The sequence below is a fragment of the Lycium barbarum genome, chromosome 9 (assembly GCF_019175385.1).
Source record: "Lycium barbarum isolate Lr01 chromosome 9, ASM1917538v2, whole genome shotgun sequence".
Classification (NCBI taxonomy): Eukaryota; Viridiplantae; Streptophyta; class Magnoliopsida; order Solanales; family Solanaceae; genus Lycium; species Lycium barbarum.
The window spans coordinates 125860509-125921456 of record NC_083345.1 but is presented as its reverse complement, the minus strand read 5'-3'; the positions used below and the strand labels follow the sequence as shown (position 1 = coordinate 125921456).

At 34.2% G+C, this 60948-nt stretch overlaps 5 protein-coding genes, 1 non-coding gene and 1 pseudogene across 14 annotated transcripts; 5 read left to right on the top strand and 2 right to left on the bottom strand.

The window, feature by feature from the left end:
* The first annotated feature begins 1492 nt into the window (after positions 1 to 1492).
* Positions 1493 to 9225, top strand: LOC132608783 (protein HLB1-like; annotated as a pseudogene).
* A 2311-nt stretch (positions 9226 to 11536) lies between these two features.
* Positions 11537 to 22623, top strand: LOC132609957 (serine/threonine-protein kinase BLUS1-like). 7 transcript variants are annotated; one of them, XM_060324185.1, is made up of 22 exons: positions 11537 to 11924; positions 15241 to 15495; positions 15581 to 15705; positions 15806 to 15850; positions 16095 to 16176; positions 16272 to 16340; positions 16469 to 16639; positions 16714 to 16779; positions 17224 to 17292; positions 17399 to 17470; positions 17807 to 17868; positions 18367 to 18606; positions 19050 to 19183; positions 19317 to 19411; positions 19575 to 19634; positions 19751 to 19852; positions 20024 to 20075; positions 20180 to 20232; positions 21597 to 21661; positions 21753 to 21804; positions 22113 to 22201; positions 22327 to 22623. In XM_060324185.1, the coding sequence occupies exons 1-21, from the start codon at positions 11757 to 11759 to the stop codon at positions 22179 to 22181; spliced, it is 2106 nt and encodes a 701-aa protein (XP_060180168.1). In that variant the 5' UTR covers positions 11537 to 11756; the 3' UTR covers positions 22182 to 22201; positions 22327 to 22623. The 7 variants fall into 7 exon arrangements, with proteins under 7 accessions (XP_060180168.1, XP_060180166.1, XP_060180167.1 ...); XM_060324183.1 differs by having other exon boundaries at positions 22113 to 22224; XM_060324184.1 differs by having other exon boundaries at positions 22113 to 22224; positions 22321 to 22623.
* A 2014-nt stretch (positions 22624 to 24637) lies between these two features.
* On the top strand, positions 24638 to 26773 carry LOC132609955 (uncharacterized). Its single transcript, XM_060324178.1, has 2 exons — positions 24638 to 25329; positions 26124 to 26773. Exons 1-2 carry the CDS (start codon positions 24694 to 24696, stop codon positions 26526 to 26528), a joined length of 1041 nt encoding a protein of 346 aa, XP_060180161.1. The 5' UTR covers positions 24638 to 24693; the 3' UTR covers positions 26529 to 26773.
* Positions 26774 to 29632: 2859 nt separating this feature from the next.
* LOC132609956 (protein yippee-like At4g27745) lies at positions 29633 to 32300 on the top strand. 3 transcript variants are annotated; one of them, XM_060324180.1, is made up of 6 exons: positions 29633 to 29882; positions 30121 to 30180; positions 30283 to 30358; positions 30763 to 30831; positions 30920 to 31056; positions 31878 to 32300. In XM_060324180.1, the coding sequence occupies exons 5-6, from the start codon at positions 30964 to 30966 to the stop codon at positions 32103 to 32105; spliced, it is 321 nt and encodes a 106-aa protein (XP_060180163.1). In that variant the 5' UTR covers positions 29633 to 29882; positions 30121 to 30180; positions 30283 to 30358; positions 30763 to 30831; positions 30920 to 30963; the 3' UTR covers positions 32106 to 32300. The 3 variants fall into 3 exon arrangements, with proteins under 3 accessions (XP_060180163.1, XP_060180162.1, XP_060180164.1); XM_060324179.1 differs by having other exon boundaries at positions 29845 to 30003; XM_060324181.1 differs by lacking the exon at positions 30283 to 30358 and having other exon boundaries at positions 29845 to 30003.
* Positions 32301 to 33884: 1584 nt separating this feature from the next.
* Positions 33885 to 33958, top strand: TRNAV-AAC (transfer RNA valine (anticodon AAC)). The gene has a single exon. It is a non-coding gene; the product is annotated as a tRNA-Val (tRNA).
* Positions 33959 to 34249: 291 nt separating this feature from the next.
* Positions 34250 to 41355, bottom strand: LOC132609954 (plant UBX domain-containing protein 10-like). Its single transcript, XM_060324177.1, has 5 exons — positions 40928 to 41355; positions 39039 to 39511; positions 35492 to 35662; positions 35191 to 35394; positions 34250 to 34676 (listed from the first exon to the last, which is right to left on the bottom strand). The coding sequence occupies exons 1-5, from the start codon at positions 41211 to 41213 to the stop codon at positions 34449 to 34451; spliced, it is 1362 nt and encodes a 453-aa protein (XP_060180160.1). The 5' UTR covers positions 41214 to 41355; the 3' UTR covers positions 34250 to 34448.
* A 5715-nt stretch (positions 41356 to 47070) lies between these two features.
* Positions 47071 to 48567, bottom strand: LOC132608780 (dof zinc finger protein DOF1.8-like). Its single transcript, XM_060322523.1, has 2 exons — positions 48353 to 48567; positions 47071 to 48051 (listed from the first exon to the last, which is right to left on the bottom strand). Exons 1-2 carry the CDS (start codon positions 48374 to 48376, stop codon positions 47317 to 47319), a joined length of 759 nt encoding a protein of 252 aa, XP_060178506.1. The 5' UTR covers positions 48377 to 48567; the 3' UTR covers positions 47071 to 47316.
* Between the last annotated feature and the right edge of the window lie 12381 nt (positions 48568 to 60948).

Genomic DNA, 60948 nt, shown 5'->3' with positions numbered 1-60948 from the left:
ATTGATTTAGAAAGTGAAAATACATAACTTAATTATATATTTTTTCTTGGATACCTAGTCATGTAATTAATACTGATTGGCCGTACTTATTTTAGCATGACTTAGGCCTCATTTGTTTGCACTTAATGGAGGTCTGAATATTAATGGTTCAGACCTTAGGTTATTAAGTGCATTTGTTTACATTAAGATCTAACTACTTATTTGGCCTAAATAGGTAATCATTAAGATCTCTAACCAATTCTGAATATAATGCACCCTACCCCCACTCACTACCGCAACCCCCAACCCACCTACCCACCCCACTATCCACCCCAACAACACACCCATCACCACCACCGAACCCCTCACCCTACCCTCACTATGCACCTACCTTACCCCAATTAACCACCCCTTCACTACCACCCCACCCTACTGCCACACCCAACACGCCACCACCACCCACCCCACTACCTCCACCCCCTACCACCCCCACTATCCTCCCTCCACCACCTACCCCCACCCATCGCCCACCACCTTACAAAGCATCACCGCCATTACTAGCGAACATATATGTTTCATTTTTTTTTGTCAAACAATACTTTAATTTAATTAAATTTCTAATATTTATTTACTTTTTTATTTGAATTGTATATTTATTATGTTTAAATAAATATGTTATGCACATTCAGATGTTGAAAAACAAACAATCTTAATCATTCAGTGTTCAGATCTAGAGACACCATCTTAATCATTCAGATGTGTATTCAGATTCAGACGTTTTAATCTTAATGAAAACAAATGAGGCCTTAGTATTTTTAGATTATGATAATTTTCTATATGCCTTATAAATTAGCTGTATTTATTATAGCATAACTTAATATTTTTAGATTAAATCATTTTATTCTATGCAATTTCATTACTTTTTTGTTGTTGAATATTTTAGTACAATATCATCTCTCATCTCACATTTTGTGTTTTTGTCTTAATAAATATCTTACTAGAACTAAAAAAATATTTGAAGTACAATTTATATATTTTGTATGAAGACTTTATCGGAAAAAAAATCCGAAAAACCCGATTTTTTTTATTTGATTTATAGATTTAAAAAACCGATGTAATTGGTTTGATTTGGTCTTCAAAAAATCCGATCCATGTACACCCCTGCCTCTAAATTTAAGTTCAAGTTAGTTTTATTTCTTCTACTTCCCATCAAATCTAACAGACAAAATTCTTAAATATTTGACAAGACTAAAAGTACGCTTTAGACAAACTTAGAGGGTATTTGTATTGACTTTTTTAAAAGTAGCTTATAAGCCAAAAGCTAAACAGAGCAATGTTGTGTTTGTACTTTTAGCTAACTTGTTTAAAAACACTTTTTATTTTTCCTAAATACCACAAAAAATAGAAAAGAGCTTAAAAATAATAAACAATCTTCAGTGCAAGTTAAGGGACTAATATTTCTGTACCAAATTTGTGATTGTCGGTTATTTATCGTTGCACCAAAACAGTTGAGATGACACTCTTCTTGTACATTTTAGCATGTCCATAAATGCCACTGATTCAGATCCCAAGGTGGATCAATCCAAGAATGAAAATCAACGAAAGATTGGTAATGCCAATGATCATGATTCACCTTACAGGTTCGCATGCTTATCTATCCTCTTAATATATACATACATTGCGATCGACTGTGTTTGCTATGCAAATTGGTTTTACCATTCAGCTGCGTTCAAAATTGTCTAACCTTAATTTCTAGAATAACATTTTGTTTGGATGGTTTTTTACACCTTGTTTCATAATGTATCATATTACTACTCCCCGGTCCAAATTTGTTTGACACTTTCCGCTTTTCGAGAGTCAATCTTCTTAATTTTGACCGTGTGTTTGAACATAGGATCTTTAAATTTTTCGAAATGAAATTTACATATTTGGAAATTACGTGACAAGTACTATAAGTCACCATAATAATAATTTAAAATATCTTAAAGACCTATGAAAAAATTACGGTCAAAGAACAAGTCGTTTGACTCTCAAAAAGCGAAAAGTGTCAAACAAATTGGGACGGAGGGAGTAGTATATTGTATTGTGTTGTGATGTATTCTACTGTACTGTATTGTTTTGATGAATACAACATTTCGATAGATTGTTTCGTTTGTCGTTTTTACTTAGTGTCACACATAAGCAATTTGAAAGATAAACCTACAGGAAAAATAGGGTACGGGGTAGAGCTGCTATAAAAAGGTACGGTAAAGAATAAAAATAGGATTATTAGATAACAAGTAAAAACAAAATGTGGGAAAAAAAATAAGGTAACGATGCGATCACACCGTATCATTATAAAAATTTCAAAATTTGAATTGAAACTTTATGTATTCAAGTTAAGATGAGTATTTTCTCCTCATTTGATTTCTCCAGTGAAGAGAGCACTCAGCAGCAAACAGAGCATGGTAATGCTGCCTTGGTGTTGATTAACAGTGTCACAGGTGCTGATGAGGAGGGCAGATCACGCCAACGAATTCTAACATATGCTGCCAAGAGGTAACCGTATCTTTAGTAACCATTTTAGGTTCGGTCGCCTTAGCATTGTTGTATTCTTATGCTTTTCTTGTCCTTTTGTTTAAAAAGAAGTGTTTTGTCAGGGTAGCCTTAGTATTGTTGTAAATCATATTGTGATGCTAACTAAACTCCAAACCAGCAACCAAAGATACATAAATGTGGTTTCAGGTTAATTTTTTTCGTCAATCTCTTCGTGATTGCTAAATTGTTGTTATCTATCTGATTTGGTAATACAATTTGTATATGTATGTGCGCGCTGATGTGCTTTTCCACTCCTGATGTGGTTGGTAGAGTAACAAACATAGCCCTTCTGAACTTATTTCCTAAATTTATGTAATGTCTTTCCAAGATCATGCTTTGACATTTGATATTTACCTATTGTGATCCATGTGCAGGTATGCTAGTGCACTGGAGTGAGATCCAGAAGACTGTGACGCACTTTACAACTGGGCATTAGTTCTTCAGGTCTCATGTTTGATTTTTTTAGAAAATTTATAAAAACAAAAGATCTCTTTTTCTTTGAGAGAGAGAAGCTCCAGTGTTTGCATAATGAATTATCTGAATTGTCCTCTTATAGTATTTAGTCTCTGTTAGTTTACCTAATTCGATTAGATTTTGCTTGCAGGAAAGTGCAGATAATGTAAGCCCAGATTCCACTTCACCTTCAAAAGAGTCTTTGCTTGAAGAGGCGTGTAAGAAGTATGAGGAAGCTACACATCTTTGTCCTACGCTCAATGATGTATGTTTTCAGAATTTTATTAGGTCTCTTAAATATCATGACACATATAATTTTTAACAAGAGTAATAAGTTGAATGGATGGTGAAATACTGTGGAAATGTTCTCCACAAGTTGAATTGGTCCATACATCACCTCTATATAGCAAAATGTAGAAAATTGTGCCTCGCATTTCTAGTCACCTATAATTTGTGTTTATATGTAAATGGTCCAGGTCATATTGTGAGTTTAGATCGGTAAATATACTTGCAAGAATGGAATATAAGTCATTGGATTTGTTAGTTGACCAACTTTATAATATCTCCTAAAACTTCCAGTCCTTGATATCCATGGTAAAACAGTATGAGGTAGTATAGAAGAGAGGGACTATTCAGTTCAGGTTTCTTCACCTACTAAATTAAGATCTAATCATGTCTGTCTGTGGTTTATACCAATTGATGTCAGCCTTATTACAATTGGGCAATTGCAATATCTGACCGAGCGAAAATCCGAGGTCGTACAAAAGAAGCTGAAGAACTTTGGAAAGAGGTATAGTTTTAGAGCTCTATTGTTTTACTTGCTCTCATTCCATTTATTTGGAATATCTTCCTTTTAAGCTAGTCACTCTTTTGTTTTTCCCGGAGGGTGGAGCATTGGGGATGGCAAGACATTAAAAGATTTTCGTCCTTCCGAATGTACTAGAGATGAAAAGAGATACATCCTTTTCTCTATTATTTAATTTATTATTAAGATATGCATAAACTCGGGATAAAACCTTGAGCTAAAGTATCAATGGGAAAGTAACTTTGGCCCAATTTTTATTCTAGATGTACTCTCTGGAGTTTTTGAGGCTGTTACTTTTTTACTAGTTAAGGATCTATTTGCCAAAAAGAAAATAAGTTTGTGTTTGCTATTTTATTTTCAGAATTTTGAAACATGATATAGAATGCTGCTCAGTAACTGTTTCTGTTTTGAAAACAAGACTGCATAAAGCAGAAGAATATATGCTTCACTTTTTTGGTTTTTAATATTCTGATTTAGTTAATTGTGTGTTACACCAAGACGGTTAACTCTACAAAGAGTATGCCACTAACTATGCAAAAGGTCAATCCAGCTAACTAACTTTAGAAATCCCCAATTAAAACTATAAGTAAATTGTCAAAACACTCCTATTTTAAGTTGGAAAAGCTGCTAAAAAGGTAAAGACAACCCTGAACACAATAGAACAACTTATAAAAGCTTCGGAATTGTTCAAAATCCTGAAAACCCAATGTGAAAGATACAATTTTCAGCAGCTTTATATTCCTGTTTTCATGCACGTCATCAGGGGCGGAGCCACATATAGCTAAGGGGATTAACCCCCTTCGGTGGAAAATTACACTGTTTATACATGGTTAAAATTATTTTTTCTGCATAGATAATAGATGTTGAACCCTCTTGGGCTTCTTCGTGTGTTTATTTCTTTGTATTTTGCACCCCCTTATGGCAAAAACTGGCTCCGCCACTGCACATCATTGATGGTCCAGAACTCTGACAGTTGGTAAGCTATGATGCAAAGCTTGTTCTGTTCTATTTCTTCCCTTCTTTAGCTTATGTACTTCATTGCATGTTAGATTTATCAGTGACAAGAAGGTAAAGTGCTTTTCTTATTCATTTAAATTTTCAGGCAACAAAGAACTATGAAAAAGCTGTCCAGATCAATTGGAACAGTCCACAGGTAATCTTTTAACTGTTTTTTAAGGCTTACGATGTTGGTATTTCTTTATTTTCGTTTTCACCTCAATGCAATGTTCTGAAGGTTGTATTATCACTATCAAAGTTTTAGCATATTCTCTTAGGTTTCCTCTTGGGTGTTAGCTTACTCCTTCTCGTTTAAGTTTACCAACTCCTAATTACATCACATATATCTTTCTCAAGGATGAAGTTCTATTGTGTTTTGTATGATCAGTATACCTTCGAAAATGATATTCTCTTTTAGTGAAGCAAATTAGTGGTTTCCAAGTCATCCTTATTAAATTGTTTAGTCAAGCAGATAAGGTCATAATTTCATTTATAATTTGCTGCTTTCATCCCTAGATGTAAAGTGCTGTCTTATATTGATCTACTTTCAACTGTCTAACAATGTCCTATTTAATTTTTTTCCTGATTCTAGTTTCCTGAAACTGTCATTCCAGGCACTGAACAACTGGGGACTTGCTCTTCAGGTATCTACATTGAATAAGTCATATTACATGGACACGCAATTCTGAAAATTTTAAAAAGTTGATTTGGCACAGCAATTCTATTGTAGTAATTATTGAATTTGTCAGTGAATATCAGTGTGAAACATAAACTGACTTGCTATTTCAAAAACGCATTTAGGAATTGAGTGCAATTGTCCCTGCCAGAGAGAAGGAATCAATTGTAAGAACAGCAATTAATAAGGTAGTGGAGTTTTTATTTTTTTTATTTTTTATTTTTTATGAGAAAATGTATAGTGAAGAATAAGTTTGTAAAATCATTTCAGGTCTAGAAATATGGTGGAATCCATGTATATGTGATGCATTTGATTTTTTTTATTTATGTTAACATGTAAGTCTTATGAACTACAGTTCCGTGCGGCAATCCAGCTGCAGTTTGATTTCCATAGGGCAACTTACAACCTTGGAACTGTTTTGGTTAGTTCGACGTTACTCCTGGCTTTGTAAAGGGAAAAGCGGAAAGGCGACAAAAGAAAAGAAAATTGATGATGAAATTTCTTATTTTTCAACTCTCTTTTGCAGTATGGATTAGCAGAGGACATGTCAAGAATAGGGGGTGCTGTTAATGCTAAAGAGGTTTCTCCTGATGAGTTGTACAGCCAATCTGCAATTTATATTGCTGCCGCACATGCTCTAAAACCCAATTACTTGGTAAAGGAGTTATTCAAATATGATTTTAGTTCTCTGACCTTATCAAATTAGCCATCAACTTTCTCCTTGTCTTCCCTAAGTGTATCTTATGTCATCATTGTAATGGGTGCTGATGTCTTTATATTTGTTATTAACCCCGTGCTCTGGTCATAACAATGATAGTGAAGGGGGACTGACATAACTCGGGTTTAGGAAATGAAGAGAAATGTGATTAGGAAACCAGTGAATGTTATTATGTTTTAAGTTGTTATGAAGTATCATCAATATCTGTGGCCCTTCTTCTCAGGTTCCTAATTTCAGCACTCTATTGATATACAGGTTTACACAAGTGCCTTGAAACTCGTGCGATCCATGGTATGTCCTAGTTTTGCTTGAATCTTGCATCTTTCAAATATACGCATATGTTCACACTACATGGTGTTTAACATGGTCAAGAATATTCTAGATGTTATTCAACCATGTTAACTTCCAGGGTTAATATATTCAGTTGAAATGTGTAGTGCTCAGTGAGCAAATTAAAAGGAAAAGGCATAATAAAAAAGTTGGTTTCACCTCTTAAGCTTCTGTCTCTTGGAGAAAATGAAATTTCGAAAACTAGTTCTTGCAATAACATATACTATGTCATAATTCAACTTTAGTGACTGGTGAGTGGGCTTTTTGTTATAATCTTCTAGCTCTGCCTTCAGATATCATAATTATTCTCCAACCATTGAAAGAAGTATCATTTGGCATTTATTACTTCATCTAATCATTTGTGTAATAGCAGATAACTTGGGCCACTTTCTGTTCATTGGGACAGATTAGTGTAACTTGGAGTACAAGTTTGTAACAAAATCAAGTTCTAACAGTGCTTATCTGTTTACAGCTACCTCTACCCTACCTAAAGGTCGGATATCTCACTGCACCACCTGCTGGTAATCCCCTTGCACCACATACTGATTGGAAGCGTTCCCGGTTTGTTTTGAATCATGAAGGGCTTTTACAGGTATGTGGAATCAATGTCTTCAGTTGTTACAAGCTTGCTTCTTTCTCTTTAATTTCTTTTTTCTCTTTTTTGCATGATCATTCTAAAATATTAGTTGCATATTAAAAATATGCCTGTTCCACTTGCAATTAGTTATCGGCTTCTTGCACATGCGATAATGTTGTTACTTGTTAGCACTATTATTAAACTACACTTAATTGGATGAACTTCTTGTTTTTAGATTTAACAAATTATCATGAAATCATGTTCTGGGACCTTGTTCTCGCTTGCCATTATGTACAAATTCCCGTCTCATTTAAAGATTTGCGTATTACTTCTTAAATTAATTCTACCGTATCAAATGTTTTCTTTACCTTTTGCGCCTTATTCATTGTTATTAAAGTTCTTATTTCACCCTTGAATCGGAGCTCTTTCCTGAAAGGTCAACTTGAAATTTATCTCAAATGCAATGGTATTTCTTGATTTATCTTTCTCAGGATATGTCTACTTAATGTTCAATGTGGCAGAAAGTCATTACCTTCTAGAAGGATATGAACATTGGTTGTACAGATTTAATTCAATATTTTGCTAAACTGCACTTCCTTTACTGATCGCTTGCCCTCTTATTGAACAGATTATTGAAATTGAGCAAAGATACATGTCAAGAAGCCTCTCATCAAATTCAGAAGATACTATGAGCCCTAGTCAACAAGCAATCAAAGTTGATATTCCCGACACTGTCTCTGTATCAGCATGTACAGATCTTACATTACCACCTGGCGCATGCCTCTCCATTGATACAATTCATGGACCAGTGTACTTGGTAATCTTCTTCTTCTTTTCTCTGTTGGCATAAGAGTCTTGTTTCAAGGTAGATTCTAATAGTTATTTAGACTCGTGGATGCACGTCTAGATATTCTTTCACTTAACAGTAAGTAGTTGCTGATGTGCAAAATAAAAATCACTTATGTTTTCAATGTTGAATTTGCTGATTGCTTCGTTTGTCAAATGCTTGAGATTTTTCAAGGGATAATTGCACCTTTTGATCGCTCAATTATTTAGAAATTTCTTGTTTAGTCCTTGTGATGAAGCTACATGAGGGTCTGTCCATATATTACAAACTCTATTTGAACAACCTACTGCTAGTTCCTTGATGTCTTCATCTCATTGTTCCTGCTTAAAATTGCTCTCTGAACTCCCAAAAACTAGCTCTTCATACAAAATGTTAACTCTATGATCATACTTTTAGATGGAAAATTTTATGTTTTGCCTTCTGTGTTTTCAGGTTTCTAGTCTTGTATAATTGGTTGCATTAATTAATTTATTTCAGATTGCTGATTCTTGGGAACTTTTCGACTGGTGGCTCGATGCAATTCGTTTAGTTTACACCATTTATGCAAAAGGAAAGAGTGACGTTTTGGCAGGCATCATCACTTGATGACGTTTTTATATATTTAATTGTATGATTAACCTCAAAGGAAGAAGAATCCTGATTTAATATTTTGTATATTTAATTATACGATCAACCTCAAGGCAAGAAGAATCCTGATTTATGTGCCTCTCAAATATGTTGCTGATGTATACTTGTATATTATGTGATTTTTTCTCATAGAATGAGGATATAATTGAAGTTCACAGAATGGAACTACAATTGATACTAAGCTTTCAGTGATGTTTCCACTGTGGATAATATAAGATGCTTTGTCAAATCATTTCGCAGGGGTTACTTTCAAAACTGATTGAAAGCTTATTTTAAAGTGAAGTTTTGGTCGGTTGTTCCTTTTTGAGACAGTTGTTTAGTAACTGATGCCTTTTTTACTTTTTTTTTTTTTTTTTGCAACTTATGAATCTTTTAGGCCACGATCTAAAGATCTTTTGAATAAACTGAATATCTTATGAGAAAACGTTAATTAGACCAGAGTATAAAATTTGACAAGTTCTGTAAAGTTGAGCAAACATTAGATTCGAGTTTAGCATTATCCGAAAGGGTAATTCTCATAGGCACATTTCCACAACTTTAAAATAATGACACAATCTTAAATGGTGGTCTAAAAAGGGGACATTTGAAAAAGGTAAATGTGAGTTTATACAATTAGATCACTCATTAGGTAATTATATACAAATCTCTTTATAAATATTACTCCTTCCGTCCCATAATAAATGTCATCTTAGCCAAATAAATTTGTCTCATAATAAGTGTCCCATAATAAGAGTCATCTTACGAAATTGGCTAGTTTTTTCCAACTTTATCCTTAGACAAAAACTAATAAGTTAAAGTAACATCTAAATGATGATTGAAAAAGCCACATAGTAACATGGTATTGTTGGATTCCCAATATCAAAAGTATGACTACTTGTGCATGCTATAATTAAGAGAGAAAACGTATATAGGGTAATTTAATAAACTTCATATTGCATTATTAATTTGTTAATATGTGTGTTTTTTACTAAGGTGATACTTATTATGAGACGAAGAGAGTAATTAATGATCTGGTAAAAAATAATAATTAACGTTAAAATTCAGTAATAGTCTATTTCTCGAAGTGCATATAATTTAAATCCTAAAGACCTTTAACTTTATGTTTTGATTGCTTGGAGAAATTGTGGTGTCAATTGTTCTCTAGATACAGAAAATTGGCAGCACTTTGGATAGCCATCTGGCACATATATATCAATCAACTTGGCTCGCTCCGCCACTAACATTATACTTAGTAATTTAATTAAATTTCGTACATTTTTTTTTAATTTAGTATTGTAACCTAAATAAAATATTGTCGATTCCTAAGGTTTATGCCAAATCTTACCGAATTATAGAACTTATAAATTCCATTTTTTTTTCATCTCAATAGAGAGATTATCATATTAATTTGATCTTTTCTTTTTGTAGAAGATTTTTCCGAAGAGGAAAAGAATGACATGTACTCTTATGAATAATCTATTATTCCTCTTGTTTAAATTTATTTGATACACTTTTCTTCTTAATTTATTTAAAAAAATAAATATATTTTTATATTTAGAAATAATTTAACTTAAAATTTTCCTTTTTATCCTTAATGAAATAATTTAAAATCACATAAATATTTATCACTTATTTTATATCATAAGTTTCAAAAGTCATCATTTATTTTTTAAACTTCGTGCTTATCAAAATAGAGTATAAAAAAACTTTATGGTAAATATCACAACTTTTGGTGGGGTCAAAACAAAAATAATTTGTCTGCTTTTTGTTGGACATCCACAGTCATTATCACATAAAAGCAGGTCCCCCACGTCAGCATAATTACCCGGATCCGTATTCGTTTTTGTACCCTTCGCACGGGTCTCCACGGCAGCATATGTACTTCAAACCCATATTCGTACTGTACCTTCGTACGGGTCTCCACGTCAGCAACCCCATTAGGGTCAAACCCGACCCATATATACATAACCTGTACGCCTTCCTCGATTGCCTCACTTCTCTTCTCATGGCGGTCAGCCAATCTGTAACACCTTGTTTGGATGGTTGTTTATAATGTGTCGTCAGTTTAAATACAATATTCATTTTGATTATTAATTTTACTGTCTCGTTAAATACATTATATCTAATGAGGAAAAGTCTCATTTTTTGTAACCATCGATTTGATGTAATCGTGTCATTATTTTATTTTTTTCCCCTTATTTTTTCTGAATTGTTATCTAGTAATTCTATTTTATTCTTTATTCTACCCTTTCATAGTAGTTTTATTATGTACCCTACTTTCTTACTCTCTCCGTTCATTTTTACTCATCTAGTATTATGACAATAGATTTTCGTTTTTACTTATTCAATACTCCCTTTCTCCTAATTTTTATGACACACTTTTTTTTTTAATCAGTCTAAGAAAATAACATATTTTTTTATTTGATAATAATTTAACTTTAAACTTTACCTTTTACGCTTAACGAGATGATCTATAACCACGCAAATATCTTTGACTTGTTTTAGATCACAAAATTTAAAAGTTTTCCTTTATTTCTTAAACTCCATGCCCAAATCAAACTACATCATATAAATTGAGACGGAGAAAATATTATAAAATTAGATTTTCACTTTTACTTGTCACTTTTGGCATGTCAGAGAAAGACATATTTTTTTTCCTGTTTCACCCATAAATGACTCATTTCCATATCCGCTAAAAATACACACAAAATAACATGAATATTATAGTAAATAATGTACTACTTCATTTATTGCTTCTTAAAATATACGTAAAATACACACAAAATAACATGAATATTATAGTAAATAATGTACTACTTCATTTATTGCTTCTTAAAATATACGTAAAATTTATAGTGAACAAATAAAAGTAAACGAAGGGAGTATAAGTTTATCCATCAAATTAATAATGTGTAGCATTATATAACAATGAAATATACAATCTATTTACACATTATTATATTCATTAAAACAACACATCAGTATGCAAATACAATATATACATGAGGAAACAATATAAAAACCATCCAAACAGAGTGTAAATTGAATGGAGTAAAACAAACAATAAACCAAAATCTATCTGAATAACATCGAAGCAAAAGCTAACAAAATAATCTTGTTTTTTCCAAAAACAGTTGACACTCAAACTTAAACTGAGAAGTGGTATTCTGATAAGAGTTTAGTGGTTTTGCGATGGGAGGAGGACAGAAAAGTAATTACTCATTGAATCCTAAGGATTACAAGCTTCTAGAAGAAGTTGGATATGGTGCAAGTGCAACTGTGTATAGAACTATTCATTCACCTTCTAATGAAGTTGTAGCTGTTAAATGCTTGGATCTTGATCGCTGTAATAGCAATCTGGTTTGTTCTTTTTCTCATTTTTCACTTCATTTTATGTACTTATGTAGATGTCTTTATCTTGTTTATGTGTGTGGAAATGAGTTTGAATGTGACTTGACTTGATTTGACTTCAAGGTGGATATGTAGTTATTCCTACTGTTCTAGGCTCGGATCCCACTGTCTTAGCTTGGTGGACAGAGTTACCAGGTATGTATGGGTGGTGGGAGGTGGTACGTGTCCTTTAGAATTAGTGGACGTGCACGTAAGCTGGCTCGAATACTACAGTTATCAAAAAGAAAGTTATATATGCATATCTAAAATTATTTTTTTATGTATATATAGTAGATGTTGAACCCCTTAGCTTCTTCGTTTGTTTACTACTTTATATTTTTGAACCTCTTTAGTGAAAATCTTGGCTTCGTCACTGAGTGTATATATGATGTGGGGCTCACGAGTGCCGATTCGAGCTGGTGAACCAATTTTAGTATTTAAGGCAGGTCCATTATCTACCGAGAAGTAATTTTGAGGTTATAAAAAAAAAAAAAGTAGATGTATTTATGTTGTTTTATGTATGTGGAATTGAGTTTGAATGTGACTTGACTTGATTTGACTCTAGGCATGTAGAACCGATCCCACTGTTCTAGGATCGGATCCCACTGTCTTAGCCTTGGTAGACAGAGTTACCAGGTATGTGTTGTTGGTGGGTGGTGGTAGGTGGTATCCTGTAGAATTAATTGAGGTGCGCGTAAGCGGCCTCAACACCACAGTTATCAAAAAAAAAAAAAAGTTATATGCATATCTAAAAAATTATTTTTTCGCTGCTCCTCTATGATGTGTGGTTCACAAGTTTTAATTCTAGCTGGTGAACCAATTTATGTATTTAAGACAGGTCTATTATCCACCGAGTTTTGAAACTCGAAAATAGTAGTTTTGAGGTTATTAAAAGAAGTAAAGGGCAGCCCGGTGCACTAAGCTCCCGCTATGCGCGGGGTCCGGGGAAGGGCCGGACGGTTATTAAAAGAAGTAGATGTCTTTAATTTGTTTATGTGTGTAGAATTGAGTTTGAACGTGACTTGACTTGATTTGACTTCAAGGTGGATATGTAGTTATTCATAGCACGTAGAACCGATCCTACTGTTCTAGGCTCGGATCCCCCTGTCTTAGCCTTGATAGACAGAGTTACTAGGTATGTGTTGCTGGTGGGAGGTGGTAGGTATCCTATGGAATTAGTTGAGGTGCGCGTAAGCTGGTCCGGACACCACGGTTATCAAAAAAAATAATTATATATGCATATCTGAAACTGCACCCGCTTCAAAGGTGCTACTTCATTTATCTATTTAAGGCAGGTCATTATCGAAGCTGAAAAACAGTAGTTTTGAGGTTATTAAAGGAAGTAGATGTCTTTACTTTGTTTATGTGTGTGGAATTGAGTTTGAATGTGAGACTTGATTTGACACTAAGGTGGATGTAGTTCTTCATAGCAGGAAGAACCGATCCTACTGTTCTAGGTTGATCATAGAGTTGATTTCTCAGATGGTCACTCAACTAATATTTATTATCTCAAAAAGTAACTTTCTTTGTTAAAGGAAAGAAGAAAAGTGACTTTCTGAGATAATAACTATCAGGTGAGCGTTCATTATCCACCGAGTTTCGAAGCTGGAAATAGTAGTTTTGAGGTTACTAAAAAAAGTAGATGACTTTAATTTGTTTACCTATGTGGAATTGAGTTTGACTTGACTTGATTTGACTCCAAGGTGGATGTAGTTCCTTTTAGTCCAACCGGTGGAGCATCCAGCAGGCCAATAAGATTAACAGAAATGCCCGTGTTTTGACGTGATTAGGTTAAGAAATGATCATGATAGATATCAAAATAGCACAACTTACACACACACACCAAAAAAAAAAAAGAGAGAGAATAAACCGCAATTGAGGAAAAAATTAAAATAGGGAAAGAGTGCTGATCACGATTGTTATTTAGCTTGTGCACGTGGAAAAGATATGACATTTAGTTCTAAATGATCCATTTGGGATTTTCCATCAGTTTGACCAAGAGTGCTCATCTTTGGTGAAATTAAATGATCATATGTACTCAAGGTAATAATAGCGACGAGAATAGACTTATTCCCAAACTTAAGGGATCATTCGGGTTAAATCTTTGCAAAATCAATTTTCCATCTTCAGCTTCACAATATCATAACATGAATACTTGATACTCTTTTTCCCTGTTACAGTTTATAGCATCTTTACATAGATAGTCAGGGTCTACTTTTTCTTCTTTTGGGATGTAATCAGGCAAAATCTTTGTGCTATTCTGCTTGATGCTTATAATAATACTTATCATACTTGATCACTTGATTTATTGCTAGTTGTGTGAAGTAGAGATCCTATCTACTCTAGTTTCGATGTTCACATTTGGACTCTTATCCATGCTCAATTATTGAACTACAGTTGGACCTTCTCCCTGTGACACTTCAAGCTATTGCTTGGTACGAAAGTGCAAAAGAGGGTATGCCTTGTTACACTTGGGACAATAGTTTCTTACAAAATTCCTGTTGGTGGTATCACTGTTTATATGTATGCATTGACAGATAATCACGTGACCCGGGATTTCTCATAAACTTTTCTTGTTTTGAGTGGGAAGGATTGGATATGTGCGGAATTGCAAAGTAGTTGTGTGTTTATGCAAAATATTGGAGTTGTTGGTCACGACCCCTCGTTGGACAATGCTTTCAAATCTCTTATCTTAATGGCAGAATCTAGAAACTAATTCCCTCTGGGCTAAATAACTTTTTTCATTAATTTATTATTTTAAAGTTAAAAAAAAGTTTGCCAAATTGGAACTTCTACTTACAACTGCAGATGAAAAGTTGTAATGAGACTGGTTTGAGGTATTCTTTCAGACAGAGATTTCCTTTCCATCATGTTAAGAAATAGGTTGCTTGATATATGTGGTATTTAATTTTAAACTCTTGCATTCCATGTCATAACAACAGCCACATTTGTGCCTTTCGAGACTTGTTCCCGTCCCCCTACTGAAAAGAAAGAAACTTATAATCAGATTTTCTATAACTTGAGGCATTGTACTTTTCCTTGACTTTTGGTTCTTTATTGTTGCACACGCTTTTTCATTTTAATTTTCTGACTGTCTAATTGAATAAAAAATCAATTTCGGAAAATATACCATTTTGCCTTTTTGAGTAAACGCTTCAAAGGAAGACTTCTTATGGTTTGCAGTTAAGGTGTCATAAACAATCTCATAAAATTACAAATTTATTTGTGTAAAGTCCTACTTTCTTGCTTCGATACGATTTTTAAAAACAAATTATATTTTTCCCAGGATGATATTCGCAGGGAAGCTCAAACAATGAGTTTAATCGGCCATCCAAATTTAATAAAAGCATTTTGTTCATTCGTTGTTGATCACTACCTTTGGGTGGTGATGCCCTTCATGGCTGAGGGTTCTTGTCTGCACCTCATGCAAATAGCATATCCGGATGGATTTGAAGAAGCTGTAATTGGTTCTATCTTGAAAGAAACTCTTAAGGCTTTGGAATATCTCCACCAACATGGGCACATTCATCGAGATGTTAAGGTTTTATTAGAACTAATGTTCCCTCCTGATGCTGATCCTCAACTGGCGATATTTATTTGTTCTCTGATGATTGGTGTCATTGTAGGCTGGGAATATATTGCTGGACACTACTGGGGTAGTAAAGCTCGCCGACTTTGGTGTTTCTGCATGCATGTTTGACAGTGGTGATAGGCAGCGTTCTAGGAATACATTTACTGGAACTCCATGCTGGTGATTATATAAGCATCTTACTGCTTGATTCTCCATCCGTCTTTGTTGCCTTGAATGTTTTTTTTTTGTATTTCTTAATGTATTTCAACTGATTTTGTAGGATGGCACCGGAAGTTTTGCAGCCTGGAACTGAATATGATTTCAAGTGAGTTTTCTTGTCACTGTCTAAAATGTCGGTGCTGTAGCACCGAACAAGTTTGCCAACCTGGTTAAGATGTGATATTGACCTTTGATTAAAATATAACATTTTGTTCGACTGAGTAAAACATTTATGTGGCTGTGTCTACCAATATATTACTTATATATGGTTTCAGAGAGCATTTTTGATAATTACCTGAACGACTGATTTACTTTCCGAGAGGCGTGATTTTTTCATCATCCTTCTACAGGGCTGACATTTGGTCATTTGGAATAACTGCCTTAGAGTTGGCTCATGGTCATGCACCATTTTCAAAGTACCCTCCAATGAAGGTATAGTCATTTTCAAGAGTGTTCAAGAACAATGCTTTAGCTATATACTTTTGTACATGTAGATGAACTTATTGGCCTTGGTTCTCCTGTGATAGGTTCTATTGATGACCATAAATAGTGCTCCTCCTGGACTTGATTATGACCGTGATAAGAAATTCTCAAAGGTAGTTTTTTTAGTTTGCACTGGTTGATTTCAACACCGGATATATTTTGATGATCTTGCTATAAAGTGTGGTTCAACGCCTTATGTTCTTTTCATGTGTGAAATCAAAACTTTTTTATTCCTTAACAGTCATTCAGGGAAATGGTTGCCATGTGCTTGGTGAAAGATCAAACTAAAAGGCCAACTGCTGAAAGATTGTTGAAACACACTTTTTTCAAAAAAGTTAAGCCTCCAGAGCTTGCTGTAAAGAAACTGTTTGCCGACTTACCATCACTGTGGAGTCGAGTAAAAACCCTCCAGGTATTTCATAATAGCTCTGCTCTAAGGTTTTCCTGTTTAGCATCGTTTAATTTTTCCTTGATTAAATACTGCAGCTTAAAGATGCTGCACATCTAGCCTTGAAGAAAATGCCTTCATCCGAGCAGGAAGCAATATCACAGGTTTGATTTTTTTTTTTTTTTTTTGAGAAGGTGGTTGGGACAATTGCTAATTGATGGATTTTGTTGTATAATATTGTGCTCAACTTCCCAAAAAAGGGGAGATCTTCTATTTTCCTGCTCGCGTTGTAAAGCCCTTTTATGCGTAGACCATCTTTCAGTTACCTGCTTTATACTACACTTGATTTTAGCCAAACGCCGAGAAAGGCACTCTTCAGTTTCCCTCATTTATTTGTTGTCCAAAGCTGAATTTTCTATTCTTTTGCTATATGTTCTTGGCCGAAATGGTTGCATATGAGCATATTCTGCCTAAGCTTTGTGCCTATTAGTAATTTTAGCTCATATTCTTTTAATTACTCTACCAGTGGCACCTAAAATTGAATATAAACATGATGGTTGACTCTTTTGATATGTGTTCTGTTCTAATGTCTTGTATGCTCTTTTCAGAGTGAATACCAACGAGGTGTTAGTGCCTGGAACTTTGATCTGGAGGATTTAAAGTTTCAAGCTTCAATGGTATGTACATGAAAAGACATCTATAAAGTAATAGAGATAATTTCAACTTGTTCATTGTGTTTTTTCATGAACTCAAATAAGACTGACTTAACTTCCACTGTGGCAGGTGCAAGATGATGACGAACTACCGGAGATTAGGGAAGAAGATGAAAGCATGAAATCTTATATGAACTATAAGGTCCTTAGCAATGTTATTCTATACAGTTTTGAGCAGTGGCGGAGCCACATATATGATACCCCTTGCTCAATTTTTTTAGTAATTATACATGTATATTACAAGCCAAAAATATTAAATGCAGGATACATACAAGGTTGAATCCCCTTAATGAAATCTCTAGCTCCACCACTGGTTTTGAGTTATATTTTTACTGTGTACTTTAAAAAAATGTTCTGAGCTATATTTCAAGTTATTCGTTTGCAAAAAATAATAATACATGCTATTACTTTCTTAGATTTTTTAAAATCTAATTTAGCTCCTAATATCTCCTGGCATGGGAATGTTTATATATTGCAGGAGAATTCACTTTCTGGACTAAATGCTGGAAAACCATCCTTAAAACAAGATACCGTTTCCAGGTATATACGACGCTACTTCTTTTCATTGACTGTAGAAAATACCCTTTTATCTACTCCATGTTACACACTTAGGCAGGGACAAAGAATTACGAGTCAGTCACTTGTAATTTACAAATCCTAGAAGAAATACCAAGTTAGTTTCTGAAGTTTTTGTAGCGTTAATTAGAAATGAGGAAATCTGATCGTGGTTTTAACTTTGTATTAATAAGCTTGAGTTCTTTAAGATTAAATGAGTGAACCCGTAAATGATCTGTGTTTTCATTATAAGTTTGTTCTAGGGGTTCATATCTTCTATAGCCGACAATAGTTATTTCCCTCAAAGGTAGCATAAGCATCTCTGTCTCCAGGAGAAAATGTAAAAAAGGTCATCTTCAACATCAAAATATGATAGATTGGGTATCATATGAGAAACACTACCATTTTTTTTATATATGATCATAAGTATTATCATGTCAATCAATCTTTATTGAATTTTCCCTCAATACTTTCTGTTTCCAGTGAACAAGGAAGTGTTGGTGAAGTGACATTAGCTGAACTGGATCCCGACTATCAGGAGGAAGGTGGACTGAAAAAGTATTCATCAAAAACAGAACTGCCACCCCTTACCTCAGACAAAGACGCAGTGCAGGCCAAGAGTAGATATCAAACAGCAAAAGCTTGTCGAAGTCAGAGTGGACCACTTATGCCAGGTGTTGAGCTAAGTCATTCGGCATCAGAAAGAGCTGGCAACTTTGAAAGGTCTTATACTGTTTTCTTTAATCTACTGTATCCTGTGTTGCACCAAGACAATTTTAAACCTGATTATTCAGGAACAAGTAGTCGTTTCTATCAGTCCATGTAATCAGCTGTTATGTCGAAAGAAATAGATCAAAATTACCTTGCGCTTGAATCTTTCCAAACCATAAAGCTCGATATTGGCCTTTTTACCATCTTTCGTTGTCCATTTCTTTATCAGATTATTTTTTATTTTGAAAAAAAAGAATACCAACAGATAAAAAATTCTCATAGTCATCTTTAGATCAATAGGATGTTATCTGTTGTGTTTACTCACTGGTTTGTGCGTAGTGAAGTATGATAAATTCTTAAGTTGTTGGGTCAATGGTATTAGATGATTCTCATTTGCGCTTGTGCTACATGTTATTAAATGAGAACCTTGCCTCATGTAACTTGTGCTTCTGCAGCAGAAGTAAGATTGAAAACCAACAAGCGGAAAGAGCTCATCAAGTACGAAGAGCGCCCATCTTTAGTGGCCCTTTAATGCTTCCAAACAAAGCTTCAGCAAATAGTAAATCGGCTCCAATTAACTCATCTGGGGGTATTAATGCATTCCACGCAAGTTCTTTTACTAAAATTGTTTGATTGTGCATTATCGGGATAGCCTTCGTCTCGTCACATGTCAACTGAAGCTGGACTTTGCTTTACCCTAATAATTATTATTTTCTTTCCAGGACTCAAAGATTCTTCGGATGACAAGTCAACAGCCAACTTGGTTCAAATAAAAGGGAGGTTTTCTGTGACATCAGAAAATGTAGATCTTGTAAAGGTACGTCAATTTCTGTTTAAAACAATATGTATGCTAGGATATTGCATGATATATAGTTCCTCGGCAATTTTCTCAAGTAAGCTGTGTAGTGTTGCCTTATATTTTAACATAAGACTACCTACGTCCTGTACTATCTTTGACATAAGATTTATGTGATCTCCAGGGGTCACAATTGAGGAAGGCTGCTAGTGTAGGAGACTGGATATTGGAATCTAAACAGCTGGTTTGTGAATTGGTCCCTTCTTTAGTACCACGGCTAAATGATATGAAAAATGAAACTTCACCGCCGGCTCCATTTTTAATGGATCTAATGGTCGGATATTGCTTATCAATTTTCAGCCTCCCAGTCGAATACCAAAGGAGCTTGGCCTTGATAATATTCCTGCCTCAGTTCTGATGCCTCACCTTCAAAATCTTTTTCAACTGACATCAATCCAACAGGTAATATTTCAAGTTTATGGTAGGAATATAAGACTACTACTTCCTCACTATGCCCTCCCTACCTAATAAAAAACAGAAGAATAAAACGCCATTTTTCTTGTTTTTATAGTCTCCTTGTTTCTACTTATTGAAAAGAGAATCTCTCCTAATTTGTACTGTTTGCTATACTAGGATCTAATTGTGAATCTGTTGAGTAGCTTGCAACTATCGGAGGCAGGAGATGGTGAGTAAACATCTAAAGATATGTCTAATCTTATTATGTAGAGAACACATGTTCTAAATTTAATATGGTTTCTGTAATAATCTGAATTTCTTGGTTTATCTCAGCTTCGCAACATGGGAAGTCATCTCCACAGTGTATTGCAGAGAATAATGGAAGTGTGAGTAAATATTTTTGCATTTACAATATTCTTTTCGGAAGAGTTTCTAGAAACTATATGCCCTTTAAAAATGACAAATGCTGAAATTTATTTTCCTTAAGTTAATTGTGCTCATGTTCAAGATTTTCCATCTCATGGTGTAGGGCAGCAACACTATCCAGTAGGTAGTTCTCTAGCTAAAAACTTTGTTTTCTGGTATAATGAACTAGAGATGCCTTATTCATGCTTTTAAACTGTACTCCAGTGAATATACCTCATCAAGGATAACACTAAGCTCCTAAATTTTTTGGAGGAATTTCCTCGTACCCACGATGTGAACTTATTCAATGCAACGAACTACCTGATTGGTCATGCACAACTCGCATTATCAGCCTACTTAATTTTATTAGAATTGGTTTACTCATTTCTTTCTTATCTTTTACCCTTTAAAAACAATTCATTTGCTTCCTAAACCAGACGAGATGTTTGAAATCAGATATAGTGCTCTGAATTCCTCCAATGATATCTAAATAGCTAGTTAAACAAGGAGGATAAAACTTTGAATTATTGTATAATCTATTTACCATGTCTTTTTTTATGATAAATCTGGCTTAATTTGTTAACTTTCTGCCTGTCATATTTCAAGTTTCTTTCCGTGAAATTGGTACCGCTTACCAATGAACTTCATGTGTTAGACCACCATTATTGGAAATGACAGAAAGGAAGAGACGTTTTATTAGTAACGGCAAGTCTTAGTAGTATATAGTACTCCCTCCGGATCAAAAAGAGTGTCCACTTATCCTTTTTTTTTGTTCAAAAAGAGTGTCCACTTACCAAATCAAGAAACAATTAACCTTATTCTTCCAAAATTTCCCTTATTAAGTGTTAAATTATCAAATCCCAATACCTATTTAATTAGGAGTAGTTTAGTCAAATTACCTATTTTGCCTAGGAGTTAGTATTTTCTCAAGGGGTGTGCAAATGGCTAGGTGGACACTCTTTTTAATCCGGAGGGAGTATAATGTATCATTTGAAAGGTGGATATTCCATTATCCAAACTTCTCTGGCCATTTCGTTTTCCTCTGTGACCAATACACTATAGACTATCAGCAGGTGTTTAGATTTTACTGTTTTCCTGATTTTCATTTTGCGTTTACTGCATAGCAACTAGAAAAGTAACAGATTTATTACATAACTGCTGGTGGCAACTTCGTATGAACTTTAATCTCAAAGCCTTGAAGTATTCATTTTTAAGTACTTTTGTAGTATTTCATTGTGTATAGTTCTGTACTTATTGCTTGGATACAGCCTAAATGTTCCATTCATCATTCTTCTGTTGTCACATTCATTTTCGTCAAGACGTCAGAGTTTCATCTATTTTGCAGGTCGATGCAGTTGTTTCTGAGAGGGAGCGCATGTTGCTAGTCAAAATATCTGAGCTTCAAGCTAGGTGAGCCAGCTGTGAACTCAAATCAACTTTGCTGTCATGCTTCTCTTTTATACGGACCCTTGCTTAAACTGATGTTACCTCAATTGTGCAGGATGAGTAGCTTGACAGATGAATTAACAGCTGAAAAACTAAAATACATGCAGGTGAATACTTAATCGTTTCTTTAATGCAAATAGGTCATCTAACTTTTCGAGTGGATTGAAAATATTGAAATAAACTATAAGAGAGAGACCACGAACTACATTCTACCAGGCTAGGATGAGCAACTGCATTTTCTCTCAACAACTTTCAAAACCAAAAAAACAAAAAAACAAAAAAAATAAACAAAAAAAAAAAAGAAGAAGAAAGAAGTTGAAGGAAAAATGAATAGAAGCAAGAGGGATGGATAAATGTTTTTTCCCAGTACCTTAACGCATTCTCGTTTCTTAACATAATTTTCTACTGCTGCCAGTTGCAACAGCGGCTAAATGGCATGTCAAATCAAGGGGAAGATTGGGACAGGAGAGAGTCGGAATCTTGATGCCGAAAGATCTCTTTGAAGTATAAACAATGTGTATATTCAGGTTTCTGTTTGATGTTTACTGCTGCCATATTTTTAAATTCCTTAATCCAAGTTGAATGCCCAACTCAGACACATTCATTTGGATGTGCACATTGAGATATAGGAAGGAGCAGAGTTTACTATTCACGTTGCTGGAAAAATGTACTCGTCATCGATGAATAGAAGTTCATGTGGAGTAATCCAGGTCCATGTGATGAATAAACAAGATCATCAGTTTGTAGAGAATTTCTTCGTTTATTTGGTGAGTGCTAGCTGAAAACAAGCTTTCTGTGCATTCCATGTCTCCAGTCCCAGAGGTTTATTTTGTTTATGCTGGAAAATGCAATAGTCCTTCTTATACGCGGACGGGATTCATTGCTCTTGGTCGGCCTCCCGTAAGGTGGGGCCGGTGCTGCGGAGGGTTCTGGGGCAAAATCTACTTTGTTTCTTGGCCAATTTATTGTTTATCCTTAATTTATCATGTAATTTGAATGCACCATTAAGCTGTAATTTTGTTCATATATACCTAGTGAAACCAACAGATGGTTATGGCAGTCCTATTAAAAATCGTTCATGGGAGTATCCAAGCCATATTTTTTTACCTTCTGTTATGAAAGTATTGTGCTTATTAAGATTATTATGTTGGGTGCAATTATGTATTACACTTGATTATTTCAGTTTTAACTTTTCTGAATCCTATACTAATGCTGACTGGCTTCCGAGTTGGCAAACGCAAGCTTTACTTGTCTGTATGTATCTTCGTTGTATAATTCGGATACGTGCAAGAGATATCGTATAATGACAACACAATGCTGGAAAGTATATTACTCCTTCCGTTCCATAATAAGTGTTTCTTTTAGCTCATGCATACCTCTTAAGAAATTACTCACTCCTACAAACACCTCTTGAGAAATTAATCACTCTTAAAAAATTAGGAGTGCTTTTACTAACTTATCCTTAATTAAATTGTGCTTACATAATTAAATGTCTAGAAAGAAAAAAAAGGTAGCTAATGATTTCTGAATATTTAAATAAGGACAATTTTGGAGGCATCTATCCAAAATATTCTTAAAATCCTAAAGCAACACTTAAAAAGTCTAAAAACTACTTATTATGGAACATAATTAATTCCAGCAATTCACAAAAGACAGATATTCTCATTTTTTTTTTCGGGTGGCGTGGTGTATTTGATACCTTTCACCTGCACATGCATCAAGAATTAGCCAAATATGAAGAAATCATGCACTAGTATTTTTGCTTATGCTGGAGTTGAGAGAAACATCTTTATAATCGATTTGTTACAAGCAGATTGTATATTTCATTTATTTGTCTTATATGCTACCCTACAGGATTAGGAATGAGGATATTCGGGATAAGGTGGGGGTGGCCTCGGTGGAAGACAAGATGCGAGAAGCGAGATTGAGATGGTTTGGGCATGTGAAGAGGAGAGATACAGATGCCCCAGTGCGGAGGTGTGAGAGGTTGGCCATGGATGGTTTCAGACGAGGTAGGGGTAGGCCGAAGAAGTATTGGGGAGAGGTAATTAGACACGACATGGCGCAATTACAGCTTACCGAGAACATGACCTTAGATAGGAGGGCTTGGAGGACCCAAATTAGGGTAGAAGGCTATTACATAGTCTCGTTATCCATTCTTATTAGTAGTCGCATTATTGCAATATAATTTCTTGTGCTCCGATTTCTGCTATTATCTGTTAGTATGTGTTATTTCCTGTGTTTTGGTTATCCTGTGTCATCTGCTCTGATTTCTGCTATTATCGGTTATTTTCTGTGCTCTGATTATCCTGTATTATCTGTGTCGCTTGCATTATTTCATTTCCATATCGCTTTAAATCTCTTATCCAAATCTCTTAACCTTATCTAACCGTATCTGACTTCTTTTTATGCTTTTATTGAGCCGGGGGTCTTTCGGAAACAGTCGTCCTACCTTGGTAGGAGTCAGGTCTGCGTACACTCTACCCTCCCCAGACCCTACGATGTGGGATTTCACTGGGATGTTGTTGTTGTTGTTGTCGTCGTCTTATATGCTACCCTGTTTATGAATCTCATGTGAAAAGGGTACTGTAGTCAATTTTTATATTTTAATAAAGATGATTTAGGATTTGAACTTTTATAAAATCATCAAATTCATTTTACTATATCTCTTCTAAATTTTTTGGCTTTAAAATCTATTTATTTAGTGAAAATTGTAAGACATATATAAAATTTATGAGTTTACTATATCTCCTTCAAATCTGCAGGTTGTTACAAGTAATTCACTTTTATTTTTCGGACTACTAGACTATAGATCCCACTCCACTCTTATGAACATAATCTTTTTTTTTTAGGTGATTAATTAGTACTTTAGTGGCTTCAGTATTCAATTTGAACTCAACTACTCCTACACTATATTATATATTTATATCCTATACTATAATAATCTATCTTCTAATCAATCCAACATTTTTGACACCAAAAACAAATTACAAGCTATGGCCACTCTCTCTTTCTCTTCTCCCCCTTCTTCTTCTTCTTCCTCCTCACTCCCAACTCTCAGAAAATCCCCAATTCTCCCCTCTAATTCCCCATTTTACCCTTCACTCCCCCAATTCCCCAAACACTTATCCCTCAAAACCCTAACCCCCAAATTCACCATCTCCGCCGTCACCACCGCCGCCGCCGGAGAAACCTCACAAACCCTAAAAACCCGCTTAAAAAACGGCGAAACGCTGTACGGAATATTCCTCTTAAGCTTCTCACCAACCCTAGCGGAAATCGCCGGACTTTCAGGCTACGATTTCGCGGTAATCGACATGGAACACGGCCACGGTGGAATCTCCGATGCGCTACCGTGTCTACACGCATTAGCCGCCACGTGTACACCAGCTGTAATCCGTATCCCTGAATCATCTGCCACGTGGGCTAAAAAAGCACTAGATCTCGGCCCGCAAGGGATCATGTTTCCCATGATCGACGGGCCTAAATCGGCCCGAAAAGCAGTTTCTTATTGCCGTTTCCCTCCTAATGGGATACGTGGATCCGCTCACACTGTTGTTCGGGCTTCGGGCTATGGAATTAATGAAGGGTATTTAAGTAATTACGCTGATGACCTCCTAATTATGTGTCAGGTTGAGTTTCCTTTAATTTGTACTTGTTTCTTATATTTTGATTATTTGTTTTTGGGCTTTGAGCTATGGAATTAATGAAGGGTATTTAAGTAATTACGCTGATGAGCTACTAATTATGTGTCAGCTTGAGTTTCCTTTAATTTGTACTGGTATCTTTTTATCGGACTGTTTTATGATGATTTTTTTTCGCTTTCCTTAGTACTGTTGTTTGGGTTCGGATTATGGAATTAATGAAGGGTATTTAAGTAATTATGCTGATGAGCTGTTGATAATGTGGCAGGTTGAGTTTCCTTTAATTCCTACTACTAGCTATTTATTTATTTATTGTTTCTTGTGCTTCGATTATATTATTTATCACTGCTCTTTTCTTTCAGACGGCTTTAATATACCATCCAACATAAAATATTACACTCGCATAGCTATATTTTCAATTTACATCCACATAGCCATTTTTTTTTTTTTGCAACAGTGTTTATACACACGATATACAACATTATTAGACAATGTATAAACCTTGTATAAAAGTGTATAAAAGGGCCATTTCGAGTAATTTAGAAATATGGGCCATTTCAGGTAAATATTTTCTCCAAATACACATAAGAGTGTTATTTTCATACTGCTTTGAACAACTTGTCCTTATCTGACCTTTTTTTCGTCATGTTTTCCCTTGAGCCGAGGGTCTTTGGAAACAACCTCCCTACCTCAAGAGGTAGAAGTAAGGTCTGCGTACACTTTACCCTCCTCAGATGCTACATTGTTGTGGGATTTAACTTGTTATGTTGTTGTTGTGTCAGGTTGAGTGTGCAGATGGTGTTAAGAAGATTGAAGAAATAGCGGGAGTTGATGGTGTTGATTGTATTCAAATGGGACCGTTAGATTTGAGTGCGAGTTTAGGGTATTTATGGGATCCAGGGAATAAGAAAGTTAGGGAAATGATGAATGTAGCTGAAAAAGGGGTGTTGAAACGGGTTCCGGGTGATGGTGGGGCTTATTTGAGTGGATTTGCAATGCCGTTTGATGGGCCTGAGAAGTTGAAATCAAGAGGGTATCATATGGTTAGTGGAGCTGTGGACATTGGGATGTTCAGAAATGCGGCTGTGGAGGATGTAAAGAAGTTTAAGATGAGTTTGGTTGATGGAGTTGATGGTGATGATGATGAAAAGGATCGTAAAGATGGTGAAGAGTACTGGAGTGAATAAAAAATTTGAACTTTGTTAGATTTCATGGTAGATTTTTTTTTTTGTGTTTTTTGTTGATTCTGAGCATTTGGAATAGCTCAAGTTTCGAATTTGAGCTATTTATGCAATAGAGCCTTTTTTAGTTCTGAGCAAGACTGATGTCGATTGCTTCTTTTTGTTCCTTTTTAGCTGGTTTTCGCTTGATTGTTTTGGTAGTTGAAATTGGTTTAGTTGCTAGCTCACCTAATTCTACTTCTTTGTTGCAATTTTGGGTTTAATATTTTCTGCTTTTGCTTGATTCTGAGTACTAGGAGTAGCTCAAGTTTTTTCGAATTTGAGAATTGGACCTTTTCTTTGTCTGAGCAAGACTTTGGTTGATTGCTTCTTGATTGTTTCAGTAGTTGAAATTGGTTTAGTTGCTAGCTAGTCTATTCTACTTCTTTGTTGGAAAATTTTAGGTATGTTGATCAGTCTTGACATGGAAGGTTGCATCTTTTTGACAGTTCCTTACATAATAGAAATACTCATGTATAGTTCTTTGATATGAAGTTCAATATGAGTATGGTTCATGGGTTTGAATATGATAATGACCATAACGATGGTGAAGAGAAGTACTGGAGTGAATAAACTTTGAACTTTTTGTTAGATTTCATAGTAGATTTTGGAAGTATTATGTTTTGCTTTTTGTTGATTCTGAGTCTTGGGATTAGCTCAAGTTTCGAACGTTGAACTACTTAGACAATACAGCCTTTTCTTTTTGTGTTGATTGCTTCTTTTTTCTTGTTAGCTGGTTTTTCTTGATTGTTTTAGTAGTTGAAATTGGTTTAGTTGCTAGCTTGCCTATTTCTACTTCTTTCTTGGGTTTAGTATTTTCTGCTTTTTCTTTATTCCGATTATTGGGACTAGCTCAAGTTCTGAATTAGAGCTACTTATGCAATCTGAGCAAGACTTTGTTTGATTGCTTATTTTTTAGCTGATTTTTCCTTGATTATTTTGGTAGTTGAAATTGGTTTATTTGCTTGCTGGCCTAATTCAGAATTTCGGATTTAGTATTTTTTGCTTTTTCTTGATTCTGGGTGTTGGGAGTAGCTCAAGTATCGAATTTGAGCTACTTATTCAATTGAGTTCTTTCTCTGTCTGAGCAAGACTTTGATTGATTGCTTTTTTCCCTTTCTTTTTAGCTGATTTTTGCTTGATTGGTTTAGTTGCTAGTTGGTAATTCCTACTTCTTTGTTGGAGACTTTTCGTATGTCAATCAGTCTTGGCATAACAGTTTGCTACTTTTTAGCAGTTCCTAACAATTTAGAAATACTCATGTATAGTACTTCAGAACGGGCTGTTATGGAGGATATGAAGAAGTTCAGGATGAGTTTGGTTGATGTGTCTGAAGATGATAATGATCAAAAGGATCGTAAAGATGATGAAGAAAGTATTGTAGTAAATCAAAACTTAATCTTTGGAAAAGTTCTGTGTTTAAGTAAATGGGATTGGCTCAAGTTTAGAATTTTAGCTACTTATGTTATCAAGGTCTATAGAAACATAAGTAGTGACTTTTTCCTGGCTGGCTGAGCAAGACTTTAGCTGATTGTTTCTCTTTTTCTATAACTGAGGGCCAGTGGCGTATACTCCAAAACGTTGTGGATAATGAGTTTGTCCCTCCATCCTCCGCTAAAATATCAAGTCCTTGCCTGCAACAGGGTTCAAACCCGTGGCTTGTGCCTAACACACACATCACAAGCTATGCTCTTACCATTACTCCAACGTGCTAGGGCCGGTTGTTATTTTTTCATTTCAACAATTTTCATTATGGTTATCAATATCAATCTGGGATCAGCGCAAGTTTATAGTTTTGAGCTACTTATACAAGCTTTAAAAGTCTTCAGAAACAGGACTATATTATGGGTGATTGCTGCTTCTTATTTTCCCAGCAAATCTTTTGTTGGTTGTTTCAGAACTTAGTTAGATTACTTGCTGTCTGATCATAAATTATGTCTATATTCAAATGACAATTATAGAAATAAAGACATTCAAATAAGGAGTTTGCAATGAAGCATGCACCCATCGTGAACCATTTACCAGATGTCCAACACTTCGGAAATTCCCAGCACTTCACTGACCAATTTTTTTAATATCTATATACAAATTAAATCTAAATTATATAATAATTTATATGGCTGATCTGGTAAGTCAAACATAATAAATCATTATATGCTACCACAAATTTTAGAGCATCTCAAAAGGAAAAGAAAATGGTTATACTACCAACAAATAACACCATATGGGAAAAATTATCGGCTGAACCAGTGGAGTGTTAAAACCATGGTTAATTTATGCAAAATGTTCTTTAATTATTCAAATTGTATTCGGATTTTCAAATTATGCAAGTAATGCGTTTTAAAAATTACCTTTTCGAGCCTAATATTTATTGATAAAATATTAGATTCTCATCTAATGTACTCCCTCTGTTTCAAAATAAGTGTCATTTTAACAAACTTCACTCTCATTAAGAAATCGATAAATACAATGTGGAGTTTACTAAATTATCCCTATATATTAGATGTTTTTTGCTAATTTTTATCTTGAACTTGTAAGGTAACACTTATTTTTAAACAATTTTTTTATTAAAGTGTCACTTATTTTGGGACGGGAGAGCATCTAAGAACTTATAATTTTATATCATCATTTAACACTTTTTAAAAAAAAAAAAAAATTACACCTTCATCTAAAAAATTCATAAACAACAAATAAAAAAGTAATTGTTTATTAAATAGCTGTAGCAAAATCGAATAATGACCAAAATATCACCACAATCATTATCTGGAAGAAGGAAAAAAAAAAAAAAAAAGGAGGATAGAATAGACTTGAACTGTTTGTCGTGTATGTTGATGCTCCAATCATATCTTTTGTCATCTTTTGTAATCATAAACTCACCAAACTCCGACACACCTCTTTACCCACCCTATACACAACCCCCTACCCCAACCACCCACTCTCTATTCTTGTCTCCTGAAAAAACAAAAGCAACTGATCAATCTGCTATTGCTTTGCCATTATTGACACTATAACCAGGTTCTTTAATGACTCTTTAACTACACCAAATGATTTTACTTCTTCTGTTTCAATTTAAGCGTTATTTGATTAGGCACGAAGTTATTTTTAAATTATGTGGTTCTAATTAAATACGTATTAAAGTACCAAAATATCCTTTAAATGTTATAAATGTGTCGGTCTAACTAAATATAGAAACAAACGCTATTTTTGAGACAGAACGCAACAGAACCTAAGACACTTAAATTGGGACAGAACCAGTATTTTCCTTTTTTTCTTGACTTTTCACCTACTATTTTCGAATGGGGTTTTCTTTTCCTCAATTAGGTAATACTCTTTTCCTCTGACATAAAAATTGGGTTTTTGATGATGCTTAGCTTTAGTCTTGGGTCTGAATAAAAATTTGATCATTGATGCTTAGTCTTCCCAAGTTTCACTTTGTTTCTTGGTATGTTATTATTATCTAAGATCATCATTTAATTGATTATGGTGTAATTGTTTTTTGTTTTAAAAAAAAAAATTGATGGCTATAGTCAACACAGTTTTCTTTCTGTGCTATAAACAGATTTTTGGTCAAAGAAGAAAGGCTGTGTAGGTAACATATTGTAGTTCTTGAAAATAAAAGGTATAATCTTTTTGCTCTACTCTCTATTATTATGGTTTATTTGGTTGTATTGGGATCATATTTTTGCTTGGTAGATTAACATATTGCTTGTGATGATCTCAGGGTGTCAAAGCTCTTGAGTAAACTGTGCATATCTTGATTATCAATCTACCATTTCTTGCCATGACACTATGATCAGGTTTTCTCTTGACTCTTTAACTACATAGATGACTTATTTTCCTTTTCCCTTTGAATGCAAGCATACTCTTTAACTAATGGGGTTTCCTTTTTCTTTCCCCCTTTTTAGATAAAAAATGGTTCTTTGATGCTTAGTTTTCCCAAGTTACACTTTGCTTTTTGGTGTCTAAGATCAGCACTTAATTGATTATGGCTTAATTGTTTTTTCTTTTTAAGAAAACTTAATTTTGATGGTTATGATCAACACCTGCGTTGCTCCGACTCTTCAATAATGTCGACGTGTGCGTGTCGGATCCTCCAAAAAGTAGTGTATTTTTGGAGGATCGGACACGGGTGTGGCAATATTTTTGGAGAGTCCCAGCAACATAGATCAACACTATTACACTGATTTTTTCCTCTCTGTAGATAAAAGCAGATATTTGGTCGAAGAAGGAGGACTGTGTAGATAACAAATTCTAGCTCTTGAAAATAAAGGTACAATCTTTTTCAAGAGATTATTTTCTTCTGTTGGAATTATATTTTGCTGGGCAGATTAACATACTGTTGCTTCTCACAATCTCAGGGTGTCACAGCTCTTGAGAAAACTTTACATATCTTGATCATCAAATGGCTGAGGTGATTGGCCCTAGATTGTATAGTTGCTGCAATTGTAAGAACGAAGTTGCACTTCACGATGACATCATTTCAAAGGCCTTTCAGGTTAGAATATTGAGATTTTTTCATTTTCGTTGAATTAAATGAACGTAGATAGTTTATTAATGTATGATCATTGTATGTTGTTTTTGCTTGGAGGGTCCTGATAGAAAAAGGTTATCAGTAATTTCATAGTTAGCCCACTGCCACTAGTGTTTATGATAACATCTAATTTGATTGTCACATAGTTAGCCCACATCTGCTTGTTATCAAAGGCGAAACACACAAAAAGATCTAGGGTCCATTGGGGCTTTAAGCTTGGGTTTAGTGAAGAAAGGCGCAAATGGAGAAAAAAAACTACCATTATGTATGGTAATCCAAGACTAATAAGTATAAGCATGAATAACAAATATATGGACAAAGAAATTGAATTTTTTTTTATGATAAAGTGAAATATCAATTGTTTAGTGTTGCCTCTTAAGGATTACGCTCATTGGCAAGGAAAAGTATGCCGTAGAGACTTTATGACAATACTGAAGTGCCCTCAAAGTGAGGGGAAACGCTCAACATGTTTTGTGCTTCGCTTCAGGGCTAAGCTCACTTTAGTGCGCCTTTGACAACACTGCACCTATTTATATTATTCTCTAACAGCAGAAAGCAATGATCTTACTTTGAATACAAGAAATGTGGCTCCCCTTCAATTGAAATGAGCATATTATGTTTGTAGCTCAATGGGGGAATACATCTTGGTCTTTTCTATTTGAGATTTCCTGTTTTTATCTATTTCACTGCGAAATCTATCCTTTTGTTTACTTAAGATATTACCAGTATCCTTTTGTTTACTTAAGATATTACCAGTAATATATTCTTGCCTAATTTGACATTAGGGAAGAAATGGTCGGGCATTTTTGTTCTCTCATGCAATGAACATAGAGTTGGGTCCAAAAGAGGATAGGCACCTCATGACCGGTCTCCATACAGTCGCTGATGTCCATTGTTGCGACTGTCGTGAGGTTCTTGGATGGAAATATGAACGAGCTTATGAAGAGATGCAAAAGTACAAGGAAGGGAAATTCGTACTTGAAAAGTCAAAAATCGTCAAGGAAAACTGGTAGTAGTCTACCCTGAATTCTGTGAAAGGGTGTAGATGGCTCCTACGTACGTGTTATGTCAATTCATTGCTCATTGCTGTATAAATTTCTTATTTGTCCGATTGGATTGGTTATGTCGAACAAACTTGTGAATAATATATCTCCAACATCATAATTTGTAAAATATCTTGAAATTATAATCTTTCCTTACTTTGTTTCTGCTATGGGGTGCCTGAATTTTTCGTCTTGGATAATATTCGTATGATATCTCACTACTGAATATCCTTCTTTATTCAAGTAAAATCTTGTCTTTGCTCCAGTTTTGAGCAAAACAAGAGAGGCATTTCCTTTAGTGTCTCGGGAATTGTCCTTATGATACGATGAAACATGTTTCATAGTATCTCTGGAATTGCTGAACCTATATACTCTGAACCTATGTGGCAGTTCAAGTTTTGTATGAGTTTGTTACTTTGCTTCAGTTATTCAAGTTCAGTGATTTCTTCAAGCAATATATTTGGATGTTAAGCTTGATTTGTCTGCTATCATGGTTGCTTCTTTATGAATAGAGAAGAAAGTGAAAGAAAACAACGTGAAAGTGGTTGCTCTGTCCAGGGGCAGATCCACATCTTGTAGAGGGTGTTCACCCGAACACCCTCGGTAAAAAATTACAGTGTATATATAGGGTAAATTTTCTGTGTTTATGTGCATATATTAACTTTTGAACATCCTGAATAAATTATATTTAGCTGCTTCTTTTTTCTGAACACCCTGAATGAAAATCCTGGATCCGCCACTGGCTCTGTCCCACAGTTTAATTTCTGCTACTGCTGTAATCTATACTTGTTGCTTAGTCCCTGGGAATTTCCTGCACGTTGTTAATTTGAAATTTGTTTTCTTGACACATGTTCCTTCCATTGCATAGCCATACTAGCAGGTACTACGAGGCCTCTGTCCCACACATCTAACCAGCTCACGTGGCTAATCAGTTCCACCGAAAACTCTTATTTGTTGAAGTATAGCATAGCGTACTTTAGGCTCTTTTATGTTTGTATTTTTTTGTAGAGAACTCGAGCCTCTTTTTAAAGAGTGCATAGTGATTCTGCCAATGCAGTAAGAATTGCATGGCTGCCTCAATATGCAGAAGCAAACACATTTGCTTATGATGACTCACAGAAGAGCATCATGTACGGAATACCCAATTCATTCTCCTATGTACTGCAGAAAGAATAGTTTTCCTAATAACAAAATAGAAATTCTTTGGCTATAGGTACATGATTCAGTTGCAACAGAGGCGAAATCAAAATTTTGAGTTTATGAATACTAAATTCTGAAATAGACAATCGAATTTCAAATAAATTATTCATATGTATGAACTAGACTTTATAACACATACAAAAGTTGGACCAAAACTGTTGGATTCTACCGAACACGTAAGTAGAACTGTAGCTCCGAGTAGCAAGAAACATTCTATGTGCATCAAAGGATGTGCACCTTTAGTTTACTGACCTTGTTCTGGCATAAAAGATTGTTAATAATGCAAATTTGGCACAAGTTTAACTTGGAACTCGTGGAGCTGATCTTTGTCATTCTTTCAATCTGAGAAACAAAAGAAAAGATCAAGATAAGAAAGTGATATATACCCCTAGTATCAAAGTGAAAAATGATAATTCTGCCACATCATAGTTCATGTAAACTTAGAAGTCATTAAGTCTCAATGTTATTAAGCTAAATCTATAAATGGAAAGTCCATACTTCACTGGATGATTATATATTAAGTTGTCTGGACAAATTGATCTCCACAAGGGTTTCGTGGTGTAGTTGGTTATCACGTCAGTCTAACACACTGAAGGTCTCCGGTTCGAGTCCGGGCGAAGCCACTCTTTTGATTATTGGTTTGGTTTTTCTTTTTCACATGGTTTGGATATTTCAGGTCTTTACAATATAACTATTTATTCTACTCGGCTTTTTTCAAATTTTTTTTGTATCTCGTCTTTGCATAGATTATAAGATTGATTCCGTAATTGGTTTATTGTTTTGTTGATTCTATAATGTCTACATACAAAAGAACCCATGTTAGTAAAGGCTTTGAAGAAATTCACAAGCAGACACTATTTTCGTCTCTCCTAGCAAAAATGCAGGTTGCCTTAGTACTGAATGGTATACAAAGCTTCTTTGCAATTTGTATTGAATCTGCTATTAATTATCCCATTCGCTTATTTCTATGTTGGGAGAAAACAGTAAATAGTATAGGCAAGAATTTGTCTATTGAATTCACTTGCTAACTATGGATGAGTTACAAACATTTCGGAAGGAAAAATTCTAGAACAAGACTACTAATTGAACCCATCAAGATGAATGTAGTTCTCATTAGGTCGACTCGATAAAAAGGCTGGCCTGAGGATGTAGTCCTGCATCTTTAAGGGACAAAGAAAGCTTCTCTGAGCCATATACTGTTCGAGGGAAGTTGGATACCAGCTTGTAATTGTCAACCTCTAGGCATCCCTGAGAATCAACATAGTCGTACAGCGACTGTAATGTAGTAGTACAATGAAACCTCCTCTCCTTGCGCTCTCCAGTAGGAAACCGTACCAAAACCTGAATGAACCACATAAAACAAATTAATCAAGAGAGCAATATGAACACCTTTCTGTTCACTGAGAACCACATAAATATTTATGTTCATAGCATTGCGCCTGAGATTCAGCAGTTTTCATCTTGCACTCTATTTTCCCCCTTAAATCATCTACATTTGACATGTACATTTTGCTCAACCTTAAGAAACCAATTAAATACTTTCCAGGATTCCTTATTTCTCTTCCCCGTAAATCCCTTTGCTGGACGGCTTTTCTTAGCACTATAGTCTTTCCTATTCAAATCTTCCCAACTCAAATCATTCAAGACCTAAAATCAACGAGAATATACAAGCGATGGCTCCATGTATCTATTCTTTGGAGCTTGAACAATCAATAGAATGAAACAGAATATCGGTAAGCCATGGAGGAGCATCAAGACAAAAGATCAGGCTTGAGCAGTTGAGAAAAACCATGTTGTTCACCAAAATTTGTAATAAAGACATCTTTAATATGAGAATCAAGAGGAAGATGATTACTTGGGTAACATCAGGACCCTTCTCAGGTTCAGGGCCCAATGACAATAGTTTCTCCTGCCGCATTTTAGCTAATGCAGCTTCACTTTCAGCAGCTTCGTGTGCTGCTCTTTCCTGGGCCTCTTCTTCCTCCTTCCTTTTCCTTTCAGCTTCAGCAGCTTCCCTCTCCAGACGCTCTTGCTCCTCTATCCGCTGGCGCTCTCTAGCCTAGTAAAGGGCAAACAGTTCATCAATGTAAAGCTTTTTCCCATCAGAAAGTAACTTGAAGAGGGGAAAGGCAAATTTGGAACCTAAAATTACTTACTTGATCAGCTTCTAGTGCAGCACGATAAGCAGCATCTTGCTCCTCCCTCAAACGTATGTTGTTTCTTCTTTCTTCTGCCTCAACCCTGGCCGTGACAAGCACAGGGGCACTTTCCTCTATCACTCTTTGCAGTACTGTAAGCAATTCTTCCGGAGATTTTGGCCCTTCCGCCTGCAGAGCGTTGTTCACCAAAATAAGTACACAAGTCATCGGGCTAATAGAATATTCAATGAAGCAGGTTTATTTTTCTACACACAAAGAAGTCATTGAGACACGTGTGCTTCCTTCAGAAAATAGTAGTACCAATTATAGTAGGACAGCTCTAGGTTGCCTTTTTCTTTTTTCGTGTGGGACTCTACCTTTTTGTGTGATACTTTTACGTAGAAAATATAGCATCAATTGATCTTTACACATCAGGCCAAAAGCCTAATAGCATTTTCTGTAGATAGCTAGCGAAAAGAGAGCAAAAAGGGGAATATACACAAAAAAAGAACACAGGAAGCATGTGCACGTAGACATGGAATAGTTTAGTGAGATACACAAACATGAGCCAATGCCCAACAGTTACAAAGTGCTAACCATGTTATCTTTTTCAAAGTAACAGTTGTTGGAGAGGCAGAAAAGATATCCCCTCCCAACTCTCTAGCATCATGAACTCTTTCCAATTGACAGAGAACAGGGCAGTCGGCCCTTCTGTCCCGAGAAAACAATTATATTCCAGACTAAAGCATACACTTGCTTACATAAGATTATAATAGTCAACCTCCAGAAAAAAGGAACACAAACATGCTAAAAGGCATGAATGAAAACCGGCTAATATCATGAGAATATACGTTTGGCCTCAATGAACTTGTACAGAAAACCCATCGATGAGAAATCTTAGAGCAGTAGCATAATCTTTGATCTGTCTATCTTTGCCCACAATGGGCTTACTCCTTTTCATAGGCATTTTATTCCACATTGCAATATCTCAGAATTAAGGAATATCACATGCATAACTTTCCAACAAACGATGAAATGCTACACAATTAAGCTTAGAACAGTATGTTAGAAAGAGAAACGGGGATCAACCCTCTTCAATCAAAAGAGTAAGCATTTCAGAGTTGACAATGGTGATATTTAGAGGAACCCTTAAGGTTGAAATGCTTGTTGAGCATATTCAGGAGAACTGTAATGGAATCCAATAACTTTTATAGGACACATAACAATGGTTAAACTAACGTTTTCCAAATAGAGTGAATACTCTTGGGGCAGAAGAAAATGGAAATATAAGACACTAAAAGAAGCAATTTCAATTAGCTGAAAGATATAAATTTTGTATACTGAACATTTTTATCAACTTAGTCGTAATACCCTAAAACAATAAACCGAGAATATATTTTATAACAAGTGTATGATGCTTTTTTACCATTGCTCATTCATTATAAGAAGCATAATGTATGTCAAATCAGTTGACCTTTAATGACAATATTACATGAGAACAAAGTAAACAAACTGCAGAGTTAAGTTTGCGGGTAAAGCAGGCAAAAGGCACAAAAGAAAGGTGTAGGACAATGTTATTTACCGAGTTGATCATCCCACTTCAAACAATAAGTCCACACTTAATCATTCCGAGAAAACATGTAACAACAAAAAACAAGGCATGTTTTCAAATTCACTGTGAACAAATAGTTGTGTTCTTTTCTCCCCTTAATCTAATTCCTTTGTACAGCCATGTGTTCTGTAAACTTACTTATCAGACCCTTTGCATGAACATTATTGACTCTTGAATTCCACCTTTACTCTTCTATTACTTTGATAGGAGGTTGTTTAGGTTTATGCAACTTATTTTGATAAAAGTACCAAATAATTTCAAGTCATTGAGCATACTTAACCAAAAGAGTATAAGATTGTTCATTCAAAATGAATGTAATTTCGTGATTCTCTTGATAAAAACAAGATAAATGACTCTCTTGATACATACATTCACCAGAAGTCACATTGACGTATAGACAGTCAACTTCTTGGGTAGGAAAAAGGTGAGGAGTATAAAAGGGATCAACCATGTTCCCTCTATTTCATCAAAGATTGCAAATTCAAAAGAAAAAAAAGAGGGAAAATGACAATAACCATGGAATTTTTTGTTAAAACCAACAACCATAGGCCTTCTTCATGTTAAAATCACTAAAATAATCTCACTTAAGCATTCAACAATCAGATGCACTCTGAGAACTCCCTAAGGAGTACCCGAAATTCACATTTCACTTCTAGATACAATTATAATGATATGACAAAATAATAGCATATCAACTTTGTTGTAGTTAGATAAGCAGCTGCACTAATATCACATAATCTTAATTTATCATCTTGAAACTACAATTAGTTCAAGACCAAAAATTCTCTCATTTTCCTCTGTTCGTTTGGTTAATGGTTCTTTCTAGATGAGTGAGGAGACAGATGACATGCCATGTTTGTAGAAAATTAATTTTTTTTATAACCGTGGTATCAGGACCAGCTGCATGCACCTTGCCTAATTTCGCGGAACACCTGCTACCTTCCACTAGCCCAGGTACAGGTTTAACTCTGTCCACCAAAGCTTTGACAGATTGGGAAGAGATCACTTAGTGCTTTTGCCTATGCTATTATAAGCCATTATGCTAAGCCACATGTCATAGATTGCTATGCTGCTTTGGTTATAGAGAACACATGTTAGCAAATCAAACTGCTAATGGAGAACTCCCCATTTAAGCTGAGCCGCTGAGGGGAGTAGACCAATTGGCGATGTTGTAACGATATTTTCCTCAATCAAATTATGTCATAAGAAGCTAAGTTCTCAAATCCAATCAAACATGTCAGCCATCCTCTATCACATTTTGGCATGCATTGCAAATATCCTGCAGCAACAAATGTTGGTAGTGCATAAAGTCAAAAACTATATAAAGGGGCAAACAAGTTAGATAGAGGTTGTTGAGGTTACAAGCTCTGAGTATTTCCTTCCCCACCAAGTTCAGGGAACAAGCTTGTGCCAATTGCTTTCAAGTTAGTGATATATAGCATTCCACCTTTCAATAAAAAATCATAATTTTCCACAATAGTCGAACTTTTCTCCCTAGATTTAATATCGTGTGCACTTCAATCAGACATCTCTAGGAACACAATTGATAATATACAAACCGTTTACCCACCCAATGGTGTGGTTTTGTGGTCAACAGAGCTAGAATGAGAAGCATGGGAAACCAAGGATCAATCCCAACAAGGTAAAGAAGTTAAAGTGATTTCTTCCCATTTGCCTTAGCCTTGAGCAAAGTTTCGCATTAACTATATTAACGGAAAGATGCATGTACCAAAGGAATAGTTGAGGTGCTAAGCTCACACAAACATTGTTATACCAAAATAGGCAAACACGCACGATTCTAGACATTATTTCCATAATGAACGTCCAATCCATCATGTACTAGACTAGCAATTTGCAGTAAACATGACAACAATAGTAAAGTGGAATATCAAATTAGCTAATTTGCAGAAATGCCCAAGGCTAAATAGTACTAATTGCAATAAATTGTGATACCTGCTGTAGCAGAGCAATCCTCTGGTTCGTTGCAGCCATTACAGCAGCACAAAAGGGAAACCTTGACGCCTTCAAGCTATTACTCATCTTAAAACCCTCACTAGCTCTAATACTCCCACCCCAAGAAACAAAATTCTCATTAATAAACGCCACCAAAACCTCATTACAAAGAGTCCTCTCACAAAACACAGGGGTATCCGGATGATCAGGCGAATGCAAATAAACAAACAGTAGCTTATACTCATTCCTAGACCTCTGCAATGCGTCCATAAAACCTTCAGCAACAAAATTTGGCCTTGTACTACCAAAATCCCTCTCAAAACACGCAACAAAATCCATAGCCTCTGATACCGCTGCGGATACTGACACCAATCGTGTCGACGACTCACCATTACGTCCCGAATTTAGCCCAATCATGCCTAACCCATACGATAGAACACCACCAGCCGCCCACATTCCAAATCCAACCGCACCTGAAATTTTTACGCCTCAATAGGATTAGTAAGGTAACGTCTAGCCCCCCTTGCTTGTACTTTTTCCTTTGAGTTTCGCTTTTATTATATAAATAAATAAAGGGAAATTTTCAAAAATATACAGGCCAATATAAATTATTACGCCACGTAGCCCAATATATAATGGGAAAATTACGCTCTATGTCTATTCGGAGAAAGTATTTACACGCTTAAGCCCATATTTGTGTATAAACACCTTTTATACACTATTATACATTATGTAATATTTTATGTTGAGTTGTATAATTTTTGAAAATTTCCTATACAATATTATACAACATTATACCTAGGGGAAAGCATTATACATAATGTATCAACCTTGTATAAAAGTGCATAAACAGTGTTTATACACAAATATGGGCTAAACCGAGTAACAAATTCAAAATATAGGCTACGTGGCATAAATATTTTCAAAAATAGACATAGACCATAAATTTCCTATATTGAAAAACTTAGCCCTAGGCAACTCGCCTAGTGGATTTGCTTAAAAAAAAGAGGGAAAATTACGCTCTATGTCACGTAGCTCATACTTTGAGTTTGTTACCCAATTTAGCTCATATTTGTGTATAAACATCTTTTATGCAAGGTTGATACATCATCATGTATAATGCTTTCCCACGAGTATAATATTGTATATTGAGCTACGTAGCGTAATATTTTATGTTGGGCAGTACAGTCAGACCTCCGGCATCCGCATATAACAACACCTCTCTATAACAGCCAAGTTTTTTCCGAACCTATTTTCTATATTATATTTTACTTCTCTATAACAGCATTTCACCTATAACATCAACAACTAATTTTATAATAGTACGCTCTTTGTAAAATTACCCCCTATAACAGCAGTATCTTCTTTTTTTGGTAATATAATAATTAACCTTCTTTATAAAAATAGAATATCTATGATTACCAATGTAGAGATTTTGACTAAACATATCATATGAATATATATATATTGTCATCATTAAAAGATTTTCCTTCGTTATACAAAATGTAATTAAACTTAGAATTTGGCAATTAAAAATGAAAAACTAGATTTTATACATCTTTTTTACCTATAACAACAAAATATTATTTAAATGTCAATGTTGCTATAAGTGTATAACAACAATTCTCTATAACGGCTAAGATGTTGAGTGTGTGAACAAAGTACCACATTAGTAGCTAAAAAGAAAACGAAGCTACTTATAAGGAGTTGGAATTGGACATTCTTAATGATGTGAGGCCTTTTGGAAAAAATTATGCGGGCTTAGCCCAAAGCGCACAATATCAGACAATCCAAACGAGCTCTAAGAGTATCTTTGTGCCGTTTTAACCCAACACGAGAGAGGTTTGACGGTATATATTTGAAAAATTACCAAAAAAAGAAGAACGAACCTGAAATTAAGCCTAGACTACCGGAAATAATAGAAAAGGGCAACGTAACAATCCTCCAAGCAAGTCCACGTGGCAGCGGTACTCCACCACCAACAACAAGTCCAGTTGTTTCTACTTCCTCGGGATTCGTGCTCCTAGAACTGCTACTAGTAGTATTGGATGTGAAATTAGAGATGGCTAATTCGAGATCCCAATTATGTGCGGAGAGAATCTCTGTACATAAATCGGAATCATCGAGACCAGTGATTGATTGAAAATATGCTACTTTATCAGCTACATCTCCCATTTCTGATTTTGAATATTCCAAATTCGCTCTATATTTGCTATGATTTGAGAAGATATTTAGGGTTTTGACTACTAGGTGTTTGATGAAATGACGAAGAGAAACGTGTTGCAGTGATACGGGTGAAAAGTCCAGTGTATGAAATTGAAAAAGATGGATATGATTGTTTGATTTTATTTAGGTCAAAATTACCCCTCTACTTCATTTATTACTCTGGGCATCTCAAAATAAGTTTCACCTCGGCAAAATACTCCGGGGTCGTTTGGTTTATGTTATAAGGTGGGTTATCTAGCATTAATTTTTATATCATATTTGGTATAAGGTATAAATTAGTGTTGAGATAAATTTATACCTTGTACCAAATATGGTATAAAAATTAGTGCTGGGATAACCCAATTTATACTTTCTTAACCCACTTATACTGCGATTATTTTATATTATTTTTTAGATGGTATAAAATAATCCCAATAGATGGGATAAATTAGTCTCGGAATTATAATCCCGGGACTAATGAGTCCTTAAACCAAACGACCCCTTAAAGTGTCACTTATATGCCCTTAGTGGTCGTTTCATAGTCATACAAAATTATTCTGGTATTATAATTCTAAGCTTAATTTATTCCATCTAAAAGGTGAGATAAAATAATTTTAAAATTAATGGGATAAGGTGGGATATTCCATCTTTAACTATGGGCTTTATTTTATATTTTATTTGGTAGAAGGTATAAATTTATCTTGCGATAATTTTATACCTTGTACCAAATATGGTACAAAATTAATTTCAAAATTAATGTTGAGATATTCACCTTATACCATATAGCAAATGACCCCTTAGTCTTTAATATTGCTGAATTCTCAATAAATAAACTCCATATTTTATTTATTGGCTTTTTTAATGAGCGTGACTTTTTTTAAGATAACTTATTTTGGGATGGAGGGTGCAGATGACTCTGTCCCTCGTCATATTTATCGGGCTAATTAACACAAATGCCTTCAGTTAGATTGGTTCTTCCATATATCGATTAAAATTACCTGATTTACCTTAAATAATCGATTTCGTACATGTTGGATGAAATGACAAAGGGAAATTGTTGTTGTGATATAGGTGAAAGTCCAGTGTATGAAATTGACAAAGATGGATAATATGGTTGTTGATTTTAACAAATTTGCCATTGCCATTACAATATTTTTACACTTAATCATATTAATTTATCATGACTTAATTAGCTGATGACATGTACTTCATCCACCTCAGTATGTATGATGGTGTTTGACTATGAACAGAATTTAAAAATTAAGAAGGTTTTATACTTGTGATGTAAAATTAGTTATAAGCAATTGTGTGGCTATAAATTATCTCATTTATGTTATAGACATTAATAAAATGAGTAAATAAGATCGAAAAAATTGAAAAATCACTTATTCACGACCACAAATGAAATTTAATTTGTTTACCTCAAAGGAGAGACATGATCACATGACCTTTTTTTTTTTTGTTAAGACTTAATACTAAATGTTCACATCCTTGAGACCTTGATCATTGTTTGGTTTGGTTTGGTTTTCTTAATATCAGTAACGCTAAATTACTTCTTAAATTCTGATACATTTAATTTAACTCAATTGCATTTATGTACTTTAAATTTCTATTAACTATTAAAGAAACTCATAACACTGCACATTAAACTTAACTAAGAACAAGATCAAAAAAATGGACAACAGAAAATTTCCTGTGTTCTACATTTGTCTCGTACTGTTTTTCTCCGCACAACTTACACCGTGTGTGCACGGCGATTTCCTCAAAGACGTTGATGTAATACTGAAAAACGAGTTGCATGTACCAGCAAACGTACGTTGCAAATCGAGTGACGATGATTTAGGAGAGCATATGATTTCAACTGGTAACATATACAGATTTTCCTTCAAAACGAATTTTTGGGGCACAACTTTATTTTGGTGTAAAGTTTGGTACAAGCAATATCCTAATTCTCAAAAATACAGAGAGGCTAGCTTTGAGGTTTATAGTTCTGAGAGGCATACAAAGCATTGTGATACTATTTGTACATGGGAATTACTAGACAGTGGCATATATTCTCATGATCCGTATAACAACAGATCGATTAAAGAATATGACTGGAACTAATAATGAAATTTTGGGTATGCAGCCTATTTGATAGTCTCTCTTTTCAAGAGTATTATTATGAGAGATTTTCTTATCCATTTGTTGATTATGTTCTTAGGCTACATGTGTTATGTTATTCTTGTTAAGAATCTGGAAGGAAAAGCTTTTATTATGCTATGTTATTCTTGTGGTAGACTTTTGGTTTGTTTTGAATAGTAAAGAAAAGTACATAAATCTGATTAATTTAAAGGATTTTTTGGTTTAGGTATTGAAGATATTAATTCCAGCGTAAACTGTTACGATATTACTTTAGCGTTAAACGGAGCCCAGTATGATATTTTTATGCGACAAAAAATAAAATAGTGACTTTTGTGTGTTGAACATCAACTTGAATATGACCACCAATTAAAAAATATTATATTGTATTTGTATCATATCTTAGCATTTGGCAATGGCTGAAAAAGACGGTTTAAGATTGACATGAGACTGAAAGTTGTATTCAAAGATGTGAAATAGTAACAGTTACTGACGTGTGTGAATCTTGAAGATTAGGGTTATTATTCCAAAATAGGTAAAGTTATTTGAACTTGTACTGGTGGAAAATAACGGGTACCTCAATCCACAATACTTTCGGGCAGAAAAGGAGCATAGGCTAATTAATGCACTGTTATGATAGTGAATATTAACGCGCACTCATTATTTATTTGAAAATGATTTGCATATATATAGTTTTTCTTTTGGGTCATAAAACGTACTTATATTGAAACAAACCAACATACTTACAAAAAGGGTAGAAACAAGAACTATTACAACCCAAATGGTTACAAAAACTTTTACAATGGAATGTTGAGACTTGAGACATAATTAGATAGTCCCATTAATTGTAGGGTTTGTGTTCTAACAAAAGATTGTTTAGAGACCGTCGGATTGAAGTCCTTTCTTGTAGATCATGATGATATATATCCATTACACCTCCTGGAGGGCTATCAAAAAGCAGCGAGTGACTTGTATTTGAAAAATGCTTTAAATATGTAAGTTATGTTAAGTAATAATATGTCTGCATATTAACTTAAGATGTCGAATCTGCAAATTACCAAGTGCTGGAAGAGCCACTATTATATTTCCGCCAAATAAACTCCGAATTTCACAGAACAATCAAATGATTCGTAAATGTGCAAACTTGTTGGTTATCTAAGTTCCCAAAATAGAAACAAAGGGGCGGCAATGTTACAATTTCAAGTCTGATTAATTCAAACTCACACTATGCAAGACTCACTCAAGGGAAAAACGTTAACCAACAAGGGTTGTGGTGTAGTTACTCATACTACTCCATTCTTAGCCAAGAGGCCTCGAGTTCGAGCCCCCTTGGGTACAAAGTCATCATTGTTAGGGAGTGCTTCACCCTCCCAACGTGGGATTACCCAGCACGTATTCTGATTTAGTGGGGCCCCAGTGCGGGTATCGGACACCGGATGGGAAACCAAAAAAAAAAAAAGGGGAAAAACGCTCTCTACCAGGATATTTTTTCTAATTCTGAAGCTCAAACCCGAGATTTATGAGTAAGAGCGAAAGGTTCCTATTCTTCCTATCCTTTATGGTGCACAAAAATGACGTGTGGCAAACAGTAAAACTTTACAAGATGATATGTACTAACTGTTTAATTTATATAACACTGTTTGGTCAAGATGAATAAATGTGTGCAAATAACTTAGGCAAACAACAAAACCTTACGCGATGATGTAATGATAATTAGTAATTTATTTTATTATTATGATAGGGTTTCACTGAGCCCTTGTGAAGAAGGCAACCTTTAGTAAGGTGTGTCATATCCGATACCGCTTTCACGTTTTATACGTAATAATTAATATGTCGACACCACTTTAGATTAATACAAAATTAATATTCATTTTGGAAGTAAAACCCTAAAATTACCACACCCATATCCAGGAACACTTATAAGTTTGAATTGTGACTATAGAAGGTAACGCAACTTAGGCGAAACCGTGAATGCATCACTGCTGAGCACAAAATTTTAAAAGTTGTTTTTTTTTTTTTGGCGCATCAACAAACAAACTAGAATATAATTCTAGAATCTTGTTTCCTTTTGCATATCCCGGCATTCCAATAAGAGCATATCATTAAGTGCAAACAGCGGCGATTTTAGGTGTTAATGGAGCACGTGAATACATGATTTTTTCGTAAAACTAGATATTTTATGCATATATTTTCTAAAATTAGTATAATACTATATGTTGGAACACATGCTACAAAAAAGATGCATGGTGCACTTGATTGAAAGTTGAATTATTTACCTAGAAGTCTAGGGATCAAGTCTCACTTAATACATTTTTTCCTTCTTTTTTTTGGTGATGAACCCATGTTTCAAAAATTCTAGATTCGCCTCTAAGTGCAAATAGAAATGTTTGTATTAGAGAGTTTCCTAAACGTAGCAATGTATCCATCGTTTTGGAACACCAAAAAAATATTGCCTCACAAAATCAATAGCCGGAGTATTAGTTATTTATTAGTATTAGTACTATTATTATCATTAGCATTAGCATTAGCATTAGCATTAGCATTAATTATTAGTATTATATTATTACTTTTTATTTGCAATAAATTATTGGAGGGTGCAGATCTGGGCTAGTGGTGGACTGAGTAAGTGGAAGAGATTATTCATCCGCACGGTTCCCAAGGGGAATGTTTGTGGTCCACCTTTCTGACCAAAGGGGAACTATCTTGTAATGGTAAACTAATTACATACAAAAAAAACAAAATACATAATACACAAAGAGAGGCAAAACACACATATATTACAACGCACCGTTACTAATTATAGAATTCTTTTCTATGTTCGAGTTCAAATTTAATTTTGAGCCGAGTTTAAGTTTTATACACCGTTAATAAAAAAATATTCATGTTATCTCGTAAACCCATTTTAATTAAATGGGAACCTGAAATGCTTAAAATTTGTGTAGGGAAAATAAGATTAAGAGTCCGTTTAGATTGGCTTATAAGTTGCTGAAAACAGCTTATAAGCTGTTTTCAGCTTTTTTGAGTGTTTAGCTGGCCAGCTTATAAGTCATTTTGTGCTTAAAATAAGTTCAAAAAATATTAGCTTATCTAAAGCAGTTTATAAGCCAAAAAAAATAAGTTGGGGCAACTTATTTTTTTTGGCTTATAAGCTAAGGGGCGGATGTACCAAGAGCCCACCCGAACATCCTGGACAAAAAATTACAGTGTATATTTAAGGTAAATTTTATGTGTTTATGTACATATATTAACTTTTGAACACCCTGAACATATATTACAACGAATATTTAGGTTCAATTATTTTTCTGAACACCCTGAGTGAAAATTCTAAATCCGTCGTTGTATAAGTTGTTTTCAACTACTTTTTTTAAGCCCATCCAAACAGGCTCTAAAAGTAGAGCTAAATTATCATGAAATAAGCCATATTTATCTCAAGAACATAAGTCACAATTTCATATTTGCAATAGTAAAATTATATACACCGACGCCATAAACAAATTTCACACTATCAATGTTGTATATAGCATGTTAGGGAAGACTAGGACTATATTTCTAAGTTATCATCCTCAGGTTGCTACGACAATTACCTATTGTTATAAGTCAGCTCAACATTATAACTTCCACCAACCATAATTAAAAGTTGAATCACAAATAATTAACTACACTGAAAAATGAAACAAGAAATCAAAGAGATCTAGGAGATCAGAAGAACCCTTTAACCCTTCAAGATATTAAATATATCCTAGCAATAAAACACTAAAAAACATCATAAAAAAATTGAAAGATCTGAAAAATCCCTGATAAATTATATGATATTCCATCCGTCCTAATTTATGTGACACCGTTTGCCTGAGCACCTAGATTAAGAAAAAAGATAAAAACTTCTAAAACTTGTGAACTAAAATAAGCTTAGAAATTTGTGTAGTTATAAATCATATCATTTCTTGTATTTTCTTTAATTACCAAGATCTCCATTTCCTCCTAAAATTGCATTCCAATATCCAGTTGATGATTCTCCAGTAGGCTGATCTCTATTTTGCTCATCAGTAGTACATGTGTTTGAAACTTGCTTTAGATCTTCAAGAGGAAACAAAATCCTTCCACTTGTTGTAGTCGTAGTACTCTCTTGCAAATCTTGAACATTATTACATTCATAGCCACTAGTACTACTTCCAATTAGGCCATGATCCAAAGTAGAGAACAAGTTTAGTGATGAGTAAATTGATGAATTTGGATCAGAAATATTGGGCATTGGCATAAATGAATGATTTGGTACTTGGATAAGCTCAGATATAATCTTGAAATCAGATGAAAAATCCAAGTTGAGATCTTGAACCCCTTTAGGAGGATCTTGTACTTTAGTAGGAGAAATAATATTATTTTTCATAATATTTGATGAAGAAGAAGAATTTTTTGATGAAGGATTTTTGGATTTCCTTGAAACCCCACCAACAGGAACGTTTCTAAGAGATCCACCATCAGTCCAATATCTTCTACAAGTCTTGCAAAAAAATCTTGGTTGAGAAAGACTATAGTTGTTGTAGTAACAAAACTTTGTGTTTGCTGAATTGCACCTTGGACAGTTCTTCAAAGCTTGGTCTTTTTGTTGTTGATGAGGCCTAATTTTCCTTGTAGTGATTGTATTTGTTATTTGTGGTACAATTTCTTCCATGGGTTTCACCACTATATCCTAAAAGGGAAAGGAATAATTAAAAACAAAAAGAAGTAAAATTAAAGGAGCACACATAGAAGAGGAGAAATAAATATTGCCTTTGTGTGCTTTTTGCTTTTATGCTAAATAACAAACTTCGTCTTTTTTTCTCTTTTTCAACCTTTTCACAATCGCATAAGATTGAGGGGAAAAGAAAAAGGTTACATCAACCTTTTCAAAAGTATACAAATTCAATTTGTTGCAAGAGAAACTCCAAATAGAGATAAATGATACTTATAAAATAAGGTATGGTTCTATTACTATTTCTTTTAGTTCATACCTGTGGCCATTGAGAAGTATCCATGGATGAAGAACAAGGAGGAGGAGGAGCAAGCACAAGGTATATTTTTAAGGTGAAAACGAAAAATGAGTAGCTTTTGAGCAAGTGGTTTTAAAAGCAGAAAAAGGAATGTTTGAGATGGTTTTGTGGAAGTTCTATGTGCTTGATGTGTGTATATGCATATATGACATATTCGTCTCTAGAGTAGAGAGAGTGTGTGTGTGTGTTTAATATTTAATTATTACTAAATGAGATTCGTTTTCTCTTATTTTATTGACTATAGTAGTTTATCATTTGGTAGTGGAGGAATATATGTCTCTGTAGCGATCAATTTTAATATATACTTTTGTGGGTGGTTAGTTTACTATCATTTGTTTCATTTTTTTTTAATAATGGTAGTTTCCGGATCGATTTATGTGCATCTCAATTAATTTTATAAGACATTTGCTATCTCCCACTAGCATAAATAGGGGGGGTCAAATGAGCGGATTGAGCAGAAATTGGCCCAATCAAAATGGGCTGATGTAATAAATGGGTTGGGCTAACATTGGCCCAAAAGTTACTTGGGCTGAAATGGGCTAAAAATGGGCTGGGTCATGACCCGCCCAGCTTGACCCAGTTTTTTGAAGGGTCTATTTTCTAGAAAAATATTTTTCACGAAAAAAAAAAATCTTGCAAATTATTTCCATGATACAAGAAAAGTGTATGCATAAAAAAACTAAATCTCAAGCAATAAATCCAAATTTAAGTAAATCTTAAAAATGAGTTAGAATTGGGCTAGTATTAGGCTAAATTGGAGGGGCAATTCGCAGAATTGCCCTTCTTTTGGGGTGGTCTTTAAATTTTGCCCCTCATATTTGAAATCTTTAAAATTTGCCCTTCGGCTAAAACCAATGGGTTCCAGGTTCGAACCCCCACTCAGTCAAAAATTTAAAAAAAAATCGCAAGGCAGAGTTTAAATTTCGCTATGCCCCCACCGGCATACACTTGTTAAGGAATTACCAAAGTTATGCCGGACCCGGCATACTTATGCCTTATGGGCAGACTTGGCATAAGTATGCCGGATCCGGCATAACCTTGGTAATTCCTTCATAAGTTTATGCCGGATCCGGCATACTTATGGGCAAACTTTTAGTTAAGCCTTAACTAAAAGTCTTTTCCTAGTCGTGCCTTATGGGGCAGACTTTTAGTTAAGGCATAACTAAAAGTATGCCTCATAAGGCATAACTTTTGCTTAAGACATAGATTTTGTTCAATTATTCAGATTTCTTTCACTTATATGGTGCCTTGGCAAAAAATTTGGCACTTTGCTTTGTTACAGAATCTTTTTTGTGTGTAAATCTCCCTCCCTTAAAATATCTTACCAACCATAATTCTTGAACGAGAAGTAAGTACAGAGATAAACCTAATGCGAATATATTTTCGTCAAATAAGAAGACAATATAACATAATGATCCATGCGAAATATTTCTTTTTCAAAAGTTACTTTAAATGCACATTGAACTTCAAGTATGTGTTAGCTCAGTGCTGGAGTTTTCAATGCTTATTGTGCTGTTTGAAAACATTGCCAAAGTTATGCCGGACATAAACTTGTTAAGGAATTACCAAAGTTATGCCGGACCCGGCATACTTATGCCAAGTCTGCCCATAAGGCAGAGTATGCCGGGTCCGGCATAACTTTGGTAATTCCTTAACAAATGTATGCCGGGTCCGGCATACACGCGACCCAAATCTTGGCTTGTCGAACCCAGAACCTCATGATTTTTGCATAAACGCTCAGGGTTGCAACGCAAAGGGCAAAAATTAAAGACCAACAATATGAGGGGCATAATTTAAAGACCACAAATATGAGGGGCAAAATTTAAAGACCACCCCAAACGAAGGGCAATCTGCGCAAAAAAATGAAAGTGGAGATCACTTTAAAATGGGTTATGTTGGTTGGGTTAAAATCAGCCCAATATGAAATTATCTTGAACCCAACCCATAAAATTTTAGGCGAGTTGGGCGGGCCATCACCTTTTGGGCATTTGACACCCCTAAGCATAAATATCGAGTACTCAACTACATATATATACATCTTAACGAGAAATATTTACAAAACGTGATGATAGTTTTATATTTACAAAACATAACATTACAAACCCTATACAAAATATGCTTTTTAAAAAATATAAAAATAAAATAAAAAATATTTTATATTTTTTTAAAAAAATATTTTTTATTTTTTATATTTCTTTTAAATAATTTTTTTAAAATAATTTTTTTAAAAAAAAAAATTCACTAAAAAATTTATGTATGAAAGTTTTATGAAATGTGTATATCTCGCTCAATGCTTAAAAAGTTCGCTCAAAATTTAGTGCACGAAAACTGTATGAAAAATGTAGGAAATGTGTATATCTCGTTCATGGCTTAAAAAATCCGCTCAAAATTGTGTGTATGAAAATAATATGAAATTTGTATCTCGCTCAAGTCTTAAAATTTCGCTCACATTTTCGTGTATAAAGTTCATGTTAGATTTCTATAAAATTAATATAATTACAACAACATTGTATACAACTTTGATACAACATTCAAGACTTAAAATAATCGCTCATTAGGGTGTGATGGGCACCCGACCCCATATTCGGAGTCGAGCGAACCCGCTGACTCTTATTACATACATAATCTTTTTGGACTTTTAAATCAAATAAGGATGAAATACATAGTAAAGCTTTCAGAAATATTCTTTTTCATCGTCCTCAAATCAAACAAAATCTGTAATCATAATTTATAACAAAACACAAAATGACACATCGGCTGACGGAGCCGCTTACAAGACTGACATCCTATACCCACGACGCTGTCTGCAAAGTCTCTAACTTCAATCAGAAATCATAACATACAAACTCCGACTCGGCAATACTCCAGAAGGAAGTGGAGCTCGCCAATCCCGCTGGAACATCTTCTAGTAATGTCTTCTACTCATCTGAGTGTACCTGCGTGGCATGAAACGCAGCCCCCGAAGAAAGGGGGTCAGTACGGAATATGTACTGAGCATGTAAGGCATGGAATACAGAAAAGAGGATCATAACTGAAACAGAGATTTACTAGAATCCAGTATGACTTTTTAAAAACATCAAAGCACTTGCCTTTTTAAATGAAAATCATGCATATCCACATCATATACCATGTATACATATAACGTGTCCCGGCCTTCCAGCGAGGGACTCGGTGGATAAAATCATACATGTCCACATCATATATCATATATGCGTAACGTGTCCCGGCCCTCAAGTGAGGGACTCGGTGGATAAAGTCATGCATGTCAACATCATATATCTTGTATGCATATAACGTGTCCCGGCCCTTTTTTGCGGGTCTCGGTGAATGGAGTCATCATATGCCATCCTGGCTGCCATCCCCGTATCATCATATCATCATATACATATACATATAATGTGTCCCGGCCCGCAAGTGAGAGGGACTCGGTAAACAATGCAGTGGAGTACGCACGAGAACATGTCCTGGCCCGGGACTCAGTGGAGGATACATTAAGGCATGCACGAGCAGAGTCGTGAGAAACTATATGCACATAAAACCAATTTTAAGACTCGACGGGTACGCACATAAATCGACACTTGAGAGTCATAAACACGTTTCAAGTCAATCCGAGTTAGTATGAAAAAGTTATGGACGTTTTAGTACAGAACCTTCTACGAACGTTCAGAAGCTATTTTTGGAAATTCAAAGCAATAATCATATCAAGTACCTTTCGAATATCGCTATGGATCAAATCAAAATAGAACTTTTTGAACCATATGTACGTATCAAAATATATCAAAGACTCAATGGAATACTCAAACGTGCTATCATTTGAAAATCAAGACATTAGTCATATCAATTATCTCTCGAATGCCATTCGGAAACATATCAAAACCATATGAAATAGCTTATGGAAGTCAAGAATATTAGTCATCCTAGTGGCTCTAAGAATAGGAATTTCTTTGAAATCATACATATACATCATCTGCTCGTTTCATAAGGATCATGCCAAAAGAAAGAAGAGTAAGCCTTACATACCTGTCCCACGTCCTATTAGCTACGCTTTTTCGTCCAAGCTTACTAGTCTACATTCAAGAAGATTTACATCATCATTAGATTCATCATCATATACTTGTCTTAGTCCTTCAAATGAATTCATTTATAATCTGCCGAAATTTCGGCAGCATTTCCCCTGTAAATACACCATCCCCGAGAATCTAACTCGGCCAATTTATCAACAACAATCCGAGAATTCAACTCGGCCAAATTATCAACAACAATACCAACAATCATATCTCCAACTTCAATAATTATTTCAAATGCATTCTAACACTAACAACCCTTGTCACATAATTCAACGACTTTTCATTTATATTCAATTTAATCACATATAGTCAAGCTAACACCAATAATCTCATATTCAAATGTTAATCCGAAATCCTTCTTACATGATTCAAGAACACCTTAAACAATTCATATAATATTCAAAACGACCCAACCAACATACCACTTCACCCGAAACCTTCCAAATTCAACAAGAACAATAATAACACATTTTCTTCCTTCAATTCATGAACTATACCCATAATTCACACACTAACAACATTATTCTCATAATTACAAGAAACCATATTAGAATCACATTAATTCCTCCAATAATTTCTCAACGATTACAACTTCATTTCAATTCATCCAACCTTCATTTTCATCATGGAATCCACAACTACAACAATCAAAATACTAAATAAAATCACTTCATCACATCTTGTCAACATACTCTATATTCGGCTATAACCCCTATATTCATATTTCATGAATTTCATCCATTCCTACATACTTTAATATACATAAATCATCTATAACACATGTAAAAAAAGATTGAATGCATACCTTTCTCACCCCACTTCTTAACTTGGCTAGGGTTGTAAACTTGTACAAATGAATGGTTTGCTTGCTTCAACAACCACCCCACGTTAATTAGGGCCTTCAAATTAGTTGAATACTAGAAGAAAATAATTTTTCTTGATCAATTTCTATGGCCTCAATTTCTTGTCACCATGGCCGAATGGTCTCTTATGTTTCTTCTCCAAGTTTCTTCATCTTTCTAAAGGATGAAGATGAATATGTCTTATTTTTTCCCACCATTTATCTCTATATATATAATTAAGCCCTTCAAGTAAAAATATGGACACATGGCCATGGGTGGGACCCACACTCACCACACCTCACGGCCAAAGGGGCCTTTCATGAACTTTCTTGAAGTTTTGTGAAATTCCCTTTTTGCCCCTAGCCTTTCACAATATTACCATGAACGTTCTTGTGAATTTCCCTTTTACCCTTAGCCTTTCTTAATATTTCCATATTAATAAACAACTTGTACGTTAAAATAATTTTGGAAAATAGTCTTGCCCTTAACTTACCACGACTTCCTTGAATTATCCGAATGTACAAAATACGGGCTATAACAGTATGAAATGTGTATATCTTGCTCAAGGCTTAAAAAGTTCACTCAAATTTTATGTATGAAGAACGTACAAAATGTGTATATCCCAATCAAGGCTTAAACATTACGCTCAAAATTTTATGCATGAGAATGGTATGAAATGTGTATATCTTGCTCAAGACTTAGAATTTCATTCACATTTTCGTATATAAAGTTCATATTAGGTTTCTGGAAAATTAATACAACTACAACAACATTGTAACAACTTTCATACAATATTCAAGGCTTAAAGTTTTCGTTCACAATTTTGTGTATGAAAATTATATTAAAAATTTCGCTCACACATACACATTTCATATATTTTTCATACAGCTTTCATACACAAAAATTTGAGGTAAATTTTTAAGCCTTTGAGCAAAAAAAAAAAAAATATATAAAAATTATTTTTTTATATAAAAAATATATATTTTCTGGAAAAAAAAATAAAAAACGAAAAATATATGAAAATCCGTCATATTTCGTAATATATCGTTATGTTTTGTAAATAAGGAAAACTATCCTCACGTTTCGTAAATATTTCTCCTTAACATGTATACATACGTAGTTTTCCTTTCTGTATATAGGACTTGAATAAATGAGAAAAAAACCCTTAATATTTTTTCTGCCTCTGCTCTCATTTGTTTCATTTTTTATTCTTAGCCTTATGAGTTAATTGTATACAATAAAAAATCTTACATTCTTCTCAAATTATTTCAGTCGTGGAAAAAAAATTGTATGTGGACGGATTCAATGGTCAAGGATATTCTAGATGGGGTGTTATTCTGCTTGTACATATTGTGCAAATCTTTTTATATTTCATGCAAAGAGTATGAGGGAATATTACCCTGGCTCCCTCCTATCTTCCAATGTGGGACATGGTATTTGCTTTCATGTTATCAACAAAAACAAATATTTCGAGCTGTCGGAATGGAGCACTCGCTCCAGATAGGGAGCGGGTTACTTTCTAAATTATGACTTTTCAGAGATATTAATTCAGATTAGTCGAGCTTCAAAGCAGGTGTCGAATACCGGTACTTAAAAAATGAAAACAAACATTAAATTTATATTGTTTGGATCCTCCAATTACGTTGTCGCATGCAACCGTTTTCAGATTCTCCGAAAAGCATACCTTTTGAAGGATTTTACAAACATTCAAAAATATTTTTAAGGAGTCCGAGCAACATAGTATTAGAGACTTAATATACATCAATAGAATGAGCATATTAGGTTCGAGTTTCTTTATCAATCCACGTATAGTGCATTTTTTTTAAAGCTAGTTTCCTTCTTTAAAGAAATTGAACTCATGTCAATTATTCCATTAAACAGTTGATGAGTCCAACTCTTGAGGGATTATCTTATAATTAACGAACATAGCTTCTCAGGTTTATCATTTAAAAAATTTCTATAAGTAACAGTGTATAATAAGTATGGTTAATAACCTGAAAAATCAAGCAGATAACTTATTATAACAGGTTAAAATACTGAAATAATGTAGAGTTACTTCACACGTCCAATATATATAAGTTAATCGATACGTTTCTATCAAGGAATGAAGAAGGATGCAAGTTTATGGTTTTTGTCTCTGTATATAGTTAGCCTTTATATTTTTCTTTTTTATTTGTATACTAGCTTTTATTAATTTTGCTTTTATTTTTTCGTTTTACCTTTTTATTTAAAGCCCAACCTGCAGAATTAACTCATAGTCGGAGTGTCTTAAGTCTTCACTTCTTTTGTTTTTGCAACTGAAAATCCAGAAACGACAATATATAATACTCCCTCCGTTTCAATTTATATGAACCCATTTGACTGGGTACGACATTTAAGAAAGAGGGAAGACTTTTGAAGCTTATGGTTCAAAATAAGCCTTGAAAATTTGTGTGGTTGTAAATCATTCATAAAGTGAATTTGTTTCCAAATTAGGAAAGAAGTCATTCATTTTGACACGGGCTAAAAAAGAAATAGGTTCAAACAAATTGAAACAGAGGGAGTAAGATTTTGGTTGCAAAAAGAGAAGAAATAAAAATGATATAAATAAAATAGACCATGGAGATTTTGGTCATGATTTATGGTTATGTTATTTTTCCTTGGTTGCTTGCAAGTTGAATTTGACATGATGAAATCAAAATGCGTGAATGGAGTTTGAAATATTCAAAGACCAAGTCTTCAACTAATTGTAAAACATATCTAATTTAGTGGCAATTTTGCATGAGTATTGTTATACCACATTTTTGCTGATTACTTACTTCACAATAGCACCTTCTGGCTTTTAATTAGTACTTTTGAAAGTGCATGTGTAAATGATGGCAGGCATGATAATCATCCCAAAAAAAAAAAAAGTTAATTCAGAATTTAATTTGATACGTTAGAAATTTATATTTTTACTATTGAACTTCCCAAAACAAAAACAAGAAAGAAAAGGAAAATAACAATATTATAAGTTTCAGCTTTACCAATGTTAAAAAATGAATATTTCCTCAAAAAACCTAACTGACATTATCTACTTCAAAAAGTACTCAAAGTCACATGCTGAGGCTGTTAGCCTCAAATTACTCAGCCAATAAGGCCACATCATATCCTAGCAGCTTAGCAGTGAATAATTGAAGGAATCATATAGGATCCATCACTAGCAGTTTGAATTATTCATCATGATTTCACCATTCTCAACCAGTGACGGAGCGGTAGAACCCTATTTCGCCCAAGTTGTTTCGGTTGCTAATTCGACTTTCTAATAGACTTGTTAGTTCCGGGTTTTGGAGACCCACGTTCTACCGAACTGAACTAAGAGCACCCCCATTTAGAAAGAAGGGTCGAAGGTTTTGGGTCTTTCTTTATGGTTATGAAATCGCTTTGATTGAAAAGCTTTTCGCCGTGCTCCTTTTTTTCAGTTATAGGGCGGCGCTTTCCCGGGCCGAGCCGGAATTTTGGATTCGAAAGGAAGATTTAATGAAATCAGATGTTATAGAAGATTTAAAGAAATCGGAGTGGGGAAGATTAGAACTATTTTCATCTTCCGACGCGCCCTTGACCTATTTTGATGTTGACCAAAAACCTTTTAAAAAGATTTTTTCCCGCATCGGAACGGAGCCACACTATGCCGAGAGTGTTTATCCGAACCCCTCAGAAGAAACAAATATTATTTTTATAAGGTTAAAATTATTTTATATATATATATGTATATATATAGTAGACGTTGAACCCCCTCAAGCTTGTTCGTATGTTTATTTTTTTATATCTTAAATCCCATCGGTAAAAATTCTGCCTCCGTCCCTGTTATCAACTTGGTGACATATGTATAGTTTTTCCATCCAAATTGATATAGATCTACGCACGTGAGTACTCTATGGGTCTATGACCCTAATAACTTAAACATTGTACATACAGTTAATTAATCATGCCCAGAAAAAAGAATGGACTTTACCATTTTGTGCACTAACAAGTACTCTGTTTCAATTTGTCTGAACCTATTTTCTTTTTAGTTCGTGTCAAAATGAATGATCTCTATCCTAATTTGAAAACAAATTCACTTTATGAATGATTTACAGCCACACAAATTTTCAAGGCTTATTTTGAACCACAAGTTCTAAAAGTCTTTCCTCTTTTTTAAATGTCGTGCACAGTCAAATGAGTTCATATAAATTGAAACGGAGAGAGTAATAACAAATGCGAATTCAAGATTTTAACTTTATATGAATTTAAAATTTTAATAGTAATCTCAAGTACTGATAATTGAGTTCAAAATCTACTATTTATTCATATTTTTTGGCTCTCTTAATAATACACATATGAAGTTTAGATCAAAATACTTAGTTTAGCCGAATTCATATACACTATACATTCCACCTTGATTGATAGTATAAAGACATTCATTAAGTAAATTTTAGAAGTTTGACCTACCAAACTATCAATTTCTTTTTGAGGCCTCTCCAACCCTCCCTACAATTTTTTTCCTTGAAATTATGGTTCATAGTTTATGATTAGGCAAAGTTAGAGCCCGTTTGGATTGACTTATAAATTGCTTATAAGCTGTTTTCAGCTTTTTTGAGTGTTTGGCTGACCAGCTTAAAGTCATTTTGTGCATAAAATAAGCCCAAAAAATAATTGAGCCCGTTTGGCTTAGCTTATCTAAAGCAGCTTATAAGCTGAAAACAGCTTATAAGCCAAAAACAAAATAAGTTAACCTACTCCAGCTTATAGCCTACTCCAAAAATAAGCAGCTTATAAGTTGGAAACAGCTTATAAGCTGCTTATTTTTAAGCCCATCCAAACAGGCTCTTAGACTTCTTCTTCTTCTTCGTTTTTTGTCATCATGTGAATATATCATTGAATAATAAGTACTAAATTTCAGTACTATATATTCTTCAAAGGCTTAATACCTAGATGGACCCTTAAACTTGGCATGTTTTGTAAGATAGGCATATAAACTTATAAGGTGACCAGCTAAACACTTAAACTTACTCAAAGTGTATTTTTCAAGTTTTTCAGTTGTTTTGAAAACAAAAACTATATTTTTCAAACACTCACAATTTTCATGGCCAAACAAGCCCTAAATATATCACAATTTTTTTTTTAAAATGCAAAAATAAGGCAAACGCATATACATGAGATTATAAATGTGCACTTAAACCAATAAATACTCGCTAATCGCAATTTTGCAGCTTTCAATTAACTCGGTTTTTTTTTTTACACTTGAATAATTAAAAAACAATAACTTTAACCAATAAAAATCCTTAAAAAAAAGAAATTTCAAATTAAGAAATTTCTAAGTTCAGTATTTCAAGTGTAAAAGAAATTTCAAATTAAGAAAACTGTAAAGCCGAGAAGAAAATCCTTAAAAAAAAGAAATTTCTTAATTTGAAATTTCTTTTTTTAAGGATTTTTATTGGTTAAAGTTATTGTTTTTTAATTATTCAAGTGTAAAAAAAAAACCGAGTTAATTGAAAGCTGCAAAATTGCGATTAGTGAGTATTTATTGGTTTAAGTGCACATTTATAGTCTCATGTATATGCGTTTGCCTTATTTTTGCATTTTTAAAAAAATATTTTGTGATATATTTAGGGCTTGTTTGGCCATGAAAATTGTGAGTGTTTGAAAAATATAGTTTTTGTTTTCAAAACAACTGAAAAACTTGAAAAATACACTTTGAGTAAGTTTAAGTGTCTATCTGGTCACCTTATAAGTTTATATGTCTATCTTACAAAACATGCCAAGTTTAAGGGTCCATCTGCATATTAAGCCTTCTTCAAATGTCGAGTAATGTCAAATGATGTTACACTCGTAGATGTAGTAGTACTAGTCATTCTGTGGTCCATTAATAGGTAGACTGCGTCAAAAAGCATGTTGGTACTTTCTAGGGATAAGGCACTCTTAATCTCTGAATTATACCCGAAATTATTATGACACATCTTATTTTTTTCTGAATTTTATTACGTTCCTAAATTTATTTAAAACGGAATAATTACCTCCATAAACACTGATGCACAATCTCATATGGGAGAGTGACATACACTATCCTTGTCACATGTGTATTCATTTATTTATTTTAATTTTTTCAGCTTACATGTTAATTTTTTTTTTAAAAAAAACAAAAAATTAAATTTTCTTTTAAAAAAATTATTTTTAAAACACATTTTTTTCAAAAAAAAAATTGAAAGTTTTTTTTTTTTTAAAATCCATTTAAAAAAAAAAGAACCCATGGATTAGAAAAAGTTAAAAAAAAACAGAATTTTCTTTAAAAAAAATGATTTTTAAAACCCCCTTTTTTAAAATAAAATTTGATTCTTTTAACCCCCCCCCCCCCCCACCCCTTTTTTTTTTAAACTGAAAACATTAATTTGTTTTAAAATATGGAAAAATGAATTTGTTAAAAATATGTTTGTGTGTCTTGATTAAGTAGCTCTGCAAAAACCATATGTCGACCCCATTTATTATATGCCCCCCAAACCTCTCACCATAGACATGGTTAACAACTACTTTGAGAATTTCTCTACCAATATATATATATTACTCCTCTTGAAAATAATTATTCAAAGTTGTAGTAAATCAAAATTGGTTAGAATTTGGTATTTATACGTTCTTCTAATTTCAAAAAGTGAATTAAAAGAGAATCTTGCTTATTATAACAAAAAAAAAAAAAAAAAAACATAGGCATTGGTAGGGTTTCGAACCCACATCTCTAGGAAGAGAGAGCTTCTCTAGTATCTACATTACCATAGAACCGTCCGCTGATTTGTGTATGTGGGTTCACAACTAATAATATCTATCTTTACTGTTTTTCTATAGTAAAAATACAAGGTCTACGCAAAAGTTACTGGGTTCGCCCGAACCCCCTTTTAACACTGTAGCTCCGCCCCTGATGATAAGCATCCAAAATTAAAGGTAAATTCAGAATTTAACTTGATACATTCGATTCTTATATTTTTACTACTGAACTTCCCAGAAATGGCAGCCCGTTGCACTAAGCTCCCGTTATGGGCGGGATCCGGGAAAGGACCGGACCACAAGGGTTTATTGTACGCAGCCTTACCTTGCATTTTTGCAAGAGGCTGTTTTCACGGCTCGAACCCGTGACCTCCTGATCACATGGCAGCAACTTTACCATAATAAGAAAGAAAAAGGAAAATAACAATATTATAAATTTCAGCTTTACCAATGTTGAAAAATGAATATTTCCTCAAAAAAACCTAACTGACATTATCTATTTCAAAAACTCAAAGTCACATGCCCAGGCTGTTAGCCTCACATTACGCAACCAATAAGCTCACATCATATCCTTGCAGTTTAGCTGTGAATATAAATAACTGAAGGAATCATATTGGATCCATCACTAGCAGTTTGAATTATTCATGATGATTTCACCATTCTCAACTTGCCAACATATGTATAGTTTTTCCATCCAAATTGATATAGATCTACGCACGTGAGTACTCTATGGGTCTATGACCCTAATAACCTAAACATTATATATACAGTTAATTAATCATGCCCCTAAAAAAGAATGGACTTTACCATTTTGTGCCCTACTGCGAATTCAAAATTTTAACTTTATATGAATCCAAAATTTTAATAGTAATTTCAAGTACTGATAATCGACTTC

Excerpts from the sequence above, each read along its gene's own strand:
- LOC132609954 (XM_060324177.1), bottom strand. The coding sequence starts at position 41,213 with ATGGGAGATGTAGCTGATAAAGTAGCATATTTTCAATCAATCACTGGT. Across the intron at positions 35,395-35,491 it reads CTGCACTAGAAGCTGATCAA|GCTAGAGAGCGCCAGCGGAT; the intron begins GTAAGTAATTTT and ends GCCCTTTACTAG. Across the intron at positions 34,677-35,190 it reads AGGGTCCTGATGTTACCCAA|GTTTTGGTACGGTTTCCTAC; the intron begins GTAATCATCTTC and ends TGGTTCATTCAG.
- LOC132609956 (XM_060324180.1), top strand. The coding sequence starts at position 30,964 with ATGGCTGAGGTGATTGGCCCTAGATTGTATAGTTGCTGCAATTGTAAG. Across the intron at positions 31,057-31,877 it reads TCATTTCAAAGGCCTTTCAG|GGAAGAAATGGTCGGGCATT; the intron begins GTTAGAATATTG and ends ATTTGACATTAG.
- LOC132608780 (XM_060322523.1), bottom strand. The coding sequence starts at position 48,376 with ATGGATACTTCTCAATGGCCACAG. Across the intron at positions 48,052-48,352 it reads ATACTTCTCAATGGCCACAG|GATATAGTGGTGAAACCCAT; the intron begins GTATGAACTAAA and ends TTTCCCTTTTAG.
- LOC132609955 (XM_060324178.1), top strand. The coding sequence starts at position 24,694 with ATGGCCACTCTCTCTTTCTCTTCTCCCCCTTCTTCTTCTTCTTCCTCC. Across the intron at positions 25,330-26,123 it reads ACCTCCTAATTATGTGTCAG|GTTGAGTGTGCAGATGGTGT; the intron begins GTTGAGTTTCCT and ends TTGTTGTGTCAG.
- LOC132609957 (XM_060324185.1), top strand. The coding sequence starts at position 11,757 with ATGGGAGGAGGACAGAAAAGTAATTACTCATTGAATCCTAAGGATTAC. Across the intron at positions 11,925-15,240 it reads ATCGCTGTAATAGCAATCTG|GATGATATTCGCAGGGAAGC; the intron begins GTTTGTTCTTTT and ends TATTTTTCCCAG. Across the intron at positions 17,293-17,398 it reads TAAAGTTTCAAGCTTCAATG|GTGCAAGATGATGACGAACT; the intron begins GTATGTACATGA and ends CCACTGTGGCAG.